We start from the raw sequence: 53,611 nt of genomic DNA, 5'->3' as shown, positions 1-53,611 counted from the left end.
AAACTGGCTTCGATTGAGAAAAAGAACGACCTAGTTGTGTTTTAAGCTGGTTTTAAGCCTAAGAGAGAGATGGTTCTTAAAAAAACACACTTAAAAACAAAGAAACAAATCTGACCATTTGGGGGGGGGCTTTTTGTCAAAAAGTTGTGTGCATCAGTGGAGCCAATGAATCAATTTAACACGGCAGCCCTAATTTAAGTTGGGGAAGCAAAATCAGGGGAGGACCCCCTCCCTTCCCCTTCAGAGTTTTGCAGAAGTGAGAATGTGGACGGCAGCAACTTCTCTGCCCCCCCTTCTCTCCCTCTGTCTTTGGCTCCTGCATTAAGCACCCCCTTTCTTCCCTCTGATCTTCCTGCCTCCCCCATCAGTCTGTCTCGCTTTGTTATGCCAGGGGAGGGGAAATGGGAGGGATCCGATGATAATAAAAACGATTGTGTGTTGCATTGACAGGCGGGGCTTTTAAATCCCTTCTTGACGTTCTTAAATTACAATAGGAGAATAAAGAGCTGGGGGGGGGGGCGGGGAGAGAATATGGGACTTTGGTAATGTGTTAATCTTAATTGAACAATTACCTCCGCTCCTGAAGCGTTCATTACTGCAGTGCTTATTGTCAGCTGTTTTTATTGTCTTGCAATGAATGCTGGAGAATCCATTTCTTGAAAAATGAAAAGCAGCTTCAGAAACCAAGCTGCTCCCTGCTCTCTTCACCGCTGCCCCCCCCCCTTTCTCTCAACTGCTGGATGAGGCGGGGGGGGCATGTCGTCCAGCCTCCGGTCCCCGCAGTGGCCCCCAGGCGCCTCCAGGAGAGCGCAAGAGGCCCTGGGGGAGGCAGAGCCCAGAGTCCTCCATAGCCCATCCTCTGGGAACTGGTCCAGTCCTCTTCCGCTGCTGCGGCAGCGAGTGCCCTTCTCTCTGTGGAACATGAAGAAGTCCTTTCTTTCCTCCTCTGTCCTCAGTCTCCCAACATTCGCTTTCGTTGGACGTCCTCAAGGTCTAGTGTGACGAGGGAGAAAAGCTTCTCTTGGCAAAACGATCTGGTCCGTGGCCTTCAGTAGCAGGAGGGACCTGTTGCACTTGGGCTCTGGGCACTTGTGACTGCGGGCAATAAATCTCCCTGGCATCTTTCTCTCTATCCTAGAAATCAAATACATCGTTTCCCAATGTCCCCCAAGTGGACTGAGGCCTGCTTGGGACAGATGCTTAAGCCCTGCCTGGGTTGGGGGACGAAGAAAGACCTACTTCACGTCCTCTGGAAGCCCCGGTGTTCTCAATTACTGGGCAATTAGGCCACGCATGACCAAACTGGAGACAACTTGTTTGGGCAGCAGAAGCAGTAGCTGCAGAGGCCATCAAATTCCAGGAGAGGCAATCAGGCTTGTTAATGAATCCCCTACAATCTGTTCCTGCGTTGCAGCAGAATGGACTGAAACTAAAAACTAAAACTACAGTTTTGCCAAATAAATTTGACAATGGTTGAGGGAGTTGGGCATGTTCAGCCTGGAGAAGGGGGCCACCTTCAACCATCTGCATGGCTGCCACGTGGAAGGGGGGGCAAGCTTGTTTTCCCCTGCTCTGGAGGGGAGGATCCAAACCAATGGAATCTGAGGTCCCTTCCAATTCTAGGATTCTAATCTCAGGTGCCCCCTGAAGCCGTTTTATTTTACATTTTCAGGATTCTGAGTGCAGGGTGGTAAAAGTGGCTGCTCAGCTGCTGGGGTGAGGGTGTTGCTCTGACCAGAGTCAAATGTGTCCAATACTGTACTAATGCATCACCTATGTATTTATTTTTATTGCAGCAGTTTGGCTGGCGGAATAATGTGCAACCTTTTGCGTCTCACTGCATTGTTCAGCAGGCCAAGCTGTTAAGCCCCAGATAGATCTCTGCTTTAGAACTCTTCCAAGAGCCAGCGCTCCCTTCAGAAATCAACACGTGTTCCCACACATCAGCCCCGAGCCTTGTTAGAAGCAGGCTGTCAGCCTCTTCCCAGGTCTCCTTTAAGAGAGCAACTGAGAAAATCCTCATCAGTGTCAAAAATGAGATTAACGCTGGAGCTGTAAAGATGCAATTCGGAGTTTTCCTCTACTGCGCTTTGGGCTAGTCAACTGCTTACCGAGGAGAGAGAGAGGGAGGGAGCCTTCCTTGGAATATTTACTCTGCAATTTCACATCACTTGCTTAGTCCATTGCCGGCAGACTCCCCTGACGCGGGCGATTTATGCTGCGCTCCATCATCGCCCAGGCGCCTGTCATGCTTCAACGTGACAAAGCGCCATTGTGACCCCCAGCAGTAATTGACTTTCGTTGGCTTAAGATGCTGCCTCCTCAGCCCTTGGATCCCCACGTCCGTCTCACTCCTCTTCCTCCCCCATTGCCAAACCATCAGGACACAAACCCGGGGGGGGGCTTATGGGGGAGCTGACAGGTGAAGTACTGTGGTGGGATTCCTTTCAGCAGAATGGCACTTCTGTGCCTGTGATGGAAATGCACCCAGTGCTGCCCTAGAGCAACTCTCAAAGAAAGCTGCTTGCTGGTTGGGAAAGGCACTCTGCACATGCTCAGAGGGACCATCTCTCTTCCCTGGCAGGGGTGGGGAACCCGTGGTCCCTCCAAATGTTGTTGGGACTGAAGCCCCAGACAGCTTGGCCAGCGCGGAGGGGGCAATGGGAGAGGCAGTCCAAAGCCCACGGCTTGACTCCCTAGCCCTGCTTTAACAGGTGTCAGCTCCAAGCGGTCATGGGAATGCCATACCTGTTGGATGCCTGCCTGCCACAAGCTGAGGAAGCACCAGCAGAACGGCTCTCTCTTTAAATGGATCCCAGCAGAGACTGTACCCGGGGCTGCACTGCCCCCTTGTGGCTCAGAGTTGCAGTTGCAGGCTGACACTGTGTGCTCCTGTCCAAGGCTGTGAGCTATTGCTCAAGTATTTATTTCAACGGTTAATATATTATTAAGCAATATTTCTTAACCATTCTAATAGGCAGCAACCCCCCCCCCCCCGCTCCATAGCAATGCAGAGGCTTTGCTGTGAGCTGCTAAGGGTAATGTCTTCTTCTGCCCTAGATCTGATTTTAAAACTTCACTGTACACCACGGATGCCAGACTGCCCCCCCACTTGGATGTGGGGTTATTTTTTCCTGCCCATTTGTTGCCCTTTAACTAAAGCTGCTATGCAGGCTGAACTAGGAGTGGCATCTCCGCCTGCAAATCCTGTGACAAAACTAAAACTACAGTTTTGCCAAATAATTTTGCCTACGGTTGAGGGAGTTGGGCATGTTCAGCCTGGAGAAGGGAGCCACCTTCAACCATCTGCATGGTTGCCACGTGGAAGGGGGGGCAAGCTTGTTTTCCCCTGCTCTGGAGGGGAGGATCCAAACCAATGGAATCCACTTACAAGAAAGGAGATTCTGACTAAGCATTAAGGAGAGTAAGAGCTGTTCAAGAGTGGAACAGACTCCCTGGGAAGGTGGAGGACTCTCCTTCATTGGAGGTTTTTAAGCAGATGTTTGATGGCCGTCTGTCAGGGATTCTTTAGCTGTGATGTCCTGTATTGCAGGGAGTTGGACCATTATCTGATTCTAGTATTCTGATTCTGGGAATGGCAGCATGCAGCTGAGCCCCACCACCCCATCAGCTGGACCAGGGTGGTGCAGGTCTTGCTAGAATCAACCACCTCAGAACTGCATTGTTTTAGCAGAAGCTTTTTACCAGGCAGGGTCCCAAAGTCCAGAATGCGGATGAGGAAGCCTGTAGGCCTCCTGATGTTGATGGACTGCAACGTCCACCATCCCTGACCATTGGAGTTGGGAGTCCAACAACATCTGGAGGGCCACAGGCTCCCCATCCCTGGCACACACAACCCCTGCACTATTTCTAAGCATAGGACCACATGATTGTGCTGCTCACAAACTCAGCAGCTGTTGGGGGGGGCAGACTAAGCAGATCTATTTGGAAGAACAGTGTCTCTGGATAAAAAATGGCACAAAGAAACTTTGGGTTTTCCGAGCAGCTGAGAGGGAGAAAGAGGCCTCCTTGGGCTGAGGGGGCCCAACATGGGGTGAGGTGCAGCAGTGTAACTTGCTCACAGTGACCCGGCAGACTCCCTGCCTGTTGCACGCTTGCACCCCACTCTCTCCACCAGGCAAGACAAGGGGGGGCAGCTGACATACTTTGGCTTTTATTACTAAATAAATAATCAGATAAAACCTTGTGCAAATAAAACTATTTGGAGTAAGAAATGCAGCAGCCCTTGGGCCATTTGCCCCGGCTCAGCATCACAGAAGTTAACCCTGAATTTAGAGCCCGCTTGGATGCAAAGAGCCACTCCAGGAGTCACTGGCCACTTCAAACAGCCCCCGCAAGAGTCACTGTCGCCACCCGGCCTCCTGTAACGTCAGCGCCATGGAGTTCGTAGCCTGACCGCACAGGATGATGTTCCCAGTCACCAGCCTCTGCAGCTTCCACCCACTGGCGCATAATTTGGTATCGTGACAACTCTGTTTTTTGTGTTCAAAAGCAAACCCATAAAGATGTGCCTCTGCTGTCCACCTCAAGTTGATAACCTGGGGAAGGCTCCTCCCCCTGCACGCTGCTCTGGAGGAGGCAGGTGGGCCACATTCTGCAGACTACAAGCGGGACCCTCGCGTGAAGGTGCAGGAGCAAGAGGAAGCTCCCTACACACGGGGTCCAAGCGGTGCTGTGCCCGCCAAGCGCTTGCAGTGGCAAAGAGGCTGGGCAGCTTCTTGATCCCAGTCCAGAGACCAGCTCCCTCTGCCCCTGCTCCTTGCGCATCCATTAGATGTGGGAGTCCTCCTTTCTCCAACTCTGGGGGTAGCTGGGCTTGTGCTCATTTGCCGCAGGTGAACGCATGCTGTCCAGGGGAACCACCACCTCATCTGGCTGCGAGTTCTTGTTCAGCTCCACCACCCGCGGCACCACGGTGGACCACCGATCTACAGGGAGAGAAAAAGAATCACAGAATCACAACACTGTAGGGTTAGTCCAATTCCCTCAATGCAGGAATCTCAACTAGATCATACATGACAGGTGGCCATCCAATCTCTGCTTAAACACCTCCAGGGAAGGAGAGTCCGAGGTTGTCCATTCCACTGTCCAACAGCTCTCACTGTCAGAAAGTTCTCCCTAATGTTTCGTTGGGATCTCCCACTTTGCCATTTGAGTGCATTGGTTTGGATCCCACCCTCTGGAGCAGGAGAAGACAAGTGGGCTCCATCTTCTAGGTGACGGTTCTTCAGATGATTGAAGGCAGCTATCCTATCCTGTCCTTCTTTCAGTCTCCTCTTCTCCAGGCAAAACCTTCCCAAATCCCTCAGCCGTTCCCCACAAAGGAGGCTTGGCCTCCACCGTTCCACTTGGGCAGAGAAGAGAAGCCTGCCCAGCCCCCTCCCTGGGTTCTGCACAGCCTCCAGCACCAAGTGCCTCTGATTTGGGGCAGGACAGCTGCCTCTGGACTTCTTCATCCCCCCAGCAACACTTTTGCTGTTTCTACCAACCTGGTGCCTTCCAGGTGTTTAGAACTACAACTCCCAACCACGGAGATCTGCTGCAGGGCTCCAGGATGGCAAAGCAGTGGATCACATGCCCCATCCAGTTGCCAGAGCCTCTTTAGCTCTCATCTCCAGCAACTGGCATTGGAAATCCTTCCTGCCACCAACTGCAGAGTCAGCGCAGCCGCTGGAAGCCTCATCCTCTTCCATGAATTTGTCCTGTCTCTTTTGAAGCCATCCAAGTGGGGGGGGGCATTGCTGCCTCTTGCGGGAGCAGGTTCCTCCGTGCAGGCTCTAGAAGCACCCCACTCTCCTGTGAGCAAGCTGACAGCGCCTGCTTCCAGAATGCCCCCCAACCCGTGACCCCTTCCAGCCCCCCCCTCCTGCAATCAGCAGCACCTACCTCTGCGGAGGCGGCCCACTGTGTGGGAAAAGCCATAGTACTGGTAGGTGTCACTCTTGCCAGGGTCCTCATTGATGATGCCCAAGTTCTGGTTCCAGTGAGACCAGTTCACCTCGTCCACTCTAGGAAAGAAGCATTGTGGCATTTGAGGCATTGGCAGGGGGAGTGGGGAGAGAAAGGTCATCCTGGGCGGTCTGAAATGTTTAGCAGACCTGGTTTAGCAGACCTGGACAGTACTATAGAGTGGTTAGAGTGCTGGACTAGGGCTCCCTGCTCAACTTTAAAACTCACAGTGTGACCTTGGGACTGTCACAGTCTCTTGGCCTCACCTACCTCACAGGGTGGCTGTGACGATAAAATGGGGAGGAAGAGAGCCACGTCTGCCACCTTGAGCATCTTGGAGAAAATGGTGGGGCATCAATGTGATAAGGGCGGGCAGGCAAGGCATGTCGCTCCAGAGCGGAACATCTTCCTTGAATGTTCAGTCTCCAGCAGCATCTCCAGGGAGGGCTGGGAAAGGCTCCCTCTCTGAAACTCTGGGGAGCCAGTCAGTGAGATCTGACTCTCTGCAGAAGGCAATGTTCTGCACTCCTGTGCCAAGAAAGGGCCTGGGACCATCTTCCCTCAAAGCTTCAGACCTGGTTCAGGGTCTAAATCCTCACCCCACCACTCCAATGCCATCCCAAACACCCCTCACTTCTGGCTCTCCTATATCCCTACGTTGCTCTCTCCGCACCATGAAGGGTACTGACAAAAAACAGATGTTTGGAAGTGCTGTCTAATTTAAAACAGGCATTGCCTGCCCTGGTCTTAAAATTATAGGGCAGAATACAAAAAAGAAAAAAGATTCCATTTTGGAGAGCACCTTCTAAATGTTGGAAAGATCTCTCTCTGCTGATGTAAGGCTTTCTGCAAAGCGTCCAGAACCCGCAGCATTTGCTGAGGCAAAAAGGAAGGCTGTGCGTGTCAGAATGGGTGCACCCGAGGTTTTTTTCAGCCGGAACTGACCAGAACTCAGTTCCGGCACCTCTCAAGGGGGCACCATTGCCATTCTAAGAGAACAAGGGAGGCGTTCGTGGCACGTTCTGGGGCCTCTTTTTCTAGAAAAATAGCACTAGGTGCACCTGTGTGCCTGTAGGAGTGCAGAAAAGGTAACCCTAATCCAGGATGCAGTTCCCTGAGTATCTCAAGTGCCTAGTCCTCATGGGTGCGACGAGATAGGTGGTTGCGAGGGCACGGGCAATGCCTGCTGACACCCAAGGTGGGGGGAGGTTTACCTTGGGGCAAAATTTGGTTTGTCACCCAGACTGGTGCAGAATTTCCAGCAGACAACTCTGGCTCAAGGGCCTAATCCAGAAATGGAAAGCATTTAGTCAACATCTCCCTCTCCCCTGGGGACTTTCACCCTTACCTGAAACACCACCTCCGGTCCGGCGTCCCATCCAAGGACTTCCCAACAGTGACCATCTCTCCTGAGCGGAAGGCTTTCCTGACAAACACGGGGAAGAACCTCTCAATATCCAGAATGGTGGTCGCCCACTGCAAGCAGAGAAGTCAGGAGAAGTATGAGAGTCCACTCCTGACCGGGTTTCAGTGGCTCTACTGATCCAGATGTCAGTCTCAGGATGACACCCTCAGGCTAATCCAAGGGCAATTCAGGCAACCCACTTGGTGCAAAGAACTTGTTAAATTGTTTTGGTTTTTTTTTTAGTATTTGAATTATAGCAAGTCAAAACTATGTTGTCGGAAGTGATCTATTGCCTCTGCAGCCTTTTTGGATGCTACCAATGCTGAGGTCATCTTAGCATGGAGCCAAACCACACGAGAAAGTCCATTTGTTGGAATCAACCTTATTCAAACTCAATTTCATACTATTCATGAAAACAGCAAAAAACAAACATCAGCAACAAATCCCCACCATAATGTCTTCTACAACTTTTGCCTACACTATAAAGCTCCAAATTTCTCAAATCATACTAATTTTTTCCAAGAAATGATAAAGGAATCCCGCATTGCAAACCTGTGATTTCTTGTATTGTTTTGACAGTACACTGCCTTTTACTAAGCCACTCCCTTACAACTGGGTTTTGTCCAGGCTTTGATTTAGATCTGAATGGGGAACCGGGGGCCCTCTTGCAGGGCTCCCCTCTGCCCCAATCAAGCAGGATGGGAGTTCAAGTCTAGAAGCAATGGAAGAGATGCAAGCTTCCCATTCCCAGGCTATGAAACTTCAACCTATTATTATCATTTATGACATTTGTTACCTGCCCTTCACTAGCAGATTCCAGGGTGGGTTACAGCAGCTTAGAATTCAGAACTCAAGACAGTTAAATTGCATTGCATTCACGAGCACAGGGGCGGTTCCAGAGCATCAAGGCGTGTTCTGGGCCCTTTGCAAGCCCACCGGCTGACTCCACCGCAGCGACTCGCCTACCTGCAGCTTCCAGATCTGCTTGCTCTCTTTGGACACCTGCCCCACGGTCTCCCCCATGAGGGCGATCAGCATGTTCAGCAAAAGGACGAAGGTGAGGATGATGTAGGTGACAAGGAGGATGACAAAGACCCCAGGGTACTTGGCGTTCTCGATCATCTCCAGGTCCCCCATTCCGATGGTCAGCTTGAAGAGGTCCAGGAGGAAATTGCTGAAGGTCTTGCTGTCCCGGCAGGAAGGGTAGGCAGGGGCTGTGCAGTTGGAGCGCTCCTCGTTGCAGGCCTCGCTGCTGGGGCAGGGGTTCAGCAGGGAGACCAGCGCTGCAGGAAAGCCAAGGAGGCACTGAGCAGTTGCACTAGCCAGGGGAGTCTCCTCTGGGAGAGCTGCTAGGCCAGGAGTTACCATCCAGGGGCCCTCTGGGTGCTGCACACAGAGCACTGGCCATTGGCTGACTGGGGCTGATGGGAGCTGGAGTCTAAATGATCTGGAGGGCACCACGTCGCCTTCCTCTGGCTGAGAACGTGGTGTCAAGGCTAAACAGTCCCAAATCCAGTCACACTTCAAAAGCTGCATTCATAGGACAGTTTAGTCCATTTTATTCTTATTGTCATTTCATCACTGAATTTATATTCCACCTTTTTTTCTCCAAGGAGCTCAAGGTGCACGGGTCTCCCCCTCCCCCCCCTCCTCCCCCTCCTCCCCCTCCTCCCCCTCGTCCTCCTCCTCCCCCTCCTCCTCCTCCTCCTCCTCCTCCTCCTCCTCCTCCCCCCCTCCTCCTCCTCCCCCCCTCCTCCTCCCCCCCTCCTCCTCCCCCCCTCCTCCTCCTCCCCCTCCTCCTCCTCCTCCTCCTCCTCCTCCTCCTCCTCCTCCTTTAACTCCCTCAATAATCCTGTGAGGTAGGTGAGGATGAGAGTCACCCAGTGAGCTTCATGGCCAAGTGGGGATTCAAACTCTGGTCTCCCAGGTCCGATCCCAACACTCTAACCACTGCGCCACACCACCTCCCATTTTCCTGAAGTTTTCCTAACTGCTCAATTTCTGCCTCATATTTGGGCTTTCACATGATGTAAAAGCCACTGCCAGAAAACTAATGTGTTATTTGATTCCAGCAAAAAACAAAAATGGCGCCGATTTTCGGGCCTCCCGCCCCCCAGCATGAATGAAATTTAGCACATATTGGTCACAAAGCCATAGTTCACAGCAACAGGCATGGCGTGCAGAGGGCTAATCAGAAAACAGGGCAGGAGTTCTAACCTCAGGAAAATTTGCACAATATTCACAATGTCTGAAGGCACTCAAAGTGGTGTTGTCCCTTCTTTGAATATTTTTTTACAGCAGTGCTTCTAGTTTTAAATATTGTTGGATTTAGAAGCTGGGAGGGGGGAGGAACAAGGTTTAAAAATACCAAGCCTGTCATCAAACTCCAAATGTTTATCTATAGGAATTAAACCTGCCTGCCGACTGAGCACCAGAAAAAATTCAACCAATTTGAGCATGAAAATTCACTCTATTGAGCATGCAAAATTCAAATCTCAGCTTTAGGTGGGCAGAAAATAGCAACACTAGGTCATCCCACTTCTTTTGAACAGGACCATTTTTAAAAATGCTTCTCCAAATGATTTTAAATAGCGACCAAAATGTGGCAATGCAACACAATCCTGAGGGTGACCAGAGTGGGAAAATATGGAAAGTGTTTGGGAAAATATGGAAAGTGCCCCCCACCCCAATATATTCTATCCCAGTGGCTCTCCCCTTAATTCCATAAACTCGTCCCCAGCACCCCTACCTTACCCTATAGAAAGCATTATTCAGTATAGCGGGTTGCATGACCCACCAAGGAAGGTATTAACAAAATAAAACCCCAAACCACAACAATTAGTTGCGACCTTTATTCAAAATCCACTAAAAACTATTTTGTATAATTATGTCAATAAATTGATGGACTTGCTGCAGTGATGGCAGCTTACGCCTCCAGCGCCCCCTGCTGCCTGCCTGCCTCTTATGTCAGGGACTGGACTGAACAGGAGGAATGGGAAGTGAGGCCTCGTCTGATCCGCTCCTCTCAGAAGAGGAGGAGGAGGAGGAGGAGTGGGGCGTTTCGACCCTGTGTCTCCAGCAGTTTCAGGAGGAGAGGGAGACAGGTTGATGTACAGATGAATGAGAAAATCCCTAGTTACAAGATGGGGGGGGGGGTTAGAGAGCAGACAGCAGAGACCTCCCTGGAGAGTCTGGAGGCCCTCCTGGTCCAAGGGCTTGCCAGTCCCTCCGCATTCAAGAACAGAAAATGCGGGGATGTGACTCCTGCGACTTCCCGTAGGTTTCCAGGATGTTGTGGGAGACGGAAGAAGAGGGACTCAGAGATGCCAACGTCTCCTATGCGTGGAGACATGGATCCTCTGTCTTGCAACCAGATGACTGAATAAAAAACCATAAAATACGAACTGTGTGTTCTTCTTGCCTCTGAGGCTGCCGGGGGAGGGGAGGATACTCCACGACTGACATCTTAGCACCCCTAGGAAATCCCACGGCCCCCCAGTGGGCACAAGACCCCTCTTTGGACATTCTGAGTTATCTCTCCATTTCAAAACTCCATAAAATACAGAGGAAGGAAGTTATAAGGTTGTCTAGTTATTGAGCTGCTTCAAAACTCCAGCATCAGTAACTCACCCTTTGCAGCTGTCTCATTTCATTTTTAATTTGTATTTCATAACTATACAATAAATAAATAAATATTTTTAAAACAAACCAGCATCTGCCTGGGTGAGTAAGTTCATTCAGGAAAAGCAGTCACAACTTGGCTGTTCAGGAATGTGGTTGGGTGACTGAAATGTTCTTTCTGTTTTGCTGCTAACCAGACTTGTTAGATTTGCTGTTTTGAGTTTTGTGGTTTCCAAATTGTAATTGATTTGTTTTAATTTATGTGCTAATTGATTTCTTGATGTCCAAGTCTCACTAATAAACATTTGGAAGCGCCATAGAGCAGCTTGTCAGAGTCAGCATCTTTTACACCTTGGAGGCTGTTTTTGAAAACCTCAAAATCCAACAGTATTTGTGTCAAGGAATGTTGCTGCCCAAGAAAAGCCTTGGCGATGCCCCTTTCAAACTTTGCAGGTATGTGAGGAGCTTGCTCAGCTGAGCAGCAGGACACAGATTTTCAAATATAGGAAAACCAAGGAGCCCAGAAACCAGCACTCCGAAAAGGGCAGCCATCTTACCAGACGCGTAGCCAATCATGAAAAGCACATAGACCAGCAGGAAGCGGAAAAGGTCCTTGAACAGGATCTGCAACCAGAGAGGGAAGGCAGCCACTCAACACACCAGGCTGAACATTTGCAGGCAAAGGCTCAAGGCAGCTGCTTCTGGGATGAGCCCCACATTAGTCGTCTAACAGTCTGAAGCCAGAGTGAGGGAATTCAAGGACAAATGTGTCCTTCAGTGCCACTCCCTTCGGCCCTGATTCACACCCCCGTGTTCCTTCCTGACTGGGATGTGCTCACCTGTTGCAGAGGCAGTAAAGCACACCTAGAAACTGCCTCTTGGCTATGGCCAGAGATGTTGGCAGGCCCTGGGGGGCCAGAATCTGGCCCTCTGTGCTGCTCTGTCTGGCCCTCAGAACCCTCCCCAGGGCACACCTTTCACTGGCCCCAAATGCCTGCCTGGAATGTGTCTTTGACCTCTGGTCAAGCCTCCTGCTTGCCAGGAGAGAGGGGGCATGGGAGCATGTGTAGAAACGGAAGATAAAAATTGCATTTGTTGCTCTGCCCACTTCCGCCTCCAGCCCCACCCATCACTGCCAAGCGGCCCTTGGGAGGCTGTCCAGAAGGGAAAGTGGCCCCTGGGCTAAAAAGGGTTCCCACTTCTGATCTGAAGGAACGTTTGCAGCAAGGAGCCAGAGTGAATCTTGAACGATTGGAGGGGTGGTGGCAACACCCCACATTCCACAAGTGTTCCACAACTTGGGGACCAAAACAGCTGCTTGACACCATCAGTCGAACCAGGGAGTGACCCTCAAGTACTTAACCTCCAGGAATCAGCAGCTGTATATCTGAACACAGGGCATGTGCAGAGGTTTCTTTGGTCCCCCCTGTCAAGCAAGCGCAGGATGGGGGGCGCTCCACTCTTGTTCTCCAGCAACGCTGGGGGAGCTTCAGGTTCTGAGGATCATGCCAGCCTCTGCGCTGCAGAGTTCAGCACTGCCCAGAGGGGGGGGGGGACCAAGGCTTCACAGTGCCCTTAGGATAAAGTTTCTTTGAGACTCTGTTTACTAAGGCAAGACGGTTGCCCCAGAGAATACCCCATCAGCCACACACACACTCTTCTGAGCAGATTGACAGGGTGCTCTGCTGAAGCTTTTAGAGGGATGACAAAGTTAGCACAACCTGGTTTCTAAGAAACCATGAGAAATTGGTTTTGCAAGGATAAGCACACAGGAATGCAGCCTTGCTGGTCAAAACCCTCAAGCATCCCACAGTCCCTTCAGCTTTTCACCCACCTTCAAATAACTGGCCAGACCTCCTCAAGCCCAAGGTCCTCACAGGCCCCGGACACTGCGCTCTGCTTTGGCTCACCTTCTGGATCATGATGCTGTATGTGCCAGTCAGCTTGAGGCCGCGGGTGAAGTAGAGGGCATTCATCCAGCCCAAGACCAGGGCAAAGACCATGACAGCCAGGTAGGCTTCGATGCCTGCCAGGTACAGGGCAGCTGCCACTAACACCAGGACCGAGTAGATGAAGCTGGAGGCAAGAAGCATCAAAGCCCAGTCAGGGGCAGACAGGTGGGGAGCAGTGGGGCAACACTGCAACCACCAGGTAGCCTCACCCAGAAGGGCTTCCAAAATCTATGGGCAGATTCACACCTTAGTTTTCAAGCACATCTAATGTGCATTTAAAGCACATGGTACCCCTCCCATGCAAGAATTGTGGGAACAGTTGTTTAACCCCTGGCCAGTCCCCTTAGCAAACCACCACCCCCAGGAGTCTTTGGAGAAAGTCATGTGCTTTAAATGTGCATTAGACGTCTTTTCTGGCTCCCTCCCCCAAATGAATTGAGGGGGGAGCCAAAAAGCACCCCAGCAGATGCCCTGGAATGTGTGGCAAAGGGGGCCCCACACTCTTAAATGCAGGGGTGGCTAGCCTTTTGGCCTGAGGGCCACATTTGCCCCTGGTTGACCTGTCGGGGGCCACACACAGGCCGCAAATTTGATTCTGCTGCACTCTGGTTTCTTTCTTTTACTTACTAGAGCAACTGAAAGGAGCCATCAATGAAGAAAGAATTCACCCCGGGGCACTTCTTCATGAAGAGGTCTTTTATCTGGGGAGGAAGAGAAGACAAAATGTCCACAATGGAGAAGAGGCAGAAGCCACTCAAGGAACTTGGCATTTTTAGTCCAGCCTTCGTCCACCTGATGGCCCTCTGGACATTTTGCACAGCAACTTCCACCCATCTGAGCTTAGCCACCCAACTCTCTTCCCAGGGAACTCTGGGAATTGTAGCTCTAGGAAAGGAACTGGGGTCTCCTCACAACTCTCAGGACCCTGAACAGACCACAGCTCCCAGAATTCTTTGGGGGAAGCCATGAATGGGTGGCTTGGGGGGGGGCAGAGTGTCTTTGTTGACTTTCACCATATAACCCCAAAACCAAATTGGAACTTCATGAGTCAAAAGTATATAAATTAAACCAGCCCAAACCAAGGTTGGCAGGGGATGTTATATTCACAAGAAGAAAAGATAAAGCTGGTTATCTGGATGTTTGTGATGAGATACAGACAGGTAAGTGGAAAGAAACATCCTAAGAAACAAGAGCTCAAGCAACGTGGCCCACAGGAGACGCCAGAGGACTGAAAGAATAAAAGGCTCTCTATCACATCAAGAAATGTATCAACCAAGCAAGTTACTTATTCCAGATTTTTTGACAGATTTGTGGAAGAGACAAATGCAAATTTTCTTTTTATGTATTCAATAAAATCACACCAAAGTGAGACAAAAGAGGTTAACTTTGTTTTTCCTTTTTTTTAAAAAAAAGGGTGCGCCAGGTAAACCAGGACTATTTAAAGTAGTACCACAGAGCTTTAAAGGCATGGTGGGGATGCAACCTTTGTTCCTTCAGTCCTGCAACTTTGTTAAGAACCAAAGCTACATTATCACCCTCAGATCCAAGCAAGGCCCCTTGGCAGGGGGCAACCAGCTGCCCCGGTGCAAGCATGCATGGTGTGATTTGATAAATCCTATGCACACCGTGACAAGGGACGCAGGTGGCACTGTGGATTAAACCACAGAGCCTAGGACCTGCTGATCAGAAGGTCGTCTGTTTGAATCCCCATGACGGGGTGAGCTCCCGTTGCTCAGTCCCTGCTCCTGCCAACCTAGCAGTTAGAAAGCACGTCAAAGTGCAAGTAGATAAATAGGTACCACTCCGGCGGGAAGGTAAACGGCGTTTCCGTGCGCTGCTCTGGTTTGCCAGAAGCAGCTTAGTCATGCTGGACACATGACCCAGAAGCTGTACGCTGGCTCCCTCAGCCAATAAAGCGAGATGAGCGCCGCAACCCCAGAGTCGGTCACAGCTGGACCTAATGGTCAGGGGTCCCTTTACCTTTACCTTTTATACACACCATGAAAGTAAAGCACTCTGGCAGCCCTGCAAACAGTCATGGCTAAAGAGGGACCCCTACTTCCCGTCCCACAACGCTACCATTTCCACAGAGGCTTAACTGTCAATCCTTCTTCCCAGGGATCTCTGAGAATCGTAGGCCTTTGAGGGGGAACAGGGGGTTGCTCACCACTCAGCAACTACAGCTCCCAGAATTCTCTGGGAGAAGCCATGACTGTTTAAAGCAGTATCAAAGCACTTTAAAAGTATGATGAGAATGCGGCCTACAAGCTCTGTAATCAGGCCACAGAATGGCAGGAGGAACCCACAAAAAGGGAAAAAGAAAAACACATCTGCTAAATTGGCGAGGAAGAAGGGGGCAACATTGGGGGAAAGGAGGAGGAGGAGACCCCTTTGCCAAGTAATGCACGGCTCATACTTACGTTGGTGAAGAAGAAGAGGACGCCCGTGAAGAGTGTGACAATCTCCCCGGCGAGTCGCAGATAGTCAGTGGTGGTGGTGTACGGGTACGGGGGCTACAGAGGGGAAGAGACATTGCTGAGAGGCTGTGCCGAAAGACACCTGCTAAGCACGCAGCAATGGCCACGCTCCAACGGGATGGCCAGCTTCAGCATGCTGCCTTCCCAACGGCAGCTGGGTAAAGAGCACCTCTGGGAAGGTCATAAGGTGATGAAAGGGACTCATGGGATCATCTAGTCCAACCCCCTGCAATGCAGGAATCTCAGCTAAAGAATCTCTGGCCACCCAACCTTTGCTTAGAAACCTCCAAGGAAGGAGAGTCCTCCACCTTCCAAGGGAGTCTGTTCCACTCTTGATCAGCTCTTACCCTCCTTAATGCTTAGTCTGAATCTCCTTTCTTGTAACTTGAAGCCATTGGTTTGAGCACACACACACACACCCCCCCAGAGCAGGAGAAAGTGATCTCCCTCCCTCTTCCCTGGGACAGCCCTTGAGATATAGGAAGATGGCTTTTGTGATGCTCATGTGATGGAAACAGCTCCCCCTGCCTCACTCTCAATCCCAAGTGTCTAATCAATGTCTAAAGTGTCTAATCAATGGAGGCCTTCTTAAACGAGCAATGCAAAGAAATAGAGGAAAACAATAGAATGGGAAAAACCTTGGATCTGTTCAAGAAAACTGGAGATATGAAAGGAACATTTCGTACAAAGATTACCATAATAAAAGACAAAAGTGTAAAGGACCTAACAGAAGCAGAAGACATCAAGAAGAGGTGGCAAAAATACACAGAGGAATTATACCAGAAAGATATGGATGGCTCATACACCCCAGGTAGTGTGGTTGCTGACCTTGAGCCAGACATTCTGGAGAGTGAAGTCAAATGGGCCTTAGAAAGCACTTCTAATAACAAGGCCAGTGGAAGTGATGATATTCCAGCTGAACTATTTAAAATTTTAAACGATGATGCTGTTAAGGTGCTACACTCAATATGCCAGCAATTTTGGAAAACTCAGCAGTGGCCAGAGGATTGGAGAAGATCAGTCTACATCCCAATCCCAAAGAAGGGCAGTGCCAAAGAATGCTCCAACTACCGCACAATTGCACTCATTTCACATGCTAGCAAGGTTATGCTTAAAATTCTACAAGGCAGGCTTGAGCAGTATGTGGACCGAGAACTCCCAGAAGTGCAAGCTAGATTTAGAAGAGGCAGAGGAACCAGAGACCAAATTGCAAACATGCGTTGGATTATGGAGAAAGCTAGAGAGTTCCAGAAAGACATCTACTTCTGCTTCATTGACTATGCAAAAGCCTTTGACTGTGTCGACCACATCAAACTATGGCAAGTTCTTAATGAAATGGGAGTGCCTGATCACCTCATTTGTCTCCTGAGAAATCTCTATGTGGGACAAGAAGCTACAGTTAGAACTGGATATGGAACAACTGATTGGTTCAAAATTGGGAAAAGAGTACGGCAAGGCTGTATATTGTCTCCCAGCTTATTTAACTTATATGCAGAATTCATCATGCGAAAGGCTGGGCTGGATGAATCCCAAGCCAGAATTAAGATCGCCGGAAGAAATATCAACAACCTCAGATATGCAGATGACACAACCTTGATGGAGGAATTAAAGAACCTTTTAATGAGGGTGAAAGAGGAGAGCGCAAAATATGGTCTGAAGCTCAACATCAAAAAAAGAAGATCATGGCCACTGGGCCCATCACCTCCTGGCAAATAGAAGGGGAAGAAATGGAGGCAGTGAGAGATTTTACCTTCTTGGGCTCCATGATCACTGCAGATGATGACAGCAGCCACGAAATTAAAAGACGCCTGCTCCTTGGGAGAAAGGCGATGGCAAACCTAGACAGCATCTTAAAAAGCAGAGACATCACCTTGCCAACAAAGGTCTGAATAGTTAAAGCTATGGTTTTCCCAGTAGTGATGTATGGAAGTGAGAGCTGGACCATAAAGAAGGCTGATCACCGAAGAACTGATGCTTTTGAATTATGGTGCTGGAGAAAACTCTTGAGAGTCCCATGGACTGCAAGAAGATCAAACACATCCATTCTTAAGGAAATTAGCCCTGAGTGCTCACTGAAAGGACAGATCGTGAAGCTGAGGCTCCAATACTTTGGCCACCTCATGAGAAGAGAAGACTCCCTGGAAAAGACCCTGATGCTGGGAAAGATGGAGGGCACAAGGAGAAGGGGACGACAGAGGACAAGATGGTTGGACAGTGTTCTCGAAGCTACAAACATGAGTCTGACCAAACTGCGGGAGGCAGTGGAAGACAGGAGTGCCTGGTGTGCTCTGGTCCATCGGGTCACGAAGAGTCGGACATGACTAAACGACTAAACAACAACAACAACAATCAATGGAGGTGGATTGTCTTTGAACCCAGAGGTGCCATTCTTTCCCTATCCATAGATACAATGTCTAATAAAGACTTGTTTTATAAGTCAGAGTTTATTCATTGGTGATTTATTTATCTATCCTGAGCTTGACCCTCTCCAGGGAACTTACAAACTTGTGAGGTAAGTCACACACATACACACCCTCCCCGTCCCTTTGAACCCAGGTCTCTCTGTGCTGGAGCTGCTGCACTAAACTAGGGTGTTTAATTAGCAAGGCCAATTAGGAGCCCGTTGCTTGCCTCCCTTAAGCCTGAGGGGCTTACTCCATTTCACTCAACTCCAATACTTCCCCCGCTCCAAGTTAAAGAAGCATTTAGAGATTATAGACTCATAGAATGATGGAATTGTAGACTTCGAAGGAAACCCAAAGGTCCCCTAGTCCATCTCACTGAAATGCAGAGCTTTTTCACTCCCGATCACTACTTTTCTTGCGGAATTGCCAGACTGAAGTTCTGGGTATAAATAAAGGAAGCTGATAAGTCACGGGTTCCTCATTATTTAACATGTTCAAATGCCTGAGAGGATCAAAGCAAATCACCATACGTTTACCAATCTCTTACCAGCCCCAGCATAGCACAGAAGTTTTTTGCTAGGGCATCATGGGAACTGAAAATAGGAGGCTGCGCCCCAAACCTCAGAACCCTAATTTAAATCACAGCCACTCTGCCCCGCTCAGTAGCCTTCGTGAGCTCCTTGGTGGAGTGGGTGCAGTACTCACAGTGCCCTCCAGGGGGCGGTAGTAGGCCACCATGGTGAAGATGATCATGGCACAGAGGTAGGAGACCACGCTGATGTAGAATGAAACGGCCCCAAACTTCCGCCACTTGTCCCGAAGCAGCTCGTTGATGGGCTCCACGGCCAACATCTCGTGGCGGTTCTGCGGGGAAGAGGGGCCTGGTGAACAAAGATGGCGGCAGCCCCCGCTTGCCCCATCAAAGGCCCAGCACCGTCAACCCAAGCTGCCTTGATCTGCAGCTTCCTTCTCTGCCCACCTCCATCTTGCTGTTGTACACCAGGATCTCCAGCACGGAGACCTCCTCCCCACACGTGTCCAGCGAGGAGAGGTCGTAGAGGGAGGAGTAGACAGGGCCATAGGCCCAGTCCTTGAACTTGCGGGAGAGGTGCCGAGCGTCTTCGTCCTTGATCTCCCGCCGGATGATGTGCTGGAAGGTCTGCAAGACAAGGGGGGAGCCGGGTCAGGCAGATGACAGGAAGGCCCTCCCCTCGCAGCGCAGAGTTGAACTGCGGAACTCCCTTCTGCAGGAGGCAGCCATGTCCACCAACGTGGAAAGGCGCCCCAATTGCAGGACATCCTCTGGGACCTGAAACGGAAGATTCAGGACAGTGAAAGAAAGGGCTCCTTCACCATGCAGTGCATTGTTAAGCTCTGGAGCTCGCTTCTGCAGGAGACCACAGTGGCTTTGGACAGGGAGTGGAAAAATCCATGGGAGAGAAAGCTATGGATGGCAACCAGCTGGGAAAGCCAGTTGGAAGAAAAATGTCTTCAGCTGTTTCCAGAAAGTGGGAGCCTGTCCTGTCTCGACAGGGATGCCGCTCTAGAGAACAAGAGCAGCCACACGACAAGTCCTGCCCCCGGTCACATGATGGCTAGGGCTGATGGGAATTGTGTTTGAAGGGTGCCTGGGGTGGAAGGCAGAGACTCCCCAGGGTCTCTGGCCGAAAGAGGCCCCTTTCTGTCACCCGCCCGCTCAGAAGCTCCTCTCCCCTGGAGATGCTGCCTGGCAGCCACCTGCTCCCTTGTGGAGCATGACTCCTCCCCACACCCTCTAAGTCGCTCAGGACTTTAGGCATGGCTCCCTCCATGATTATTTTAATTTAATTTATGTATTTCATAAAAGTTATATACCCCATGACTGTCAAAGCAAACCCTCAAAGTGGTTTACAAAAAGAATGAAACAAAAAAATTAACAGCAGATTTAAATATTCAAAAAGTAATTAAAATCAGTGATAAGCTAAAAAACAAACAAACCAGATGTCAACATTCCCCATATCCAAGGAGACTTGTCTAAACACAAATATTTTTGTCAGGAGCTGAAAAGAGTGGTGTGAAGATGCCTGCTGGAATCCATAGTCAGGCAGTTCCAAAGCGGCCACTTCTTACATTCCTATCCTCACAACAACCCTGTGAGGCTGTTTGCCCTGGAGCACCCGGTTTGCCCCGGGCCTTGGGCCAACAGGGCTGGTTTTTTTCCAAGCAGCTCCCTCCCCCCCCCCGGGAGGGATCTCACCCCAATCTTGCCCGTCTTGGCGGCCATCATCAGCGGTGACAGACCGTCGTTGTTCAGCAGAGCCTCCAGGTTGGTGTCTGGGAAGAGCTTGGCGCATTTGATGAGGAGCAGGTCATACATCTTGGTGACAAACTTGGTGTTCTCACGAGTGTTGTCTGCGATGGCCACCAGGGCGTGGAGCACCGTGTTGCCACGAGAGTCCTGGCGCCGCAGGTCGGCCTGCTTGTGGGCGTTCTCCGTCAGGTAGTGGACGATGTGCGGCTGGTTGGTGCAAGCAGCCAAGGAGAGGGGCAGCTCACCTGGGCAGGAAGGTGAAAGGAAAGAGGGAAGATGGAAGACGGAAGATGGAGCAAGCTGGTTTTCTGCTGCTCCAGAGCAGGGGACCTGAGCCAACAGAGTCCAATGACAAGAAAGGAGATTCCGACAAGCTGTTAGGAATAACTTTCTGGTGATCAGACTGTTGCACAGTGGAACAGACCCCCCCAGAAAGGGTGGGCTCTCCTTCCTTGGAAGCTTTTTAACAGAGGTTGGGTGACTGTTGGTCAGCAATTCTTTAGCAGTGACTCCCGCACTGCAGGGTTTGGGCTAGACGACCCTTAGGGTCCCCCTTCCAACTCTATAATTGTATGATTCTATGGAAAAGAGGTTGGACGCGGGTGGCGCTGTGGGTTAAACCACAGAGCCTAGGACTTGCCGATCAGAAGGTTGGTGGTTCGAATCCCCACGACGGGGTGAGCTCCTGTTGCTCGGTCCCTGCTCCTGCCAACCTAGCAGTTAGAAAGCACGTCAAAGTGCAAGTAGATAAATAGGTACCGCTCCAGCGGGAAGGTAAATGGCGTTTCCGTGCACTGCTCTGGTTCGCCAGAAGCAGCTTAGTCATGCTGGCCACATGATCCAGAAGCTGTACGCCGGCTCCCTCGGCCAATAAAGCAAGATGAGCACCGCAAGCCCAGAGTCGGTCACGACTGGACCTAATGGTCAGGGGTCCCTTTACCTTTATATGGAAAAGAGAAAGACAACCAAATCAGTCACAGAGCACTCTGCTTCCAGGGCTGCTGGATGGATGTGTCTCCACAAAGCCTGGGTGGAAAAGGGACCCCTGGCCTTTGGGTGTTGCAATGCACAGAGGCTCCGCCACTCTTGCAAGAGCCAGCTGACCTTTATGGGGAGGGAGATGCTTGTTTCTTAAAATTCTCACTCACTGAATGCACCCCCTCCTCGAATGCTTACAAGGGCGCACTTGAGGTCTTTCCCTGACAAATCTTTCCCCCACAAATCTTCTGAAATCATTCCCTTTGCTCCCTTGGTGGTGAGAGGGTGATCTTCCCACTCCTAAACACAAGAGCATCAGCAGAGTCTGCTGGACCAGCCAAAGGAGGCTCATCTGGGCCAGCACCTGTCCTCACAGTGGCCAACCAGATGCCTCTTCTGGACCCAAGGACAAGAGCCCCCTGCCCACTGCTATGGAGAAGCATGGCTGGCGCTGGCTCCAGCTGTGGAGGCAGAGCAGAGCCACTGGGTCTAGGAGACATCAAGAGCCATTGCCTCCTCCAAGAATGTGTCTAATCCCCTTTCACAGCCATCCAAGTTGGTGGCCGTCACCGACTCCGATGGCAGGGAGTTCCCTAGTTGACGGATCCAATGGCACTTGCTTAAAATCCAAATGTGCCCATGGCAAAACTTGTCCTTCTTGGTGCCCCTGTCTGCCTCCAGATCTCCTGTCTCCAGGCACCTAAATGCACCTCCATCTCCAGTGAACCAAACCTACAACATCTGTAGGTGTGGTTTGTTCTCCTCATTCTGCCATGCCTTTCTCTCCTCCTCTGTTGTGTTCTCTGCTGGAAAAAGAATCAGATTGCAAGCTCCTCTTTTATACGCTTTTGAAAAAAGAACAACATTCATGAGGCAGCAGCGGCTACTGGCAGAGAATCAGGACAGACCCCTCGGAGGGATCTCGAGGCTTCCCTGTCCCGCTCACCGAAGTAGAAGTAGCCGCCCTCATCCTTGGGTTGGAAGAAGCGCCCCCGGGCTTGTGCGTGGACGTCTGCCCCCTTCTCCACCAGCAGCTCCACATAGTGCTTGCAGCGCCGCTCAATCGCAATGTGCAGTGCAGTCTGGCCTGGAGGGGACACACAACCCGAACCACCATTCAGGCATAAGCCACTAGGCTTCACCACTAGGCTTGCCAGCCAATCTCCCATCTAGTCGCTGCCAAGCCTGTGGCCCCTCTAACATGTTTTCTTGCGATTCCGCCACAAATCAGACCAGAGTGCCACCGCCTGGTCAATTCAGCTCACTTGGAATCTTGCCTGCCAGCGGTAGGTGTGGCCAGAGGGGAAAGTGGGTGGGGCATGAGGTGTGACCCCCCCCTGCCTTTGTTTATATGGCTCAGTACCCCAGTACCTCAGGGACCAGCTCAGTTCATGCAAACCAGCCCAGAGCCTGTGCTCATCACCTGAGGCCCTGCTCCGTGCGGCAAGACAAGAACGGGGCCTTTTCCGTGGTTGCTCCCTCCTTGCAGAATGCTCTCCCTGGGGAGGCTTGCCTGGCGCCATCATTACAAATCTTTAAGTGCCAGGCCAAGGCATTCCTCCTTTAACAGGCCTTCCTGCGTGGGAGGGATGTTTTAGCGTAGACTGGAGTTTGTTTTTTGATGCTGGCTTTAATGTATATATGTGCTTGTTTTTTGCTTAAAAAACAAGTTTCTGTGGCAAGAAAGGTGATTGATAAATTTAATAAATACAGTGGTACCTCGGGTTAAGTACTTAATTTGTTCTGGAGGTCCGTTCTTAACCTGAAACTGTTCTTAACCTGAAGCACCACTTTAGCTAATGGGGCCTCCAGCTGCCGCTGCGCCGCAGAGCACGATTTCTGTTCTCATCCTGAAGCAAAGTTCTTAACCTGAAGCACTATTTCTGGGTTAGCAGAGTCTGTAACCTGAAGTGTATGTAACCTAAAGCGTCTGTAACCCAAGGAACCACTGTAATAATAATGGTCTTCATTTAAAAACAAACAAACAAGTTTCTGGCCCTCAGGACTGAGAAACCCAGAAAGAAGTGCCTGGCGGAATCTCAGGGCTGGGCGTTCAGCTCTTTCCCACTCTCCTTGGATAGCAGAACCAAAGTAAAAAGATGGGGGAAAGGAGCCTGTAGAGAACTGGCTTGACCAGGACTCAAGGATGGGACTGAGGCCCCTTGGACAATCATTTCAAGATGGGATTGAGGCCAAGCTCACCGCAGTCGCCAGGCACGGTCCCCAGTGCCCCCCCTTGGAGCAGCTGCCTTCCCCCCCCCAACTGCTCCTGCCAGAGTCCCCCTCCCACCTCGGTAGTAGACGTCCCGGAAGGGCGAGTTGATGAACTCCCGCGTGCTGCCTGTCTTCTCCGCGATGTCCAGCAGGAATGGGATGGTGTCATTCTTGCCATTGTTGAGGTTCAGCAGGGCCTTGGGGAGGCAGGTCTTGCCAGTGGAGGGCTCTGGGGTGGGAGCAGGGAGGGATGCACAGAACAGGATGTTGCACCACAGACAAGGAGCTCAGCAATTACTACTTTAAAATGTTCACCTCTCAACGTTTCACCAAGGAGCTCAGGGCAGTGTATGTTGTTACCCCAACCTTCTATTTTTAACTTCACAACAGACATGTGAGGTAGTCTGAGAGACAGTGGCTGGCCCAGGTTCACCTAGCAACCTTTGAGTCTGAGTGGGGGTTTTGAACCCAGGTCTCTCCAACCCTCATCAGGAACTGTAGACACTCTCCAGTCGCTATCTAGCAGTAAGAGCCATTTGACAGTGGAATGGTCTCCCTAGGAGGTTTTCAAACAGAGGTGGGATAGCTATCCATCAGGGATTCTTTAGCTGTGATTTCTGCATTGCAGGGGGCCAGACTCTACAATTCCAGCTCTACAATTCTATGGTTCTATATGTGCATTTGCATCACCCTCTGCTGACAAACTGAGGTCCATTCCCCCTCTCTTCTACATGCTCCCCTATGCACTGAGCATGTGCAAAGTGCCCTGGCTGCACATCATCAATAATGCTGGGCACGAGCAATTAAGTGCATTCTGAGCCATATTTTTGTGTTTTAAAGCTGCTTTCTACAGCTTATATTTAAAGAGAGAAACCTAAAGCTGGACAGAATCTTGGGCTCAGGACGGACTGTGGCTGTGAAGTGAGCTGAGTGAGATCAAGGGATTGAACAGCACAACAAGGTATTTGTCAATCGTTTTGCTTTTTAAGAATTCTGATCCACCTGAGGAAATCTCATTGGAATTCTCTAAGAACAGCGGCCAGTGGGGGCCCATCTCGTCCTCTTTGCACAGTGGCCACCAGGATGCCCCCAATGGGAAGCCCCCAAGCAGCAGCAGCAGCAGCAGCAGCGGAGCGCAAGAGCATCTCTGCCCTCCTGCGCCTTCCGCAAGTGGCATTCCTAGTGTCCGCCACCTCAGACTGCCAGGGGGCTAGGAGCCATGATCTAGTAGGTTGGGTCTCTTTCTCTCCCCCCCCCCCCCCCCGCTGCTGGAGAAAGGTTTTTTAAGACAAAACAAAAAACCTGCATAAACAGGGGAAGTGTCTTCGCTTCTAAAGGCAGGCACAGACACACAGACGTCTTCTGCCCCACTGTAGTCTGTGGCCAAGCAGATTTTGAAACAATTTAAAAAAACAAAACAAAAACCTGGCCAACCTGTTGGGCTACAGGGACAAAAGCCCGAGGAGCCTCCACAACACCATCCACAATTGATATTTGAAACGCCAGCCATGCTCTGGAAAAGCTCCTGCCCATCTCAAGCGGAGGAGGAGGAGAACTGAGCAAGACGCCTAGCATCCAGTAGGCGGGAAAGAGCCAGTGTGCTGTCATGTCGGTCGAGGACCCAGGGACCCGGGTTCAAAACCTCCGCTTGGTCATGAAGCTCCCTGGGTGGCCTTGGGTGTCCATCACTGCCTCTTGCCCAGACACACCGCACAAGGAGGGGGAGAAGAGCCACCTTGAGCTCCTTGGAGAACACAGGGGGGTACAAGTCCCCGCCTCACAGGCAATTCGACAAGAGACCCTTTGGGTGCCTTTCAACACTACAGTCCTGGGATTCTATGAAATGCAATAAAATAAACAATCCTGCCAGGTGTACCTCAAGGACAGGGATACCCTGCTGGCCCCCTTTCCCTTGCCTTGCCTGGGGCTGATCTACACTCATGGTTTATCATGTTAAGGAAGGGTTAAGGATTGGTTTTCGTAACACAGATGGACACATTACATTCTGCTTGTAACATTCATAATGCATTATTAAAATAAGACACCAGAGGGCGCTGCAGAGGAACCAAGAACAGACCGTAGGAAAACTGTGTTTTTATGGAGAAAACAAGATATGAAATGCTTTTAATTTACCCCTATGCCCTGTGACATTTTAGAATGATATATCTAATTTCATCCTAATAACATAAAACAGGTCAGTGTAGATTCAGCCCTCGTCAGGCTAAAGAAGTAAGTCTGCATTTGCAGAATTCATGCCAGCTACAGGTCCCCTGCCCAGGGAGCACCCAGCTCCCCTGGCAGCACACCTCAGCCACTGGCTGCTCAGCGCCCTCCTTCACCCATGGGTGCCCCTGCCTCTCGTCCCCCTCACCTCGAAACTCCTCGTCTGTCAGGCGCTTCTTGTGGGTCAGCAAGAAGGGCAGGAGTCCGTCCAGGTCAGCGGTGGAGCCCCGGGAGACGATGTCAAAGAGGATGGGCCGGTTGAACACCTTGAGGATGGGGGGCGGGTGGGGGGCAGGCCCCTTGGTGCTGGGGGGTTTCTTCCTGGGGATGGAGCAAGCTGGTGAGCAAGCCTCCGTGTGCTCTGGGCCAAACAAGCCTCAGAGGTGGCAGGCAACACAGCCGCCTGGAGGAATTGAAGTCCACTACAAAGTTGCCAGGATTTATCACACCCTGCAGAGTTGACGCCTCAGCTTCCAGTCCTAGATGTGGGAGGGGCAGCTTTGGTTGTTGGGGGCTGCAAAAGGGCACTGTAACCCATATTCCAGGCCTTGCAAATAGGTTTTGGGGCTGATCTCTGGCCTCTGTGTTTGTTTATATACACCCTGTACTTACAGATTGGGAGGCTCAGTCTGGACGATACCTGTGGGTTCCTTCCAAATCCATGATTCTGTATCCGGTAAGGTTTACAGTCTAGCAGAACAAGCCTCTAAATCAGCCGCACAATTTTTGTTGCAAGGTAATGGCCTGGCTGGTCAGGATAGTATCATCATTTACCTATTTGAAGGGGTTGCCATAGAGACAAATGGGCAGGCCTTTTCCCCACCGAGTTGGATGCCTCCTCATCCTAGGATGGGGAATAAGAGGCCAAGGAGTTTGTGTGGGAGAGTTTTTGGCTGATGCTTGAAGCTGGAGACACAGAGGCTGGACTTACTCTGTGCTAGACCCCAAAGCTGTGCCTTGGGGCTTCCCTGAAACCCTAAAGGAGAGGCAAGATCTGCTGGGGTCTTGATGCTCTTGAGTCCCTCCTTCCTCTGTTAAGCTTGTATAGAGGTGCAAATAAAACATAGAGAGAGAGAGAGAGAGAGAGAGAGAGAGAGAGAGAGAGAGAGAGAGAGAGAGAGAGAGAGAGAGAGAGAGAGAGGCATTCTTCACATGCTCAAGGATCCTCTCTTTATCATCACATCACCAATTACAGGGACCAACTCTTGTGGGCTCCAGTATCGCTTCCTAAAATCAATTCTCCCTCTTGCTTTTTTTCCTCTGTTACCAAAATGACCTCACAACAGGGTACATTTTTAGTGTCAGAATTTGAAGGAGGGGGGAATGAAACACCCTTTTTCATCCTGAATTTGATGTCCTGCCAAGTCAGTGCACACACTTCCTTTTGCAATACGTCCCACCAGAGCCTACACTCTGCCAATTGTTTGCTTAGGTGATAAATGGCCCCCATTGGAATGTATCCCACCACCTAAGGCATTCATTTGGAGAAACAGTCTTGCAAAAACGCCCTTTTGTGGTGAATCCTGCAAAATGCTTGTTTTCTAGTGGTGTTTCAAAACTGTGTTAGCAGTCATTCCTCACTCCCTTCCTCCCACCCCCAATTTTCAACTTGTTCAGGAAATTAACTGCAAAAAATGGGAAGGTCCAGACGGAAATACAGAACTCCAGGGATCTTCCTTAGAAATTATGCATCTCATACCCAGGACAGACCTTTCAGACATTACAGATACTCTGTTTGTATTTTTATGTTGTGAACCACCCTGTGATCTTCAGAAGGAGGGGGGTATAAAAATTTAATAAGAAAAGAAGAAGAAGAAGAAGAAGAAGAAGAAGAAGAAGAAGAAGAAGAAGAAGAAGAAGAAGAAGAAGAAGAAGAAGAAGAAGAAGAAGAAGAAGAAGAATTTAAGAGCCACCCTTCAGTGTAAGCTCCCAGGGGCAGCATATAGTTTACTGGCCGGGGTTCCCTTTAGATTTTGTACAACCCCAGTTTGTTTCTGGGCCCAAATCAAGGTGTTTGTGTTTAAAGCTGTAAAGGACTCAGGTCAGCCCAGCTCCTTCCCTACAGACCCTCTTTTTAACTCGTCCTGAGACCTGCTGGTGAAGGGTGAATCATCATTACGCTTTTTTTCTGACTGCTTCCCTGTTCTTTGGGATATATTCTGCAGATGAAAGGAGATTCTGACTAAATATTAGGAAGAACTAAAGCTTAACATTATGCAGAACATTCTTACAGTAAGAGCCGTTTGACAATGGAATGGGCTCCCTCCGGAGGCTGTGAAGACTCCTTCCTTGGAGGTTTCTAAGCAGAGCTTGGCTGTCCACCGGTCACGGATTCTTTAGCTGTGACTCCTGTGTTGCAGGAGTCCTGGACTAGATGGCCCTTCGGCTCCCTTCCACCCCTGCAGTTCTGCATCCTACATTCTATATTCTGAGGCTGAATGGCTTGCCCCGACCCAGCACCAGCCAAGGGAGTTCAGCTCCCAGCCCCTTTGCAGCCCAAGAAGACGCCACCATCCAGCCAGAGCAGCCGCCATACTCACTCCAGGGCCTTCTTGCGCCTCCGCTTGTTGTCACTCGGGTGATGGCGGTAAGTGCCGTAGTCAAAGAGGGAGTCCATGGGGGCTTTCTTGGGTCCTGGCACAACCGAAGACTCATAGATGGTGGACTCCAGCAGGTCCATGGGGTTCGGAACACCCTTGCGGAAAGCCCCGTGGAATTTCATCCGGAGGTTCTGCTTTCCATCCCCGGCTCCTGGGGGGCTTCGCGCAGCCTCGGCCGAGGGGGCTCCCTCCTCATTCTCAAACAGGTTGGCCAGTGAGGAGAGTGGGAAGGAGTCGTTCTGTGGGGAAAGCTCCTCACTCGGACTCTCGGCAGACTCACTGGGGCTGGCGTGGGCCGCGTCTTCCAGATTTGCCATGAGGGCTGTGGCGAGGGGCAGAGAGGGTCACACCTGGTCTGGGAGAGGGAAAAGGAATGGAATAAAATACAGAACAGAAGGGAGCGTGCCACAATTTTTGCAAATCTTTCTTAACATTGTTAACAACCCAAAAAGGCAATAACAGGAGATTATGACATACGGTATATACAAAGCAAGCAAGCAATAAATAATAAGAGAAAGAAAAGGTGGCATGTCAATATAAATTGAGACATCCAGATGTAGAGTGTGGGACATCTAAGTCCAAAGTCTTGTGGGTTCTCCACCCCCCTGGAAATGTGCGGCTTGTGTGCATTTCCCCCCAAATTAGCCAAAGTCCATAAGTTATATATATATTACACAGCCAAATGCAGATTTCTCAAGCTTTTCAAGGTTCAGAAAAGGGCCACTAAAAGGATCCTATGAAGAAAGGTTGCGGCATTTGGGACTTTTTAGTTTAGAGACAAAGTGAGTGAGAAGCTTCCCCCCCCCCCCCATAACAGCTCCTGGACATCCCACGAAGCTGAATGTTGGAGGATTCAGCCAGGACATAAAAGAAAGTCCTTCTTCATGCAGCACAGAGTTGAACTGGGGAACTCCCTCCCACAGGAGGCTGCAAGGGACACCAGCCTGGATGACTTTAGAAGAGGAGAGGGCTGTCGAGGGCTGTTAGCCACCATGGCTCTGCTCTGCCTCCACAGTCTCTGGAAACCAGAGGAGCACAGGAAGCCCTTGGCAAATCCTGTCAGAACAGGAGGCTGGGGAGATGGCCTCTGCCTCTTCTTATGTCCCATTGACAAGCTGTTGAAATCCTAGCTGCATCCTCACATCCGTGTCCAAAGACCTTTAGCGCATCCAAGCTTTCATGTTGTGTGCTCACATATTTAGTAATGACAGTTGGGCGTGGGGCGTGGTCCTAGGAAGGACTCTGTAAGCTCAGGGAATCCCTTGTCTTCATTTTTTGAAGACATATTCCAGACAAACATAGTCCTGCCCATGGCCCAAATGGCAAAATTTGGATACATCAAAAAAGAAACAAAGGGTCAGTTCCTGCAGTCCCTACGGAATCCCTCTGGGATTTCTGCCACAGTCACCAAAATGTCTTGAAATCATTTCTACTAAAAGTGTACACTGGGGGAGGGCGAGAGCCTGTAAATCTGCATGGAACTGCAGTGCCAACTGCAGGTAGACTAATCTGCTTAAAATAAATTGATTTCACTTTTAAAACTTTCAGCGAACTTCTCCCCCCCCCAGCACCAAGGGCTTGTCAATCACCTTGGAACTCTGTGGCGGGAGCAGTTTTAACTCTTACCAAGCCATTAGGGCAAAACAACACCTGTTTGTGCCTCCAGAACGAAGAGGACTAGAATCTTGCTGTGTTGGGTTCCTTTGGCTGTTTTAAATGAAAGCTGAACGTGCCAAGGGCCATAGCTCAGTGGCGCAGCACCTGCCTTGCATGCAGAGGAGCCTGGGTTCAATCCCAGGCATTACCACTGAAAGGGATCAGGAAGTTATGGCAAAGACCACTGGCTGCCTGAAACCCCCGAGGGCTGCTACCAGTCAGTGTAGACACCAGGGGTCTGACTCAGGAAAAGTCAGCTCCTGTGTTCCTGTGCCAAGAAAGGGTCTGGAAGATGCCTGAAAAGGCAAGGACCCCCCACCCCAGCCAAACTTCAGACCTGGCTCTGGGTGCAAATCCCCATCCCACCTGAAACTCTAATTGCGTTCCAAATACCACCCACCTTGGGCTCTCGAGTGCAAAGAAGCTGGATTTGCCTGGCGCTCGTCCTCCTGGGCTGAAACGGCAACAATTTCCATGTGCCAGATGTGCTCTGCAGGCACACAGGAGAGTGATGTGGGGAGGAACTGGGGAAAGGAGAGAGGTTGGAGGAGCTCTACGCTGCTGTTGCTGCTGCTCTGTCCCATCTGCCAGCCGCCCCACCAGGGCCTGCTTCAAAGAGCACTGTGGGGAGGACGGTGGGGCTGGCCACCAGCCTACCCACGCCCAGATGTGGTTGCTCTGCGGCACAGACGCCAGCAGGGCAAGGAAACAAGGGCAGCTTTCACCAGCCCAACCCCACCCAAAGTCCAGCTTCCTCGGGATGTAGAAAGGCAGGAGGATTTGAAGTTTCAGGGGGCCCTGAGCTGCTCCGTCACCAAGGCAAAGATTTCTGGAACAGCAAATTGTGTGCTAAGGAAGAAAAGGCTGCCTCTGAGCACATTCTGACAGAGGCAGATTTAGGGGGGCATGGCCAGCTCAGTTGCACTGGGCACAAAGTATTGGAGGCACCACAACCACTATTTAGAATGAAGTGTGAGAGGCAGCGGGCGGCACATTTGAGGCCCAAAGTCCAGCTCTGGTTCTGAGCCCAGGGATTTGTTTTCAGGACCAGAAAGGAACTGATCCTACCATCCTTTCCCACCAGAGTCAACTTCTGGCTTAGCTCTCTTCATTTCACCAGCCTAATCCGGAGCAGGGGAAGTCATTTTGAGGCTGAGGCTGTTAAACCCTTCCTGCAAGTTGCCCAGAGATCTACCATTACTTCCCAATCCAGCTGCTGCTAACCTGTGTCTCTGGTGGATGCTCTGAGACTGAGTGAGCACCTCTACACATCTCTGCTCAGGGCCGACTCCCACAGAGCTGAAAGAGGCCAACTCCCAGGTATTGCAGCTGCCGTCACAAACACCCCCAGGCAGCCTCCCCAGCTCAGGAAGCCTCCCCGATCAGCAACATGTGACCAATGATACTACTACTACTAATAATAGAAATAGTTGTGATTCCGGCATTGCAGGGGGTTGGACTAGATGATGCTTTGGGTCCAGACTTCTGCAAAGGAAGCAGGCTAAATAATTAGAATCACAGAATAGTAGGCAGGTACCCCAAGGGGTCATCTAGTCCAACCCCCTAATGCAATGCAGGATTCTCAACTGAAGAATCCCTGACAGATGACCATCCAACCTCTGCTTAAAAACCTTCAATGAATTAATAAAGCACTTTCAGAGCGTTCAAAACACTTCACTCTAGAGTAAATCCAAGGTGGTGCTTTTAATTTTAACCATTGCTATGGTAATGAGGTCTGAATCCTTGCTAAGAAGTTGAAACCTGTTGCAGTGATGTAGCGGTGATGGGAAGGCCCTCTGCACATGCTTCTGATCTAGTAACCAGGATTGTAAACAAACTTCAGGGCTGAAACTAGAAATCTCCCCCCCCCCCCGGGGGGGTAGGAGAGAGAAGGAGTTTTGCCCTCCAACAGTTGGAGCCGCAAGTCTGACAGTCACAATAAAAGGTGAAGGCGTCTGCCAAAGGGCCAAGCCTTCTGCCTCTTCCCTTCCGCGTGTAATCAAGGCAAATGCAGTTCTGTGCAGCCTTTGCTCCAAGTTCTGGCAGGACAAGGAAGTGGGGCGGGGGGCGGGGGGAGACCTGCAAAAGCCACCACCCCCCTGTGATTTTCTACTTGGCGGCAGCCTTGTCTGACAAGCTCTCCCCTGGGAGAGGCTGGCTTTGCATACTTCTCATTACGCAGCCTGTCATTACACTTGGTGGCTGCCAAGTCCCATCCAGTCCACTTGCCCAAGGGCTCTGCTCATCTGGGGGTGGGGGCCGCCTGGGATCCCCCTCCTTTTCACAGGGTGTTGTTTAGGGGTGTTGTAACAGGAGGAGAAGCTGCAGCCCCCCGCAGCAGCCTTTTTCAACTCCCATCACCCCTATCAGCTGGGGAGCACCAGTTTAGCAAAAAGGCTTCTCTCACACAGGCCTCCAGTTTTTCTTGAAAAAAATGCACATTTCAGTGTGCCATGAAGCAGTTCTGCAAAACAAAGCACTTTTTCCTTTTGGCAGGTGTGATCTTATTCGATACACCTTCACAAGCTTTCCAACAATGAGGGGGCAGGGGGCAAATTCTAGAGGTCAGAAGCAACCCACCATGCAAGGTTGTTGTAGGAGCAAACAACCTGAGAATAAGCCCTGAATCCGACCAAAGGGGCATCTCCTGCCATGGACAGCCAAGGACCTCTTGGGAAGCCCTCACGCTTGGGGGGGGGGGACCTAGAGAGGGGAAAGAGGGACTTGGAATCACAGAATTGTAGAGTTGGGAGGGACTACCAAGGGCCATTTAGTCCATCACTGCTGCAAAGCAGGAATCACAGCTGAAGAATCCCTGACAGGTGGACACGCGACCTCTGCATAAAATCCTCCAATGACTTGATGCAGCAAAGAAATGAGAGTGAGAAGCAGGTTCTCTGTAGAGTCTGGCAGGTTTTGGAAAAGCAGTTCTCTTTTTAGGGGGCAACCTGGGAAAACTCCAGGGCAGCAATGGGGAACCTGTATCTGCCCTTCCGGAGGCTGTGGGGCCACACAGCTCCATCACCAGCAACCTCTGGCCACGCTGGCTTGGGGGGAAGGAAATGGTCAAGTTAAGACAAGTTTATTGCATGCAGCCAAGATCCTTTACAATATATAAAATATAATATTTTCAAAGTAATATGTGAATTGGTCTGGTTGGCCCCTGTGAGAACCAGATGCTGGACTAGATGCACCCTTGGCCTGATCCAGCAGCCTCTTCTGATGCTCTAAACTACGAGAGAAATTTGTTGTGGAAAGACACAGGACTTCCTGCTATGTCTGCTGCCCTCCAGGGATAACAAAACACTGAATTAAAACCTTATTATAATTCTTGATATGGCAAGAATGCAAAATTATTTATTATTAGTTATTATGATGATGTTTTCATTCCATTCCTATGCCACCTTTTCCTCCACAGAGCTCAAGGTAGCACACCTGGCCCTCCCTCTCCTCACTGAATCCCCACAACAACCCTGTGAGGGAGGTCGGGCTGAGAGGCAGTGAGAGGCTTATGGGTCGCTCCATGAGCTTCATTGCCAAGTGCACATTTGAACCCTGATCTCCCAGGTCCCAGTCTGATACACCACACTGGCTGCCCAAATTTAGCCACCAAATGCACAAAGGTTTATCAGCTAGAAAGGGTGGGAAATGGAGGCAGCCCCTGCCTCTAGGGAGATGCCAGACCGTGAGCTCAGCCTGAAGGCACACAGAGGCCTGTTTGTCCCCGTTCCGTTGGTTTGCTGGCCACTGAAATTTGGGGCCACCCACTGGCCATGCTCCCGTTTGCTTTTCAGACACACCTGAAGCACCGATGATTCATTTCCCTTCCTGTTGCCTGTTGGCCCTGCCTGACTGGAAGAGGCCACAAGGACGGTGCCTCTGGATGACGGAGGGTTTGTGATTTCAAGGGCAGCAGCAAATGCCAATGCCTCTCCAGCTGCCCAGTCTTATTAAGAATAAAAATGTTAGTTCTTTGTCGAGGGCTGAGAAAACGAGGTGCTGTTCAGAAGGCATCAGAGGCCTGGTCCAAACAGGCCAAGTTACAGTGGAATAGAAGCAACATGGAGTAATTCAAAGGCGGTGGAGGCCACAGCTGTCTGCAAAAGACTGCCTGGAGACGAAACAAAGCTCTCCGTCCCTTAGACCTTCCATGGGCCAGAAATGGAAGACACTAAAGGGATTAAACCTCTCATTGTGGTACCAGAATATGTGGACACTGGCTATGGCAGAGAAATGAACACACAAATTACGTGTCTCTGGGGGTAAGGAAGGCATTTCTATGCTCTTTGTTGGAATTTCATTTCTTATGCATCCAGTTGTTTTAGCTGAAATTCCTGCTTTGCAGGGGGTTGGTCTAGATGACCCTCGGGATCCCTTCTAACTCTACATTTCTATGATTCGATGAGGTTCAGAAACACAAAATGTTCTTTCCTCCACTGAAATGGAGAAATTTGGCTTTCACAATGTGATTTGCTGCATTTATTTTTCTACACGATCTTCCCTCTATTTATTTGGAAAGCACAGCTTTTGTGCAGCTCTTACATCATACAACTTTGATTGTTTTCTTCCTAGTAGTTCTGATGCAACATCATCATCATCATTATTATTTAAAAAACCTATTATGTATATTTAACGTAAGACGGCCCTTCGAGTCCAGCATCCTGTGGCCCTCCGGGTGCCCCAATGGGAAGCCCCCAAACAGGGCAGGAGTGCAAGAGCAGCTACCCTCCCCACACCTGTGCTGCACCCCCCCCCCAGGGCTAGTCACTATGGGGGGCTCTCCTCCACAAGCCCTTTCCCAGCTCAAGGTGTTTTGGTGCTCAGAGTGGAACACACAGGGCTTCAGAGGGGCCCAATCCACCAAGTCGTTCTCACTGAAACCCCTGGCCATTCTTCACCACACAGCCAAAAAGGCAGGTGCCTGTCAGGTTGGGCAAGCAGCCCTCTCTCCCTGCACTGGATGACTTTGGGGGGTCCTCCCAGCTCTGCAAGTCCCTGTGTTCTGAGCTCAGTCCCAGGGGGACCTCCCTTTCTCTCCAACACAAAGACCGGAGTGGGTGGGGTGCAAAACATGCTGCCTTCCTGCACTGCGTCACGACTTCCCCACCTCTGTCCCTCAATCTGGGGTGCCCTTTGTACCCTGTGCCCAGGGGGCGGGCGGAGTCCCCTGCAGACGCCAGACACAAAGCAGACGCCTATTGTGACTTTCAAGATTAATGTCCTGCCAGAAACTTCCAGGCTTCCGGTCGTGTTTCCATTCAGAAGGCCTTTGCGGGTCTGAAGTGAACAGCTGTGGACCTGTTCCCCCCTCACCTGGCTAGATGCCACATCCTCCTAGGACGGAGAATCTGAGGCCCAGCGGGGCATGCATGGGAGAGGCCTGCGCATTTGGACTGAGGAGACACAGGCATGACTTGCTCTGCGCTTGACCTCAAAGCTGTCCACTGAGAAAGCAAGAGCTGCTGGGCTGTGGATGCTGTGAGCCCCTCGTGAAGGACAGCTGAGCCAGAGCAGGGGCTGGGCCTGCAGTTCCTCAGAACTCCACCAGAGGGCTGGAGCCCCTCTCTGATTGGCTACCAAGACAGCTAGTCAGAGGGGGTGGAGCCAGCACTTTGAGAGGGAGTATAAAAGGACTCATTTCTGAGAAAGAGCTCAGATGGAGGGATGGTTGAAGAGATAGAGCCGGAGGGAGAGAAGGAGAGCTGGGCCTGGTCTGTGTGGAACAACCACACTGAGGAAAATATCTACACATAGGAGAAGACGCCTCTGAGCTTAGACTGGAAGACAGTGTGTAATGTCTAGGGAAAATATTCAGACAGGAGGGAACTGGAGGGCTGAGTCTGAGCCAGGAGAAGTAGAGCTGTGAGGATAGCATCTCCTTGGGTCTCCTGTCAGTCATGAGGGGAGAGAAGAATCCCAAGCCAGGGAAGAGGGATGAGGGGACCCCCTGGGTCTGTACCTCAGGAGCGTGATTGCTATAAGGCGGGGAAACTGACAGACTGTAGTGCCTTGTTTAAGAACCAAAGTATTAAGCTGAAACGCCTAGGCCAGGGGTTGGCAAAGATTTTGTGGCTTGGGCCGGTTCATGGTCCTGCAGACGCCGCAGTGGGCCACAGTGCGCACGCGCATGAATGTGCAAACACTATTTCCGGCGCTCCTTCCGGCATGGAGGAGGCGTGCACAGCTTCCCATTGGCTGCAGGAGCGCCAGTTTAGCGCCAGGCGGGTGGATCTAAAACCTAAAAACCTGTAAAATTTACCTGAAGTGAAATAACTGAACAGCAACTGAAGTTTAAAAGAAGCTGTGTTTGATTAGAAGCCTGTCACCTCCTTTTAATTTAATACAATTATTAATAGGTTAACTGTTTCCTGAAAGAACATTGCCTCCTGATGTGTGCCGTGTTTTATCAACTTTGTTCTATAAAATCTTTCTTAATTAGTTCAACCTCTGTCTCAGTCTCCAAGTACCAAAGTTTTCCTTCACACAAAATCCAAAAAGATAACTTGCAGTGTTTATTAGAGTGTGTATGCAGTTTGGATCCACCACAATTGCTATACGTAGATGGGATCCACTACACAATTGATGGTAGCTATGGAATCCACTGGGACGCAGGTGGCGCTGTGGGTTAAAGCCTCAGCGCCTAGGACTTGCCGATTGAAAGGTCGGCGGTTCGAATCCCTGCGGCGGGGTGCGCTCCCGCTGCTCGGTCCCAGCGCCTGCCAACCTAGCAGTTTGAAAGCACCTCCGGGTGCAAGTAGATAAATAGGGACCGCTTACCAGCGGGAAGGTAAACGGCGTTTCCGTGTGCGGCTCTGGCTCGCCAGAGCAGCGATGTCACGCTGGCCACATGACCCGGAAGTGTCTCCGGACAGCGCTGGCCGCTGGCCTCTTGAGTGAGATGGGCGCACAACCCCACAGTCTGTCAAGACTGGCCCGTACGGGCAGGGGTACCTTTACCTTTACCTTTATGGAATCCACTACATTTTTGGTAAACAGAGGTGGGATCTGCTATACCCCTCCATCCTGTCCTCAGATTGTATATGTGTAAATAAAACCATGTTCACCTTCTTTCCAAGGAAACCCAACCCTGGGGAAAGTGCGGGAACTCCTGGAGTCTCTCAGCACTCGGAGATTGGCGTGCTGCAATAGTATTTTATTTTTGTATCGAGGGGCAGGGAGGGCTCTAGAGAGCAGGAAAGCAGGCAAGTTGCGCTTCCCCTGCGCTCCATCCTTAATATTCCACAGATCTTAGTAGTCACTGAACATGGGTCTTTGCTGGGCAGTTTTAGGGGTTTAAAATATATATTTAGGAACCAATATATGCCTAGACACTCCCACAGCATGCAGAAATCCCTACTATATTTATGGGCTGCCTGTTTCCCCCCCCATCAGATGTTTTAAAAATTCTGCTGCTTGAGAATGGAATAAGTGCAGCAGTGCGTGTAAGCACACAGTTCTCTCTCTTTATCTCAGTCTTGCTGCTGTTTTTACATATCCTTAACTTGAAATTAGCAGTTGAAGCCAAATATCGGAAATTTGATGGAAGCTGAGCGATTCAGACTCATTGGACGATCACTTGGAGAGTTTTTTGCCACCAGCCTTTCCCAGGACTGCTTCCCAACCTGCCTGACACGGGGTGCTGACTGCACACAGGCCCCTCCCCATATTTGTCTGGTGAAAAGAGGCACGGAGCTGTCCCCATGCCACCTCTGGGGCCAGGGGTCGGTGACCATTGTTCCAGTGTCAGTTCTGATCTGGTGACAAAGAGTCACATAAGTTTAATACCGGGTTGTTCTGCTTTCAGTTGGAGTGTTTCTGGCAATCTGTTATATATTCTTGCTCAGAATTTGAGAAGAGGCTTCGTCCTGTTTCTCCGAGAACACACTTTGTCCCTGTGTCTGAGTAGTTCCTCACCTGGGCTCCCAGACTAAGCTGCCTTCCTCCCATTTCGATCTAATAATTCCTCCTTTGCAACTATGCATTCCACTTGGCAAGAGCCTGCTCTGTTTTTTACTGTTGTCCAAAAAAACTAAATACAGTAATGATATTGAGTTTACATTAAATGGATTTGGGGGCCTTCTACCTACCTCAATTTTGTGACTTTTGTTGCAAAAAAAGTCCACTGAAGAGGTCATACCAGGTGGACCACTTTAGCCTTGCACAGACACACAGTATTTTGGAGAGTGGGCTTCTGGATAACTCAAGAGATGGCCACAGGCAGCTAAGGTACTAAATGGCTGGAGATCCTTCCAGAAGCAGGCATGTCTGGAGAAGAATGGGCTGGCAATCTTGAAAAAACAGGCCAAAACCAGGCAGTGGCCTGACTTGCCCTCTGAAACTTGCTCTCTGCAACAGTTGTGGTGTTGAGTGTAGAGCAGGATCAATTAGGAGTGTTGATGCTATTGAACCTTCCATCTCAAGCACAGCCTGGATAGATATTCAAATAATGCCTAACATCACAGAAACAACATCAGCCTCCAGTCACCTTCCTTCCAAGGGCACCAAAGTCAAGGCACACGCCGCCACCGCTCAGACACCTCACCACTTAGAAACAGGGGTGTATGGGGACCATATTTTGGGTTGGGCATAGAAACTGTAAGAAAGTAAGAAGAGCCTTCTGGATCAGGCCAGTTTGGCACTCTGTTCTCTTTTTTTTATTATTGCTTTTTAACATACATACATATCATACATATCATACATATCACAAACATACTTACACAGCCAAGAAAAAAGGAAAAAAGAAAAAAAAAGAAAAACGAAACATGTAATACATAAAAACATAGACAACTCAACTTACATTGACAAACACTCATCGACTTCCCTTTATCTCGATTTCGGAATAAAGTTATCATATTTTTTATCCGCAGTGTCTCATTTTTCAATCAATTTTTACGTAGTAAGCGTTATCTCATACCTACTGTGATTTTTCAAATATATATTTGTTTTTTATCAACATTTTTATTTTCCTTTTATTTCTGTTTCCATATATAACTTAAATTTATCCCATTCATTATTAAATTTTGTACTTTTTTGATTTCTTATTTTCTGTGTCAATTTTGCCAGTTCTAAATAGTCAAATAGTTTAGATTGCCACTCTGTTATCGTTGGGATTTTAGACGTTTTCCAATACTGTGCTATGAGGGTTCTGGCAGCCACTGTTGCGTATTGAAAAAATGTTTTATCTTCCTTTTTGATTTCTTCGCCAATTATCCCCAGGAGGAAAGCTTCAGGTTTTTTGCTAAAGGTGTATTTGAGGACTTTTTAAAATTCATTATAGATAGATTCCCAAAAAATTTTAAGTGTCTCACATGACCACCACATATGTATAAAGTCGCCCTCCTTACTCTTGCATTTCCAACACATTTTATCACCTGTTTTATAAATTTTATCCAATTTTACCGGCGTCATGTACCATCTGTACATCATCTTATACATGTTCTCCTTGAGTGTTGTACATGCCGTGAAGTTCATACCTTTACACCATAAAGCCTTCCATTTGTCAAACTCTATATTATAACCCAAGTCCACTGCCCACTTCACCATCACCTCCTTCACTTCCTCATCTTTGGTGTCCCACTCAAGGAACTGGTTATACATTTTTGATAGTAATTTTGTTCTTCCTTCTACTATTAATAGAAGAAATAATAGAAATGAAATAACAGTTTGGCACTCTGTTCTCATAGGGCCAGCCAGATGCCCCAATGGAAAGCAGGATTCGAGCACAAGAGCAGACTCCCCCCAGAGGCATTGCTGGAGGCAGACCACAGCCATTGTGGCCAGACACCACCGAGAGCCCCCACTCCATGAATCTGTCCAGTCTGGTGGCCCATTGCTGCTGTGAGTTCCATGGTTAAACTAGACACTTTATTTTATCTGCCCTGAATCTTTCAACATTCGACTTCATGGGATGCCCACAAGTTCTAGAGTTAGAAGGGGGGGACTTCTCTCTCTCAAATCTATCCAGGGCATCTTTTTATAAACTATCAAGGTGGAGTGCATAGTTCTCCTCCTCTCCGCTTTGTCTAAAAAAATGTGTTTCATTGATTTTTAAGAAGGTATATTAATTCCAATAAATGCCCCCTCCCCTTCCCCTTCAGGGCAGGGAATTTAGGAAAAGTGCCACCCCACATTGCTAGATGTGACTCTGGTGGATGCCCCCCTCCTCCCCGGTTATCCTCACAACAGCCCTGTGAGGTCTGCTAGGCTGAGAGGCAATGGCCAGTCCAAGGACACTCCGTGAGCTTCGTGGCTGATTGGGATTCGAACCCTGGCCTCCCAGCCCTTAGTCTGCCACTCAAACCACTACACCACACAGGCTTGATTGCGGGACAGAGATTTCTGTGCTATTTTTCCTGCTGGTGATAGCCTAGAAGCACACATGGGGGGTTGGTTAACGGCAGCCTGCAGCTGGGCCTCCCCCCCCCCTGTGTTACTATAGAAAGCAATCCAGAAAACAGCCAGGGTTGCCAATGGTCAGATGGGAGGCGGCTCCCTCCATTCAGCCCACAGAACCACAAGGGGCGGGAGACCACATCAGAGGGAGCCCCGCGGTCTCAGGACACAGGCCAGGAGGAGCGCTGCTGCTTATTTCCAGCCTGGCTCGCTTCCCGCGTGGCTCTGGGGCTGGGCCGTGGCGGAGCCTAATGGCGTGGTACAGCTAACAACATTCTGGACTGGCTGCCCCTCGGCTGGAAGAAGTTGGCGTCCCCATGGTGGGAGGGGACAGCTTTTGTAGGAGGCAAAGCCACATATCGGAAGAGAGAGGGTGTCCCCTGCCTCAGGGCTGGTGCTCAGCAGCTCTTTCCGATATTTTGAATTACCATGACTTTATTGAATTGCATTAACTGTTCCAATGAATGTGCTGTTGTTGTCTGCTTTGTTTTTATGCTACCCTGCTTGCAATGTTTTCTGCTTTTTGCTGCTGTTGTGACTATTGGGAGCCACTTTAATAATAATAATAATAATAATAATAATAATAATAATAATAATAATAATAATAATTTTATTATTTGTATGCCGCCCATCTGACTGGGTTCCCCCAGCCACTCTGGGCAGCTCCCAACAGAATATTAAAAACACGATAAAACATTAAAAACATTAAAAAGCTTTGAACTCAACATTTGTTGTTGGAAAAGAGGAATCCAAATATTTAATCAAATCAAAAGAAATAGTAAGGTTTATGATGGATCCTTCACCAGAGCCCTGAAAACAGCCTGCAACTCCCAGCCCTTCAGTCTCTGCCTGGGGATCATCTTCCCTAGAGAGTTTCTGTTTGAGAATGGAGGGCATGGGAAGATGGAGGGTGGGGCTGCTGGACCAATGCTTCCAAAAAGTGGCGTAGTATTCAGCATGTCAGACTAGGGCCTGGGAGAGACCAGAGTTCGAAAGCCCCTTGAACCTGAAGCTCAGGCCAGCCACCGCCCTCCTTCGCCTCACCTGCCACACAGGATCAGGGAGAACCATGTACACCACCTTGTGCTCCTTGGAGAAAATAGGCAGGATACAAATACAATCATTAAAGCAGAATCACAGAACTGTAGTTGGAAGGGGGACCTCAAGGGTCATCTAATGCAACCCCCAGCCATGCAGGAATCACAGCTGAATAAACCAATAAGAAGTAGGGGCTTTCAGATGCCCTGAAAATGGAATCCTACCCCAGTGTCAATTCAGACATGATCTTCTGCCCTTATCTTTTCTTTCTTTCTTTTTATAAAAGCGGAAACAGACTACAAAACTCAAAACCAAGCACCCTGGGCACTTAAAGGCAGGCAGCCTGTCTATATCGGCCACCCCCAACCTGGCAGACGTTTTGAGCAGCAATCAACTGTGATCCCTGCATGACAAGGGGTTGGACTGAATGACCCTTGGGGTCCCACCCAACTCACTGACTAGGTTGCCCTCAGCCCCAGCATCATCTGGGTGCTGGGGTGCTAGGAGCCGTCTCCCAAAGCAGCTTGAGGACACCAGGTGTGGGAAGGCGGGTGTGTATCTGAGGCCACACCCTCCTGTGCGAGGGGGGGGGGCTGAGGTGGGGCAGGCAGCATCCCAGTGGAGTGGTCAAAGTCCCAGAGAAGTGGCCTGCTCCAGAGGGAGGCAGTGATTGGAGCACTGCCCCAGGCGGAGTTTGCCTGCTCAGCCCCATAGGCAGGAGGGCCGGCCTGCTGAGGTGACGGCAGCACAAGGGACTGATTCAGTTTGGCCTCCCTGGCCCCCTCTCCCTCCTCCTGACCATCCTGTTTGCTTAAGCCGTTTGTAGAATTTCACAGGTTTGGGGATTCAGGCCTCATGTCCAGCTGCACAGAGCCAGGCTCTGTTCTCCAGCTCCAGGACAGCAGCGTGGAGGGAGGGAGGGAGGCAACGGCCCAGAGCAAACAGGGAGGTTCTGAGCTCCGCCAGGGAGTCACCATAGGCAGTGACTTCATTGGGGCTGAACGTCTGGCAGCACAGGATGGGAGAAGCAGCAGAAATCTATTCATCAGAGGATGGGGGGTCCCAACGCACCCCTGCAGGAGTCCCTGGCCAGCCAGCCTGGAAGGCTGCTTCCGCTGAACCAGTGGATTCAAGTTACAAGAAAGGAGATTCTGACTAAACCTTAGGGAGAACTTTCTGAGAGTAAGAGCTGTTCCACAGTGGAATGGACAGAGTGGAATGTGTCAGACTCTCCTTCTTGGAGGTTTTTGAACCGATTAGGAGAGAAGGAGAAAACTATCCACTTCCTTCCTGCCAGGCATCATTTTATCAGCGTCTATCCTGCCCCCTCTTTCATTTGCCATCCAAGCTGGTGCTCAGCCCCCAAGCTGCCGCCCTCACTCATCTTCGCCTGCTTGGACCCCTCCAGATGTTTTGGGCTGCAACTCTGGGTGTAGCTTGAAATGTCTGGAGGGCACTAAGCTGGCCACAGATGCTCCACAATGTTTCCTACACAGAGGTTATTTCTGCAGAGGAAAAACGTAACTTTTGTGCAGCTGCCTAAATCAAGTGTCAGAAGTGGAGTTAGATGGAAAAGAGGCAACTTGACATGGGAAACATCGAGAGGAATACCAACCAACCTCGTATTGAACTTTCTGCAATAGTGAATGCCCAGCCCAATGAACTAGAGTTTACTTATTACGGCGCCAGCCGCCCTTAATCCTTCTTCAAACCCTGAGGAATGCAATAAAATGTGTGCGCAAATTCCAGGTGCTCTGTGACCCTTCTGTGAGTGTTCTTTCAAACTCCTCCCTGAAAGTTCTGCCTGCCTGCTTGTATACACCAAACTTGGAACTGAGGGGACCTGGGTTCAGGTCCTGACTTTTTGGAATTCACAGCGCACACTTCCCCATCTGTAAAATGGTTATAGCTGTAACCTACCTGTGGGGCTGTGGTGATGGGTGTGACATTAAATCTAGTTTTAAGCACTTAAGGTCATGATTTGACATATGGGAAGGGGTGTCAAAAGTATGGATGAGCAGATCTGTCCACTTCCTCTGTTCCTCATTTTGCCCATGTGAAATTCAGTTGCATATTATTATTTTTTAAGTCCTCATGAAAATTCAACAGCATTTTACTGCAAATTTATCCTAATAAACTCATTTTTGTATGCACTTCTATCTAATATAGATAGAATTCCAGGCAAAGGCCTGGAAACGATGCCTTATGAGGAATGGCTAAGGGAGCTGGGCATGTTTAGCCTGGAGAAGAGGAGGTTAAGGGGTGATATGATAGCCATGTTCAAATATATAAAAGGATGTCACATAGAGGAGGGAGAAAGGTTGTTTTCTGCTGCTCCAGAGAAGTGGACACGGAGCAATGGATCCAAACTACAAGAAAGAAGATTCCACCTAAACATTAGGAAGAACTTCCTGACAGTAAGAGCTGCTCGACAGTGGAAATTGCTGCCAAGGAGTGTGGTGGAGTCTCCTTCTTTGGAGGTCTTTAAGCAGAGGCTTGACAACCATATGTCAGGAGTGCTCTGATGGTGTTTCCTGCTTGGCAGGGGGTTGGACTCGATGGCCCTTGTGGTCTCTTCCAACTCTATGATTTTATGATTCTATATACACATTTCTAAAGCAATTTCCCCTTAAATAATACAATTTTTGCATGCTGTTTTCACCAACATACATACATGCATATTTTACCAATATAGACATTTTGGTACATGCTGCTTTGCTGGAGAACTGCACTGTGATCATTGTGATCATTTCAGAAATTGTGAATTAGGTAGGTTCACCGCTAAATGTGAACTGATTCGAATCCCCCTCCCCTCATCAAGAGAGAACGGAATGTCCCACCCCCACAGCCCCTAGGCTGGTGTGCTCTGTTTTTTTGAATAAGTTCATTCTGTATAACTCATTCACAACCATCAATGGCAAAAGGTAGAATCCACCATTTTACAAGTTCAGACACTCAAAACACTGTAGAAAAGCTTGACGAGTATGGGGCAGGGGTATCCTATCCCCCAAATATTGCACAGGCAGGTTATTCTCTCGTGGATATAAACAAACATTAATTATTAACAACCACTTATCCATTTGTGTGTGTTTGAAGCATTTCCACAAATTTCTTATGATTTAAATAAGCTATTGGGGGTGGGGGGCTGAGGTAAGTGCAAAGCTTCTGCAGGGTCACCTCATGAGTTGGGGAAGGACTTTGCTCCTTGTTAGAGTCTCCGTTTGCCTGCAGGAAGAAGCCCCAGCATCTCCAGAGAGAGCCCTGGACACCCTGGAGAGCTGCTGCCAGCCAGTGCAGGAAGTACTGAGCTGGAGGGACCAGGGTCTCACTCAGTGCAAGGCAGGTTCCTAGGAGTTTTGGCAGAGGTGAGATTTCAACTGGAGGTCTCCCAATTCACAGCTTGTGATCTTTGCTACACCAGCTGTAGTGATGGGGGAACAGGAGGCCACGCAGAGCTGGCAGCAAAGCTCAAGCCCAGCTCTCCTAGAATCATAGAATTGTGGAGTTGGAATGGACACCGAGGGTCATCTAGTCCAACCCCCTGCAAAGAATGAGTCTCAACTAAAACATTAAGCAACCTCATGGAGCACGTAGGACCAGGAGACAAGGATGGCAAGGAAACAACCACAGCGATCGCCCGTGCCATTTCTCTTCCTGCCAGAGAATGTGCAAAACGACACCTGCAGTAAACCCAAGCTGGCTGCCTTGCTGGAAGAGAAGGTGCAGCTTCCAGAAACTGGAGGCCTGTCTAGCCACACTTTGACCTACTGGCTTAGATGAGGAATTTTTTCATAGAATCATAGAGTTGGAAGGGACCCAAGTGTCATCTGCATCGTGCAGGACATGAACCCCTGGAGGAACGTGGCGCACAGAAGCAGGACTGCCAGGAGCCATGCTGTGTCACTGGAGCTCACCTCAGACACTGCTTCTGGGCCAGATGAGCAAGGACAGTGGTTGTAGACCTCAGAACACACTGGTGTACACTTGTGAATACTTCTATGACCTGGAGCATGGAAGGCAGACTCAGAGTATATGGGTAAAAATTGTAGGAGAGGAACAACGCTGACCTTACTGTGGGTGTCTGCTATAGACCTCCAAGACAGACTGCATTGATGCCTGGATGATGCCTTCCTACAGCAAACATTCATAGAATCATAGAGTGGAAGGGACCCAAGGGTCATCTAGTCCACCCCCCTGCAATGCAGGAATCTCAGCTCAAGCATCCAGGACACAGAGCCATCCAACCTCTGCTTAAAGACCTTCAAGGTAGGAGAGTCCACCACCTCTGTTCCACTGCCAAACAGCTCTTACTGTCAGAAAGTTTTTCCGAATGTTTAGTCGGAATCTCCTTTCTTGTAATTTGAAGCCATTGGTTTGAGTCCTATCCTCCAGAGCAGGAGAAAACATGCTTGCGCCATCCTCCATGTGACAGCCCTTAAGATCTTTGAAGATAGCCATCATATCTCCTCTCTGTTTCCTCTCCTCCTGGCTAAATATCCCCACCTCCTTCAACCATTCCTCATAAGGCTTGGTTTCCAGAGCCTTAATCATCTTGGTCTCCCTCTTCTGCACACGTTTCAGTTTGTCAACATCCTTCTTAAATTGTGGCACCCAGAATGGACTCCAGGTGTGGTCTGGCCAGGGCAGAAAAGAATGGGACTATGACTTCCCTTGATCTGGACTCTGCACTTCGGTTCTCGAGATTCCTTACATGGAGATGCTGGAGAGCATCCAAGACTCCTGGCATGCAAGGTGACTTTGCCACTTGAGATTCCACTGTTTGATAACAGTTATAGCTGGCCCACCCCCATGCCATCCAGGATTCAACAGAGTCCCTCTCCCCTTCCCAAATCTGCCCCACTTGTGCTTACCTAAATGTCAGGAGGCTGGCCCCACACACCAGACAGAGATGTCTCAAGGAGCTCCACAGAGGGGTTTCCTTGCCTCAGTTTCCCTGTGGCCAAAATCTCATTCCCAAGCGCCACACAGCACCACCAAAGCCGGCTTCTTGCTAGTTGTTCTGCTGTTGCTGAATAAATGTGACTCCTGCAAGCGTCATTCCAAGGAACCAGGAATGCGTCCAAAGTGGGGGGGGGGGAGAGAAGATTTGCCAAAGTCCCTCAGAGGAGATCAGCATTCAGCTCCAGTCCTAAGGAATGTTGACTCCACCTGCAAATGGAATCATCTGTGGCAACTCAGAGAACTCTAGACCACTCTTTGCTTCTATGGGGGCATGTAGGAACACACCGAGGGCGGCACCACCCACTTCCTGGTATGTCCCCACAGGAAAGGAGCTGCTTTCCCCACAAAGCCTACCCTGTAGCAGAAGCCCCACACCTGACCCTGACTCCTGCCAGCTCCCCCAGCAAGCCTCACTTCCTTCATACTACCTGAACTGAAATGAAACAACCTCATGGAGCACGTAGGACCAAGAGACAAGGACGGCGAGGAAACAACCACAGCGATCGCCCGTGCTGTTTCTCTTCCTGCCAGAGAATGTGCAAAACAACACCTGCAGCAAACCCAAGCTGGCTGCCTTGCTGGAAGAGAAGGTGCAGCTTCCAGAAACTGGAGGCCTGTCTAGCCACACTTTGACCTACTGGCTTAGATGAGGAATTTTTCAATGGAGCAGAGAGAGCAGAGATTACCAAACATTCATAGAATCATAGAGTTGGAAGGGACCCAAGTGCCATCTAGTCCCACCCCCTGCAATGAAGGAATCTCAGCTAAAGCATCCATGACAGAGGGCCATCCAACCTCTGTTTAAAAACCTCCAAGGAAGAAGAGTCCACAACCTCTTGTGGGAGTCTGTTCCACTGCCGAATATCACTTACTGCTCAAATACAGCCGCAACACATGGCTAATAAGTATGGTAAATGTATTATTAGTAGAAGTTAGAATATAATCCAAAATTTACAAATCATAAACATCATTATATAATGTATGTATGAATCCATAAACAAGAAATAATCAACGTAATGAATTGCTGTCAGGGAACACCACGACGCAGGCAGAATGCCTTTCAAGAGATAATAATGGATAACAGAACAGCTCTTACTATCAGAAAGTTTTTCTGAATGTTTAGTCGGAATCTCCTTTCTTGTAATTTGAAGCCACTGGTTTGAGTCCTATCCTCCAGAGCAGGAGAAAACATGCTTGCCCCATCCTCCATGTGACAGCCCTTAAGATCTTTGAAGATAGCTATCATGTCTCCTCTCAGCCTCCTCTTTCGCAGGCTAAACAAACCCACCTCCTTCAACTATTCCTCATAAGACTTGGTTTCCAGACCCTTGATCATCTTGGTTGCCCTCGTCTGCACACATTCCAGCTTGTCAACATCCTTCTTAAATTGTGGTACCCAGAACTAGACACAGTACTGCCAAGGGAGAATAGAGTGGGATGATGACTTCTCTTCATTTGTCTACTATACAAATGCAGCCTAGAGTAGCGTTAGCTTTTTTCCAAAAAGGAGTGATGTAGTAAGCATGGGAGACTTGCAACTATCCTGATATCTGTTGGGACACATACTCTGCCAAGATTCCAAGAAATTCCTCCATTGCCTCGCTGACAATTTCATTTCCCAGAAGGTGGAAGAAGCAACAAGGGGATCATCTATCTTGGACCTGGTCCTCACCAACAAGGAGCAACTGATGGATGAAGTGGAAGTACTCAGAAACTTGAGAGGAAGTGACCATGTCCTCTTGGGTTTCATTATAAACTGGCATAGAATGGACTCCCTCAGGAGGTGGGGGCTCTCCTTCCTTGGAGGTTTTTAAGCAGAGGTTGGATGGTCATCTGTCAGGGATGCTTTAGTCGATATTTCTGCATTGCAGGGGGCTGGACTAAATGACCCTCAGGGTACCTTCCAACTCCACAAATCTATAATTCTATATTTCATGGCAAAAATAAAAATTGGAGAAAACCCCCCACATATTCTGAAATAATTTTTTATGATTTTAACAGAAAGCAAAACGGAAATATCAAAGCTTTTGGATCAAAAGCACACAGGATTGTTGTTGTTTTAAAATATATGTATTTTTTAAAAAAATACAGAAAAAACACTGCCACAATACTATGCAAACCTATTTGGAAGTAAATTCCCATTTGAGTTTATTCCTGAATGAACATGAATAAGGGAGGTCTGTGGCTCAGTGGCAGAACATCTGCTTTGTGTGCAGAAGGTCCCAGGTTCCTGCCTGAAACCCTGGACAGCCACTGCCACTCAGTGTAGAGAGGGCTGAATAAGAGAGGCAAAGATTGCAAGGTGGGGTGTGAAATGTCACAGGAGCCGTCTCCCCTCCTGGGCTTGCCAGCAACTGGGATTCAGAAGCATGGCTGCCTCCAGCTGCAGAGGCAGAGCAGAGCCATCCTGGCCACTAGGAGCCACCGGCACCGTCTCCTCCTCCATGAATTTGTCTGAGCCTCTTTTAAAGCCATCCGAGTTGGTGGCCGTCACTGCCTCCTGTGGGAGGGAGTTCCGCAGTTCCACTATGCACTGCATGAAGAAGTAAAGCCATGCTTGGCTTGCAAAGGCTTCATCCCCTCCCAGGAACACGTGTGGCCCAGGGGGGTGGGATCCTTGAAAGACAGAGGCACAATCTGGACACCCAGATACCAGGCACCATTTCTCTACACAAACCATCTGCTAGCTGTGTACTGTGTCACAGTTAGAGGGATGGACCTGGGAGAGACCCGGATTCAAATCCTCACTCAACCCTGAAACTCCCTGAGTGACCCTGGCCTACCTGGCAGGGGCGTGGTGTGGGTTAAATGAGCCAGCAGGGTTAGCTTGGTCAGAAGAGCAGCACGTGTGAACAGGAAGACTCTAAGAAGAGCGGGGGGGGGGCTGGATCAGAGCAGGGGTCCTCCTAGTCCTTCCCAACCGGGGGCTCCATGGATCGGCTCTCCTCCCCTTTCAAGAGCGGGGAGCGGGCTTCCCCTGGAGACGCTGCCTCTGAGCGCGTGCAGAGGGCCCTTGGCTCGCCATCAGCTCAGGTCCCCAGGCAGGCACGTGGCCAAGGCTCGAACGTAAAGTTTTGCGTCGGGGGATCGGGCCCTTTCTCCTGCTCCAGGGCCCCCATTCACGCGCCTTCGAGGCTTGGAGAGGTTCGGGGGCGCCCAGCCCGGGCATGCGCGGTGGGGGAGGGGCAGGGGCTTGACCCCCCCACCCTTGGCTAAAGCAAGAGGGACCACTCCCCACCCCCACGCCCCGCCGGCCCCGATCCCCTACCTGGAGCCGCGCCGGAGGAGGCGTCGCCAGGTCTGCCCACCGCGCAGGCAGCCAGCCGGCCGGCCTGCCTGACCTTCCGCCCCCCGGACGGGCGGGCCATCCTCCTCCGGGCAGCGCCTCCTCCTCTCTGCATCCCACGTGAGCCGGGCGCGCAGGGGGCGCAGGACGCCTGGGTCCCGTCCTCCGCCGTCGGAGCCTTTGCTGAAGGAAGCGAGATCCGATCCGCGACGGGGCTTCCCTAGGCAGCGATGGGGACGTTGCAGCTTAGGAAAGGCGAGAGGGAGGCGGCACGAGAGAAGCCTCTAAAAGTCTGCCTGGCGTGGAGAACAGGAAAGCTCTCCTCCCTCTCGCCTAACTCTCGCACTCGCGGAAGTTGGACCATTCAGGACGACAGATAAAAGAAAGTCCTAGCTAATCTGTGGAACTCGCTCCCGCAGGATGGGCAGAAAAGAGGACTCGACACCTTCACGGAGGAGCGGATCTCGAGGGCGGCTGGCCAGGATGGCTCTCCCTGGCTCCGCGGCTCCTGAGTCCCACTTGCCAGAAGCTGCCGGGGGGCAGAGGGGGCTCGGGCTCAGGGCTTGGAGCGCGCCTGGCGGGCCACCCAGAACAGAAGGCGGAATCCGCAGGGCCAGCCGGGCGCCTCTTCTCTTCTGACACTGGGAGTGTCAGCCCAGTTCTCCACACTTCTTCCCTGGAAGTAAGACCCACTCAGTTCTGGCAGCTTACTCTCAGGTAAGCATGTGTGGGATCACAGCCTCACCCCCAGCACTTTCTTGCCTCTTGCCATTGTTGAAAATGGGACCTGGCCTCCATTTGTTGTTGTTTTAAAAGAGGCTTGATTCTGCTTGAATTTGCAAGCTTGTCAGTTCCATAGGATTCTTTGTCAGGAGGAGGATAGCTGCCTTAGTGGTCCATCTGGCGCAGTGTTGTGGACGCTGGCCAGCAGCGGCTTTTCAAGGTTTTAGGCATGGAGTCTTTTCCAACCCCTAACCGGAGACAGGGCCTTCTGCAGCCCCAGCAGCTGCTCTACCCCTAGGCTCAGGAACATGTGGAGCCGCCTTATGCCCAGTCAGACCTCTGCTCCACCTGCACAGACCGGCAGCAGCTCTCTAGGGCTTCAGGCACGAGTCTTTCCCAGCCCTGTTGGGGACTGAACACGGGGACTTCTGCAGCCCAGGCTGCTCTGCCACTGAGCTGTGGTCCGGTGGGTGAATCAGGGCACCTTAGGTGGGGTTCTGCTTCCAGCTCCCCCTGCCCCCTTTGCACTCTTCTGGGCGATGGCAGGTGCTGGGAAGCTCAGCCCTGCCTTGCCCAGTCCGATCAGTGATTGCAGTTATCCTTCTCCTTCTGTGGTCAGTGTGGGGCAAGGCTTAGAGTGTCGGACCAGGACCTGGGCGAGACCAGGGTGCAAATCTGCTCTCAGTCATGAGGCTCACAGGGTGACCTTGGGGGGCCAGCCACTACCTCTCAGCCTCCCCTACCTCACAGGGTTGTTGTGGGGATTAAATGAGCAGTTGGAGACAATCATGTACACCACCTGGAGTTCCTTGGAGGAAAGTGGAGACATGAATTAAACAAACAAACAAAATGGCCTTTGCTCAGGACACGGGCCTGGGTGTCCCCAGTGGCGGAGCAAGCCGATTGGGCGCCTGGGGTGGTGCAAGTGCCCTGCACCCAGGGGTGGGGGCGAGGCAGGATGCTCTGTGGGGCCTCCAAGGAGTCTGCCTGCCTCCTCCCACTCAGTCGCCCTACAGCTGAGGGGGAGGCAGTGGGCGGACCATTTGGGCAGCGCAGAGCCTGCGGGCGCCCAAGCCACCGCGTCACTCCCAGGCCCCACAGTGAGTGCCACCCGGCATTTCCCCCCCCCAGTGGTGACACCTGGGGCAGCCTGCCCCCGCCACCCGTTCCTCCACCCCTGGGTGTCCCCCAGCTCTAGATGGGGTCCGATCCCCATCCTGTCCATTGCCCAGCATGGCCAGTGGTCAGGGGTGAGCAGAGCTCTACTCCAGCAATGTTTGGGGTGGAGTCACCACAGGCTCCTCCTTCCAGGCCTATGTCTTGGGCAAGCAACCCACCATCAGCTGGAGGAAGTGAGGGGAGTGTCTCTGAGGACATGCAGAGTGTGTTTTCCCTCACCTCTCAGTAACCAGCACAACTGGTAGCTACATAATTGGCATTATTAGGTCGCTCTGGGCCTGAGACCCTGGACAGCTGCTGCCAGTCAGTGCTGGCACTGCTGAGCTGTCAGTGGACCCAGGGCCTGCGTTGCTTGGCAGAAGGCACCTGCCTGGGCTTTCCATCTCTGTCCACCAGGCTGCTTCCAAAGTCCCCTCTGGGGCCACCCCAGCCCTGTTTCCAGAGAGCAAAAGGCAGGGAGTTAATCCCCACCGGAATGCAGCCAGAGCAGAAGGATTAGGGCGGACAGGCTGGGAGCCTTGGCAGGACAGAGGCACCAGAGCCTGCTGCCCCCTGGCTGAGTCTGCCTTCCCCCATCCGTCCTTGAGCTTCTTTCCAACCCTGCAGCTGGAGAGAAGGATCCAAACCCCTTTGGAAGGGCGACACCTGGTCCCCTTGCTGGAGGGGGGCTGCTGGCTTCTCTCCCTGAAGTCAGTGCCCTGATGGCTGCGGGGGAGACAAGAGGAGACTGGAGAGGAGCAGGCGGTGGGTGAAAGTGAGGGAGGCAGCAGGCAGCACCCTCTTCAGGCCCCCAACCTGCTGCCCCTCCCAGCTGCCCAGAGTTGTGGGGGATACCGCAGTGAAAACATGGACTGAGGTAGCATTGTAAAAGGCAGATTTAATGGTCAATATTATTTGGAAAGAGACTGGAAATAAGGCAGCCACTATTGTAATATATTTATGTGCATCGGTGGTCAGTGTTTGAAATTCCCCACATTTTGCTATTGTCACGGGTCCAACTGCAACTACGTGGTGATTTCTGGGCACCCGGTTGGCAACCGACATCTCCATCGAGCCGGGAAAAGGCTTGGCTCCAATGAAATGCTCTTGTGGGCACACTGTACACAGAATATCCCTTGATGGTACTTTCTGAGCCAGGATGGGGTTGGGGACGGCCCTGCACTTAGCATGCAATGGGCTAGAACTCTCATTGGAAGGATTTCTTAGTCAGCCCATGGAAGACATTGGTGATGCCACCCACTGAAGTAGGACAAAGCTACATAGATGATGTGATTAAGCTGGCTCACAGCACCATAACATTATTTTTTAAACTCTGGCAAAGAATGCAAAACGAAATGATGCCGTGTTTAAAAATAAACACAGCTTGAAAAGGTACCTGAGTGATGGAGAAGTGGCGCCTGCAACAAAATGTTGCAGTGCAGTGGGCTGCTCCAGTTCAGGATTCCAGGGAGGGATCTTTCTAGGTTACTCAATTCCATTTCCTCTCCACTCCCACAGCCATCCAGCATTCTGAGCAGGCTCACTGGGTTGTTCCCTCCCCCAAGTGTTAGGGAGTGTGGCATTCCTGCCCCCCTTACTTCTGCAGACCTGTGGTTCCCCCAAGCTCACTAGCAGCTAGCTACCCAAAGGGGCAGCTTCACGGGCTGGGGTGCTTCTGGATCCAGCTCAGTCATGGTAGGCTCAGGTGGACTGTGGGTAAAAGTGCCATTTTCGAACTGCAACTGGTTTGACAACTACAGCCAAGTCCTGGACTGGGAGAGCCTGGCCACAGGAGTTCGTGCACTGGTTCTTGTAGACTGGATTACTCTATGTGGGGCTTCCCTTGCACTTGATCCAGAAGCTACAGTTTAGGGCTCACCGATCAGAAGGTCGGCGGTTCGAATCCCCGCGACGGGGTGAGCTCCCGTTGCTCAGTCCCTGCTCCTGCCAACCTAGCAGTTCGAAAGTACGTCAAAGTGCAAGTAGATAAATAGGTACTGCTCCGGCCGGCAGGTTTTCCCAGGGGAACGCAGAAGTGTGGGTGAGCCCTAACTGTTTAAAAAGAAAGAAAAAGACTGAGGTTCTGTCCCTCAATATCTCCTTCTGCAGGCATGATCTGCTCCTGTGGAACTGCAGCCTACGGACAGCCTTTAAACCTTCCAGGATGGGGGGGGGGGACCTCTATAGCAGGGGTTTGCAAAGCCCTCCCCTCAGTTGTCTGCAAAAGACACACAGGCCCCAATCACACCATACACTGAAAG

At 50.5% G+C, this 53,611-nt stretch overlaps 1 protein-coding gene across 5 annotated transcripts; it reads right to left on the bottom strand.

The window, feature by feature from the left end:
- Positions 1-4,158: 4,158 nt before the first annotated feature.
- Positions 4,159-49,554, bottom strand: TRPV4 (transient receptor potential cation channel subfamily V member 4). Of its 5 annotated transcripts, none has more exons than XM_081884585.1 (17): positions 49,452-49,554; positions 46,093-46,390; positions 28,076-28,490; positions 25,684-25,856; positions 23,389-23,541; positions 22,045-22,185; positions 20,067-20,365; positions 18,810-18,989; positions 18,536-18,694; positions 15,369-15,461; positions 13,576-13,649; positions 12,907-13,072; positions 11,554-11,620; positions 8,342-8,658; positions 7,319-7,446; positions 5,908-6,029; positions 4,159-4,949 (listed from the first exon to the last, which is right to left on the bottom strand). In XM_081884585.1, the coding sequence occupies exons 3-17, from the start codon at positions 28,450-28,452 to the stop codon at positions 4,792-4,794; spliced, it is 2,607 nt and encodes an 868-aa protein (XP_081740711.1). In that variant the 5' UTR covers positions 28,453-28,490; positions 46,093-46,390; positions 49,452-49,554; the 3' UTR covers positions 4,159-4,791. The 5 variants fall into 5 exon arrangements, 4 of the variants coding, with proteins under 4 accessions (XP_081740711.1, XP_081740714.1, XP_081740712.1 ...); XM_081884588.1 differs by lacking the exon at positions 46,093-46,390 and adding an exon at positions 48,967-49,046 and having other exon boundaries at positions 49,452-49,499; XR_014162327.1 differs by having other exon boundaries at positions 4,810-4,949; positions 7,319-7,396.
- Positions 49,555-53,611: the final 4,057 nt, after the last annotated feature.

The sequence above is a fragment of the Podarcis melisellensis genome, assembly GCF_964234715.1.
Source record: "Podarcis melisellensis genome assembly, chromosome: 13".
In the NCBI taxonomy this organism is placed as follows: domain Eukaryota; kingdom Metazoa; phylum Chordata; class Lepidosauria; order Squamata; family Lacertidae; genus Podarcis; species Podarcis melisellensis.
Note: the sequence above shows the minus strand (reverse complement) of the source record. Positions and strands in the feature narration are given on the sequence as shown.

Bases quoted from the DNA above. Each gene is read 5' to 3' on its own strand.
- TRPV4 (XM_081884585.1), bottom strand. From the start codon at position 28,452: ATGGCAAATCTGGAAGACGCGGCCCACGCCAGCCCCAGTGAGTCTGCC. The intron at 20,366-22,044 runs GTGAGCGGGACA...CTTCCTGCCCAG, and splicing joins GGGCGGCTACTTCTACTTCG to GTGAGCTGCCCCTCTCCTTG. The intron at 13,073-13,575 runs GTAAGTAAAAGA...TCTTGCCTCCAG, and splicing joins GGCTCCTTTCAGTTGCTCTA to CTTCATCTACTCGGTCCTGG.